The 71,613-nt window shown below is 47.8% G+C and overlaps 2 protein-coding genes across 3 annotated transcripts; one reads left to right on the top strand and one right to left on the bottom strand.

Moving 5' to 3' along the window:
* The first annotated feature begins 59,367 nt into the window (after positions 1-59,367).
* On the top strand, positions 59,368-65,349 carry LOC123138522 (ATP-dependent DNA helicase Q-like 3). The gene is made up of 20 exons (XM_044558498.1): positions 59,368-59,521; positions 59,970-60,126; positions 60,250-60,357; positions 60,482-60,489; positions 60,587-60,670; positions 60,963-61,103; positions 61,211-61,245; positions 61,391-61,474; positions 61,577-61,665; positions 62,136-62,288; positions 62,383-62,479; positions 62,718-62,721; positions 62,808-62,957; positions 63,033-63,125; positions 63,206-63,271; positions 63,345-63,472; positions 63,611-63,702; positions 63,812-63,942; positions 64,110-64,219; positions 64,517-65,349. Exons 2-20 carry the CDS (start codon positions 59,976-59,978, stop codon positions 65,076-65,078), a joined length of 2,286 nt encoding a protein of 761 aa, XP_044414433.1. The 5' UTR covers positions 59,368-59,521; positions 59,970-59,975; the 3' UTR covers positions 65,079-65,349.
* A 140-nt stretch (positions 65,350-65,489) lies between these two features.
* On the bottom strand, positions 65,490-70,383 carry LOC123138523 (uncharacterized). Of its 2 annotated transcripts, none has more exons than XM_044558500.1 (8): positions 70,007-70,383; positions 69,235-69,746; positions 68,397-68,594; positions 68,017-68,289; positions 67,777-67,879; positions 67,004-67,122; positions 66,591-66,767; positions 65,490-66,471 (listed from the first exon to the last, which is right to left on the bottom strand). In XM_044558500.1, exons 2-8 carry the CDS (start codon positions 69,550-69,552, stop codon positions 65,680-65,682), a joined length of 1,980 nt encoding a protein of 659 aa, XP_044414435.1. In that variant the 5' UTR covers positions 69,553-69,746; positions 70,007-70,383; the 3' UTR covers positions 65,490-65,679. The 2 variants fall into 2 exon arrangements, with proteins under 2 accessions (XP_044414435.1, XP_044414434.1); XM_044558499.1 differs by having other exon boundaries at positions 70,127-70,383.
* Positions 70,384-71,613: the final 1,230 nt, after the last annotated feature.

The following is a 71,613-nucleotide window of genomic DNA, read 5'->3' as shown; positions in this document are numbered from 1 at the left end:
GTTCTCCTGCTGCAAGAATTTGATTTACATATTGTTGATAGAAAAGGAGCTGAGAACCCCGTTGCAGACAACTTTCTAGGTTAGAGAATGTTCTTGATGACCCACTACCTATTGATGATAGCTTTCCTGATGAACAATTAAATGTCATAAGTACCTCTCGTAGCACTCCATGGTATGCTGATTATGCTAATTATATTGTTGCTAAATTTATACCGCCTAGCTTCACATACCAACAAAAGAAAAAGTTTTCTATGACTTGCGACATTACTTTTGGGATGACCCACATCTTTATAAAGAAGGAGTAGATGGTGTTATTAGAAATTGTGTACCTGAGCATGAACAGGAACAGATCCTACGCAAGTGTCACTCCGAAGCTTATGGAGGACACCACGCTAGAGATAGAACTATACATAAGGTATTGCAATCCAGTTTTTATTGGCCTACTCTCTTCAAGGATGCCCGTAAGTTTGTTTTGTCTTGCGATGAATGTCAAAGAATTGGTAATATTAGTAGACGTCAAGAAATGCCTATGAATTATTCACTTGTTATTGAACCATTTGATGTTTGGGGCTTTGATTATATGGGACCTTTTCCTGCCTCTAATGGATATACACATATTTTAGTTGCAGTTGATTACGTTACTAAGTGGGTAGAAGCTATTCCAACTAGTAGTGCTGATCATAACACTTCTATTAAAATGCTTAAGGAAGTTATTTTTCCGAGGTTTGGAGTCCCTAGATATTTAATGACTGATGGTGGTTCACACTTTATTCATGGTGCTTTCCGTAAGATGCTTGCTAAATACGACGTTAATCATAGAATTGCATCTCCATATCACCCGCAGTCTAGTGGTCAGGTAGAATTGAGCAATAGAGAGCTCAAATTAATTTTGCAAAAGACTGTCAATAGGTCTAGAAAGAATTGGTCCAAGAAACTTGATGATGCATTATGGGCCTATAGAACTGCATACAAAAATCCTATGGGTATGTCTCCGTATAAAATGGTTTATGGAAAAGCTTGTCACTTACCTCTCGAACTAGAACATAAGGCATATTGGGCTATTAAAGAGCTCAACTATGATTTCAAACTTGCCGGTGAGAAGAGGTTATTTGATATTAGCTCACTTGATGAATGGAGAACCCAAGCTTATGAAAATGCCAAGTTGTTTAAAGAAAAGGTTAAAAGATGGCATGACAAAAGGATACAAAAGCGTGAGTTTAATGTAGGTGATTATGTATTGCTATACAACTCTCGTTTAAGATTTTTTGCAGGAAAACTTCTCTCCAAATGGGAAGGTCCTTACGTTATCGAGGAGGTCTATCGTTCCGGTGCCATAAAAATCAACAACTTCGCAGGCACAAATCCGAAGGTGGTAAACGGTCAAAGGATCAAACACTATATCTCAGGTAATCCTATAAATGTTGAAACTAATATTATTGAAACCGTAACCCCGGAGGAGTACATAAGGACACTTTCCAGAATGTTCCAGACTCCGAAAAGGAATAGGTATGTGGTACGGTAAGTAAACCGACTCCAAAACAATTTTTAAGGCAATATTTCTCTGTTTTGGAATATTTAGAAAAATAGAAAAATAAGTAGCAGTCCGGGGAGGACACGAGGCCTCCACGAGGGTGGAGGGCGCGCCCTACCCCCCTGGGCGCGCCCCCCTACCTCGTGAGCACCTCGTGTGCCCTCCGGACTCCGTTTCCTTGCACGATACGTATTTTGGTCGGTAAAAATTCATTATATATACTCCCGAAGGTTTTGACTCTCGCATGACGCAAATCTCTCCTGTTTTTGTTTCGAGCCATTGCTGCTGCAGACTAGAGCAAGATGTCTTCCCAAGATTTGGAGGGAGAGAGCTACATGGTTGATTATATTGCAAATCCCAAGGTATATGGGGACGTGGTGCATTATGGCTGGACCACGGATGAAGAAGAAGACTATGATCCAAAGAGGAAGGAGGAAACGAGTTCCGACGAAGAGGACTATCCCCTACCTCAACCTGGTGATATGCATGTGGAGTTCAAGAAGTCAAGCCTCCATAAGGTCCAATCTATCCCACCTCGTTTTCTGCAGGACAGCAAGGCAGCACTATGCAAAAAGATAATGGAACTTGAGCTCGAGAATGAGGATCTGAGGGATGAAAATTTTATCCTCAGACGCAAGCTAGAGAAGAAAAATGTAGCAACTACATCATCATCAACACCTCCACCGCCAACAACAAGGAAGGAGACATAATCACATGGGTATGGGCACTCCCCTTGGCAACTACCAAGCTTTGGGGAGGTGCCCTGGTATCGTATCACCATCACAACTCCTATCTTTACCGTTTTTCTTAGTTCGATCCTATTAGTAGTATCTTGATTTAGTAGAATAAAATCATGGCATGATCTAGTTTTGAGTTTTGCTTTATGATCCTTCTTTGTAATCGAGTCCGTGAGCTATATAATAAAGATTAGTGTTGAGTCAAGGGCTTGATTATTTTGCCATGATCTTGGGTGATTAGAAGAAAAAGAATAAAAAGAATCAAAGAGTTCATATTGATCTTAGTGAAAGTAATGACTTCACATAGAAAGAGTATGATGATTAAAAGTTGTTGGGAGTTGGCAAATATAGCTTTGGTCATCGTTGCAATTAATAGGAAGTAATAAGGAAAGAGAGGTTTCACATATAGATATATTATCATTGACATCTTTTATGATTGGGAGCACTCATTAAAATATGACATGCTAAAGAGTTGATGTTGGACAAGGAAGACAACATAATGAGTTATGTTTTCTTACATCTGAGATAAAGTATGTTGTCATGGATCCTCTACCGTGTTGAGCTTGCCTTTCCCCCTCATGCTAGCCAAATTCTCAGCACTAAGTAGAAATACTACTTGTGTTTCCAAATACCCTTAAACCAGTTTTGCCATGAGAGTCCACCATATCTACCTATGGATTGAGTAAGATCCTTCAAGTAAGTTGTCATCGGTGCAAGCAATAAAAATTGCTCTCTAAATATGCATGACTTATTAGTGCAGAGAAAATAAACTTTGTACGAACTTGTTGTGGACGCAATAAAAGCGACGGACTGCATAATAAAGGTTCACATACAAGGGGCAATATAAAGTGACGTTCTTTTGCATTAAGATTTTGTGCATCAACCCTAAACGCGCATGACAACCTCTGCTTCCCCCCGTGAAGGGCCTATCTTTTATTATTATCCTCTACCTTATGCAAGAGTCACGGTGATCTTCACCTTTCCTTTTTCATTTTATCCTTTGGCAAGCTCAGCATGTTGGAAAGAACATGATATATATATATCTAATTGGATGTGGGGGAGCATGAATTATTATTGTTGACATTACCCTTGAGGTAAAAGGTTGTGGGGCAAAACTATAAGCCCCTATCTTTCTATGTGTCCGATTAAAACTCCGTAACCACAAGTATTGCATGAGTGTTAGCAATTATGAAGGACTAAGTGATAGTTGAGTATGTGGACTTGCTTTTAAGCTCTGACATAGACTCTTTCCGATGTTATGATAAATTGCAATTGCTTCAATGACTGAGGGTATAATTTGTTGGTGCCCAATAAGGTTTCTGATTCATACTTTGGCTTTGTGAAAAGATCATCACTTGAACATGAGTAATCATATGACAAAATCTATTTATGTTGCTGTTATGAAATAATCATGATGCCTTCATGTCCGTATTTTATTTTTATCGACGCCTCTACCTCTAAACATGAGGACATATTTATTGTTATCGGCTTTTCGCTTGAGGACAAGCGAGGTCTAAGCTTGGGGGAGTTGATACGTCCATTTTGCATCATGCTTTTATGTCAATATTTATTGCATTATGGGCTGTTATTTCACGTTATGTCACAATACTTATGGCTATTCTCTCTTATTTTACAAGGTTTACATGAAGAGGGAGAATGCCGGCAGCTGGAATTCTGGGTTGGAAAAGGAGCAAATATTGAAGGACTATTCTGCGCAACTCCAAAAGTCCTGAAACTCCACGGAATACCTTAAAATAAATAAAGAAAAATCGTCGCCAAAGATGAAGGCCAGGGGGCCCACACCCTGCTCACGAGGGTGGGGGCGCCCCCCTGGGCGCGCCCCCTACCTCGTGGGCCCCCTGGTGGCTCTCCGACGCCCATCTTCTCCTATATGAAGTCTTTCGATGAGAAAAAAATAGAAGAGAACCTTTCGGGACGAGACTCCGCCGCCACGAGGCGGAACCTTGGCGGAACCAATCTAGGGCTCCGGCAGAGCTGTTCTGCCGGGGACACTTCCCTCCGGGAGGGGGAAATCATCACCATCGTCATCACCAACGCTCCTCTCATCGGGAGAGGGCAATCTCCATCAACATCTTCACCAGCACCATCTCATCTCCAAACCCTAGTTCATCTCTTGTATCCAATTCTTGTCTCCAAGTCCGGGATTGGTGCTAGTAGGTTGCTAGTAGTGTTGATTACTCCTTGTAGTTGATGCTAGTTGGTTTATTTGGTGGAAGATCATATGTTCAGATCCTTTATGCACATTATTACCCCTCTGATTATGAACATGAATATGCTTTGTGAGTAGTTACGTTTGTTCCTGAGGACAAGGGAGAAGTCTTGCTATTAGTAGTCATGTGAATTTGGTATTCGTTCGATATTTTGATAAGATGTATGTTGTCTAACCTCTAGTGGTGTTATGTGAACGTCGACTACATAACACTTCACCATTATTTGGGCCTAGAGGAAGGCATTGGGAAGTAATAAGTAGATGATGGGTTGCTAGAGTGACAGAAGCTTAAACCCTAGTTTATGCGTTGCTTCGTAAGGGGCTGATTTGGATCCATATGTTTCATGCTATGGTTAGGTTTACCTTAATACTTTTGTTGTAGTTGCGGATGCTTGCAATAGAGGTTAATCATAAGTGGGATGCTTTTCCAAGTAAGGGCAGTACCCAAGCACTGGTCCACCCACATATCAAATTATCAAAGTACCGAACGCGAATCATATGAGCGTGATGAAAACTAGTTTGACAATATTCCCATGTGTCCTCGGGAGCGCTTTTCCTATTATAAGAGTTCGTCCAGGCTTGTTCTTTGCTACAAAAAGGATTGGGCCACCTTGCTGCACTTTATTTACTTTTGTTACTTGTTGCTCGTTACAATTTATCTTATCACGAAACTATCTGTTACCACTTATTTCAGTACTTGCAGAGAATACCTTGCTGAAAACCGCTTATCATTTCCTTCTTCTCCTCATTGGGTTCGACACTCTTACTTATCGAAAGGACTACGATAGACCCCCTATACTTGTGGGTCATCAACGTGCACTATTATTATTATTATCCACACCGTTCGGTCATGCAAGTGAAAGGCAATAATGATGATATATGATGAAATGATTGAGATGAGAGAAGTTGGTATGAACTCGACCTATCTTGTTTTTGTAAATATGATTAGTTCATTGTTCCTGATTCAGTCTATTATGAATAAACATGTTTGCAATGACAATTCGAGATTATAGTTTCTTATTTCATGCTTAATTAGCTAGGAGTTTATAATGGTTTACCTTGCGTGCCAACATGTTATTTAAATGGTTGTGATGTGGTATGATAGGGTGGTATCCTCCTTTGAATGATTCGAGTGGCTTGACTTGGCACATGTTCACGCGTGTAGTTGAAACAAAATCAACATAGCCTCCACGATATTTATGTTCTTGGTGGATTATATCCTACTCATGCTTGCACTCAGTGTTGATTAATTTTAATGCATGTTCATGACTGTTGTCGCTCTCTAGTTGGTCGCTTCCCAGTCTCTTTCTAACCTTCACGTGTACTAAGCGGGAATACTACTTCTGCATCCACTTCCATAAACCCCAAAGTTATTCCATATGAGTCCACCATACCTTCCTATATGGGGTATCTACCTGCCGTTCCAAATAAATTTGTATGTGCCAAACTCTAAACCTTCAAATGAAATTCTGTTTTTCATGCTCGAATAGCTCATGTATCAACTAGGGTTGTCTATATCTTCCATGTTAGGCGGGTTATTCTCAAGGGGAGTGGACTCCGCTCCTCACTCACGAGAAAATGGCTGGTCACCGGGATGCCCAGTCCCATGCTCAAATCAAATCAAAATAATTCAAACAAAACTCCCCCAGGATTGTTGTTAGTTGGAGGCACCCGTTGTTTTGGGGAAGCCATGGATTGATGATTATTGGTGGTGGGGGAGTGTAAAACTTTACCATTCTATTTGGGAACCGCCTATAATGTGTGTAGCATGGAAGATATCAAGATCTCTCAGTTGTTATTTGACAATGAAAGTATGCCACCCAAAATATTATTTATCTCTGTTTCAAAACCGAGCTCTGGCACCTCTACAAATCCCTGCTTCCCTCTGCGAAGGGCCTATCTATTTACTTTTATGTTGAGTCATCACCCTCTTATTAAAAGGCACCCCTGGAGAGCACACTGTCATTTGCATGCATTACTATTAGTTTATATTGGGTATGATTTGACTGGATCTCTTTTACCATGAATTACAATGTTTAGTCAGTCCTTGATCTTTACATGTGCTCTGCATTTATGTTTTGCGGTCTAAGAAAGGGCTAGTGAGATACCATCTTGTTATATCATATTATGATTGTTTTGAGAAAGTGTTGTCATCCGAGTTTTATTATTATTGCTCGCTAGTTGATTATGCCATTGATATGAGTAAACATGAAACCTAAGTGTTATTGTGAGTATGGTTAGTTCATAATCTTTGCTGAAAACTTGAATGCTGGCTTTACATATTTACAACAACAAGAGCAAACAGAGATTGTAAAAGTTTTTCTTTATCACTTTCAGTTTGTCAACTGAATTGCTTGAGGACAAACAAAGGTTTAAGCTTGGGGGAGTTGATACGTCTCCATCGTATCTACTTTTCCAAACACTTTTGCCCTTGTTTTGGACTCTAACTTGCATGATTTGAATGGAACTAACCCGGACTGACGTTGTTTTCAGCAGAACTGCCATGGTGTTATTTTTCTGCGGAAATAAAAGTTCTCGGAATGACCTGAAACTCCATGGAAGTTATTTTTGGAATTAATAAAAAATATTGGCGAAAGAATCAAGGCCAGGGGGGCCACACCCTGTCCACGAGGGTGGGGGCGTGCCCTAACCCCCCCCCCCCCCCCCCCGCCCAGGCGCGCCCCCCTGCCTCATGGGCCCCCTGGTGCTCCACCGACCTCAACTCCAACTCCATATATTCACGTTCGGGGAGAAAAAATCAGAGAGAAGGATTCATCGCATTTTACGATACGGAGCCGCCGCCAAGCCCTAATCTCTCTCGGGAGGGCTGATCTGGAGTCCATTCGGGGCTCCGCTGAGGGGAATCCGTCGCTGTCGTCATCATCAACCATCCTCCATCACCAATTTCATGATGCTCACCGCCGTGCGTGAGTAATTCCATCGTAGGCTTGCTGGACGGTGATGGGTTGGATGAGATTTACCATGTAATCGAGTAAGTTTCGTTAGGCTTTGATCCCTAGTATCCACTATGTTCTGAGATTGATGTTGCTATGACTTTGCTATCCTTAATGCTTGTCACTAGGGCCCGAGTGCCATGATTTCAGATCTGAACCTATTATGTTTTCATGAATATATATGAGTTCTTGATCCTATCTTGCAAGTCTATAGTCACCTACTATGTGTTATGATCCGGCAACCCTGAAGTGATAATAATCGGGACCACTCCCGGTGATGACCGTAGTTTGAGGAGTTCATGTATCCACTAAGTGTTAATGCTTTGGTCTGGTACTCTATTAAAAGGAGGCCTTAATATCCCTTAGTTTCCAATAGGACCCCGCTGCCACGGGAGGGTAGGACAAAAGATGTCATGCAAGTTCTTTTCCATAAGCACGTATGACTATATTCGGAATACATGCCTACATTACATTGATGAATTGGAGCTAGTTCTGTGTCACCCTATGTTATAACTATTGCATGAGGAATCGCATCCGACATAATTATCCATCATTGATCCAATGCCTACGAGCTTTTCACATATTGATCTTTGCTTAGTTACTTTACCGTTGCCACTGTTACCATTACTACAAAACTGCTACTATTACTTTTGCTACCGTTACCGTTACTTCCATACTACTTTGCTACTAAATACTTTGTTGCAGATATTAAGTTATCCAGGTGTGGTTGAATTGACAACTCAACTGCTAATACTTGAGAATATTCTTTGGCTCCCCTTGTGTCGAATCAATAAATTTGGGTTGAATACTCTACCCTCGAAAATTGTTGCGATCCCATATACTTGTGGGTTATCACGCACGTACACCTTTTCCATTCCACATCTGTAATAGTTCTTCAACTAATGGCCTTAGGTACACATCAATGTCATTGCCGGGTTGCTCAGGGCCTTGGATGAGCACTGGCATCATAATGAACTTCCGCTTCATGCACAACCAAGGAGGAAGGTTGTATAAACATAGAGTCACAGGCCAGGTGCTATGGTTGTTGCTCTGCTCTCCAAAAGTATTAATGCCATCTGCGCTTAGACCAAACCATATGTTCCTTGGGTCACCTGCAAACTCCTCCCTGTACTTTCTCTCGATTTTTCTCCACTGCGACCCGTCAGCGGGTACTCTCAACTTTCCGTCTTTCTTACGGTCTTCTCCATGCCATCGCATCGCCTTGGCATGCTCTTTGTTTTGGAACAAACGGTTCAACCATGATATTATAGGAGCATACCACATCACCTTGGCAGGAATCTTCTTCCTGGGGCGCTCGCCCTCGACATCACCAGGGTCATCGCGGCTGATCTTATAGCGCAATGCAACACATATCGGGCATGCATTCAAATCCTCGTACTCACCGCGGTAGAGGATGCAGTCATTAGGGCATGCATGTATCTTCTGCACCTCTAACCCTAGAGGGCAGACAGCCTTCTTTGGTTCATACATACTCTCACGCAATTCGTTGTCCTTTGGAAGCATATTCTTTATCATTACCATCAACTTTCCAAATCCCTTGTCAGATACACCATTCTCTGCCTTCCATTGCAGCAATTCCAGTGTGGTGCCCAACTTTTTCTTGTCATCTTTGCAATTCAGGTACAACAATTTCTTGTGATCCTCTAGCATGCACTGCAACTTCTTCTTCTCCTTTTCACTTGCGCAGTATCTCTTTGCATCGGCAATGGCCCGACCTAGATCATCAGCGGGCTCATCTGATGCCTCTTCTTCAGCTTCTTCCCGCATTGCCGGCTCAGCTCCTTCTCGCATTGCCGGCTCAGCTTCTTCCCCCATTGTTGTATCATCGTATTCAGGGAACCCATGGCCAGGATAGCTATCGTCGTTCTATTCTTCTTCATTGTCTTCCATCATAACCCCTCTTTCTCCGTGCTTGGTCCAAACATTATAGTGGGGCATGAAACCGGACTCAAACAGGTGGACGTGAATGGTTCTTGAGTTAGAGTAATTGTGATCATTCTTACAGCCAGCACATGGACAAGGCATAAAACCATCCACCCGCTTGTTTGCCTGAGCCGCAGTCAGAAAAGTATGCACGCCATCAATAAACTGGGGAGAGCATCGGTCATCGTACATCCATTGCCGGCTCATCTTCATTACACACCACCGAATAGACCAAATTAATACAAGTTCATACATAAAGTTCATACAACACTTAAATGCAACATACAAACAACTCTCTAGCTAAAGCATTTAAATGCAACAACAAACGCGATCAAGATCGCAACTAAGGTAACAATTGATCCAACGGCATAATGATACCAAGCCTCACTATCAATGGCATATTTTCTAATCTTTCTAATCTTCAACCGCATTTTCTCCATCTTGATCTTGTGATCATCGACGACATCGGCAACATGCAACTCCAATTCCATCTTCTCCCCCTCAATTCTTTTCAATTTTTCTTTCAAATACTCGTTTTCTCTTTCAGCTAAATTTAACCTCTCGACAATAGGGTTGGTTGGAATTTCCGGTTCACATACCTCCTAGATAAAAATATCTATGTCAACTTGATGGGCATAATTTGTCATGAACACGAAATGCAACAAATAGTTTTAAAAGAGAATATACCACATCCAAATCATAACACGAACGAGGGCCGACGGGGACGGATATCAAAACCATGGCACTATGTATAACAAACAACATACGGGTAAGATATTTATACAAGTAACTATATATCTAAATCACACAAACATGACTTTTTTGTATAAAAAAGATAAGAACAAGAGGCTCACCACAAGGTGGTGCCGGCGATGGGTCGGTGCGGACGATCGATGGTGGTTACGACAGAGACTGGAAGGCACTAAGTAAACCACACCTACATATGCAAACTAAGAGTTATTTTAAGCTCAAATTTCATATAAATCAAATAAACTACCACATATAATTCCTCCCAAATTACTAAAACCCACAAATTAATCACTATATAAAGCATTGCAAGAGCTAATCTAGCAATGAGAGATGAAAGGACAAAGTTGCTAACCTTTGTGATCACTTGAATGGATGGGGGCCTTCAAATCTTGGCAAAATTTGGGCAAAATGTGTGATGAGCTCAAGAGGAAGAGGGGAAGAACAGAGAGGAGAGGGGAAAGGGGGAGAACAGAGTGAGCTGGACGAAGGGTTTATATGTAGGATGATGTAACGCCCAGATAAATATGCTACAATAATCCCAAGTTAATGGTGCCATGTCATCACATTACTGTTGGTAATCATCATTTGATCCATGTTACAATTCAAATTCGAAACAAAGTCTAAAGTCAAGATCTAAATTTTTGTCAAGCATGAAAACTAAAATGTTCAAGTTGTTGCATTTAATCTTTGAATAATATTGGTGAGGAGCCAACATTTTTATAAAATGGTTAACTGCTTGAAAATAAAGAAAAGAAAAAAAGTTTCTTTATGAAAAAAAAGGAAAAGTGAATACCAAAAAAAGGGGGGAAGCCCCCTGTCCCAGTGGGCCTCGGCCCACACGAAAGCAGCCGACCCAGCTCCCCCTCGGTCGCCTTCCACCTTGCTACAGGGGAAGCCGACCGAGCGGGCGCGTGCTCCCGCCGGACCCCGTTGCCGGCAACGACACGTGAGGGGATAAGGGCGTCCCTCCGGCGCCTCGGTCCTCCCCCTGCCCCACTCGCCCACTTGCCCCCCTCTCTCTCTCTCTCGCCCACGCGCTCGCTCCGCCCTTCCACTCCTCCAGATCCGCGGCCCGACCGCAGTCGCCGCCGCCCTCCGTCGTTGACGCGGCCACCGGCGGCCCCGCGCCCGCTGTCCCTGTCGGAGAGCTCCGCCGGGGTCGACGACGTCAACTTGGCCTCAGCTGGAGCTAGGAGGCACCGCAGCCGCCGTTCGTCCTCGTCCCCATCTCCGGCCACCGCGACGTCGCCGTTGCTCCACCAACACCTCTGCTGCTCCTAAGCCACCAAGGGTCTTTCTTGACCGCTCGGTGAGCTCCACTCCGTCCTCTCCCCTCTCCTTCCTCGCCTCACCGCACCCCTAGCCGTAGCTACCGTACTGGTCGTAGCATGCCTCCGCCGCCGTATTTGTTGCCATGTCCACACTCTCCGTCCAGCTCGGATGAGCATGGCATCGTGCTCAGCACACTCCCAGCAGTCCAACACCACCTTCCATGGTCCTTGCCGTGCCCCGCAGCTACGAGCGCGAGCACGCCCGAAAGCCACCGCCGCCAAGCTCGACGCCGGCGACGTTTCCGGCCTCCCTGGCGTAGTCTAGCAGCACCACTCGACGGGGCTCCCTCCTAGCTTTCGAACGCAAGTCGTGGCACGCGAAATGGTGAACCATAGACGATTTTCGACCTCGTCGGCGTTCGGCCGCCGCGCACGAGCTCGACGGAGCCACTCCGGCAGCTCCGCTGAGCTGGCGCCGTGTGGGCCAGCCCCGGGCCACCTTCTAGGACATTGCCCCGTGGCCCCAGGGGCCCGGTTGGCCTTATTGACCCAGTCAACGGCTGACTGGGCATCGCCCAGTCACTGCTAGTGGGTCCCCCGTGGGCCAGTTGACTAGTCAACTAGTCTGTTGACCGTTGATGCAGCAATGATGCCATGATGACATCATATTTCCTTTTCTGTCAATTTAGATATCTAAAGTAATTCCAGAAAATGTTTAGAACTTTGAAAATTCATAGATAATAAACCGTAACTCGGATGAAAATGTTTTCTATATGAAAGTTGCTCAGAATTTTGAGAAGAATCCAGATACGCGGTCCGTTCGTCTACCACACGTCCCTAGCATAGCGAACCTGCAAACTTTCCCCTCCGGTTCATCTATCTGACAGACGTCCAGAACCGGGAAAACTTTCCCGGATGTTTCCCCCTTCGCCAGTAATGTTTCCCCGTTTCCCAGATGTTTCCTTTTCTGTCAATTTAGATATCTAAAGTAATTCCAGAAAATGTTTAGAACTTTGAAAATTCATAGATAATAAACCGTAACTCGGATGAAAATGTTTTCTATATGAAAGTTGCTCAGAATTTGGAGAAGAATCCAGATACGCGGTCCGTTCGTCTGCCACACGTCCCTAGCATAGCGAACCTGCAAACTTTCCCCTCCGGTTCATCTATCTGACAGACGTCCAGAACCGGGAAAACTTTCCTGGATGTTTCCCCCTTCACCAGTAATGCCTAGCACTGCGTTAGAACACCTCTAGCCCCGCTTATAATCATGTTGTGCATATGTTTGCGTGTATTTATTGTTTCTTCCCCCTCTTCTCTCCGGTAGACCCCGAGACTGCCGCTGATGCCGCTGTGATCAACTACGTAGACGACGACCCCTTCTTCTTGTCTGAGCAACCAGGCAAGCCCCCCCTTTGATCATCCCGATATCACCCATTCTATACTCTCATGCTTGCATTATATTTTGCTACTGTTATTGATTGCTCCTATTCTGATGCATAGCCTGCTTTTGTACCTGCTTTTGTACCTTACCTGCTTATCCTAAACTGCTTAGTATAGGTTGGATAGTGATCCATCAGTGACCTCCACCTTGTCCTTATTGCCCCTACTTCATCATCAATGACTCGAGCTACATGATCGACGACCAGAGCCCGACACCGCACATCACATCACGCCCCTTTAGTTGTTCGACTCTGCAGAGCTACTATCGAGTGCCGAGGGTGAACCCTCATAACGCACTCCTGATGTTAATTCTGTAGTGTAGCTATTCGGTCGTGGTCATCGAGGGTGATTTCCTCCTTCACCATTCCCGATACGGCTCTGTCGTGCAACCCCTCAAGTGTGAACATCAAGGGTGGGAGTACTTTGGATGGGTACTCACAGTTGCTTTGCTACCCCTTTTCCCCCTTCTTTCTTCTTTCCGGTTGATGCAACCAGATGGTGGATCCTTGGAGCTAGGTGCCACCGCCGACGGATACTACTACATGGAGGCCACCGAAGACCAGGAGTAGTTAGGAGGTCCTAGGCAGGAGGCCTTGCCTCTTCGATCGTGTTGCTTTTGTGCTAGCCTTCTTAAGGTAGTCTTGTCTAACTTATGTCTGTACTCAGATATTGTTGCTTCCGCTGACTCTCTTGTGTATCGAGCTATGTATTCGAGCCCTCGAGGTCCCTGGCTTGTAATATAAAGCTTGTATTATTTTATTTGTGTCTAGAGTTGTGTTGTGATATCTTTCCGTGAGTCCCTGATCTTGATCGTACACATTTGTGTGTATGATTAGTGTATGGTCGAATTGGGAGCGTCACAACTTGGTATCAGAGCCGACTTCCTGTAGGATCCCCCTTTCCAACTCCTTGGCCGAAGTTGAGTCTAGTTTTGAAAAACGGTTTTACTAACATGGTTGTGTGGCTTACGGGCCCACGTCGCCAATTGGGTGGTATTAGGATCTTTTTATTCCTCATCTATACTCTGGGAATCTTATCTCTCTTCTATTCGGGTTAAATGGTTTTGCTAACTCTACCCTAGGTTCTCGTGATCACATCCACCCGGAGATTTGTATCATGCCTCTCTTGAATTGGGAGCTAGGATCTGCTTCACTTTGTCCACGGGCCGCAGAAATCCTTCTATCAAGGGCACCCTGCGTCATCCCCTGTAGATTCCTTGCTCTACTGGTTTTCTTTGACGGTGATGTAGCCTTTGCTATGTCTCGTTGTTGTATCCTTCCATCACGTGCATGCGTGCCGCCTAGTATGTCTAGGATGATTCACTTGTCCGAACTCCTACTAACAACATGTAATTGGCTCTGTATATGTATACGTAAGTCTTTAATGACTACTGCTTTATACATACTGCGCCTTTGCTCATTGTTCAAGTTACATCATGAATGACTCCATACACCTGCTCCACCCCTGTTAAATTGCTTCCTGATGTTTTAGCGGGATGGCTGACGATCCTCCACCTCCACCCTATATTGCCGCAATGATGCAGCAGTTTGAGCTGAATCATCAGTTTATGACTGGAGTAATGGCTCAGCTTCCAAACCAGAATGCTCATCAGCAGCCTGCCCCAATAACACTGCAAGAATTCGTGCGCCTCAACCCGTCCATTTTCTGCAACTCCACTAATCCTATGGATGCTGATGATTGGCTTCGTGACATCCTGTTTGAGATGGAGTCAGCTAATGTTGCCCCTGCCAGTTACGTCACCTTTGCGACATTCCACTTGAAAGGTCCAGCTGCTCAGTGGTGGGAAAGCCATAGCGGTATGCTGCCTGCAGAGACTGTAACCACTTGGCAGGAATTTCAGTTAGCCTTCCATGCACGGCACATTCCTCAAGGTTTGATGGACTAGAAGAAGAAGGAGTTCCGCAAACTCTCACAAGGCACAATGACTGTGGATGAATATCAAAGGAAATTCCTTGAATTATCTCGCTATGCTGCGGATGACGTCTGCACCGATGCTCGCAAGCAGGAGAAATTCCGTGAAGGACTGCATCCCAATGTAAAGCTCGCACTTGTTGCTCATGATTGTGCAGACTTTGCGACGCTTGTCAGCCAAGCTTTCCAAACTGAAACTGGTCTTACTGAGTACCAAGAGTCGCTCAAACGTACTCGAGATGTTGGCTCATCCTCGAGTCAGCCTGCTCAGAAACGCCGAGTCTGGATCCCACACAATGTTCATCACCGACCTGCTCCAACACCAAGGCCGTCTTATGTTGCACCTTGTTTGCCTCCGTCGCCGAGACAATTAACGATTCAGGGTGGACAGTCAGGACACCTTACCCCCGATTATCACCAGGGTCAGCCGCAGAATGCATCAAGTCCTCCTGTTGGTTGCAAGAAGAGCAGCCGAAACCATCATTCTAGAAGAGGTAGTGTCAGGACGCCTGCCATGAGTTGTGGTCAAGTCACCCATGTCAAGATTGAAGAAGCTCGGGAGTCGCCAAAGATCGTGATGGGTACCCTCTATGTTAATTCAGTGCCATCTTCTGTTCTCTTTGATTCAGGAGCATCACACGCTTTTGTGTCCCAACAATTTGCTAAGTTGCATGGGTTAGATATGGAAAATTTGCCCACTCCTTTAGCGATCCAATCTCCGGGATCCAAGTGGCAAACCACAATGTTATGCCCTTGCAACCAAATCGAGATTGGAGGTCTACTTTTTCCGGCTTCTCTCATTGTACTCGGACCTTCCAACATAGACATAATTCTTGGTATGGAATGGTTGAGCGCCCATAATGCTTTGATTGAATATGCTACCAAGACAGTCCAGCTCACTCACCCTTCTGGCCAGACAGTCCAATACTCAGCCCGAGCAGCTCAGGATGCCGAGTGTTGGTGTCAAAACCGGCGGATCTCGGGTAGGGGGTCCCGAACTGTGCGTCTAGGCGGATGGTAATAGGAGACAAGGGGCACGATGTTTTACCCAGGTTCGGGCCCTCTTGATGGAGGTAAAACCCTACGTCCTACTTGATTAATATTGATGATGTGTGTTACAAGAGTAGATCTACCATGAGATCAAGGAGGCTAAACCTTAGAAGCTAGCCTATGGTATGATTGTTGTTCGTCCTATGGACTAGAGCCATCCAGTTTATATAGACACTGGAGAGGGCTAGGGTTACACAGAGTCGGTTACAATGGTAGGAAATCTACATATCCATATCGCCAAGCTTGCCTTCCATGCCAAGGAAAGTCCCATCCGGACACGGGACGAAGTCTTCAATCTTGTATCTTCATAGTCTTGGAGTCCGGCCGATGTTGATAGTTCGGCTATCCGGACACCCCCTAATCCAGGACTCCCTCAGTAGCCCCTGAACCAGGCTTCAATGACGATGAGTCCGGCGCGCATATTGTCTTCGGCATTGCAAGGCGGGTTCCTCCTCCGAATAATTTATAGAAGATTGTGAACACCAGGATAGTGTCCGGCTCTGCAAAAACAATTTCCACATATCACCGTAGAGAGAATAATATTTACACAAGTTCAATCTGCTGACGTATTTGATGGTGTGACGTCACGCCACTACCAAGCCTTTACTTGAATTGTTTTTATTATACCACCTCAGCGCATTTAGCGAAGTGGTTTCCTTGGCACGTCTTGTCGAAGCAGAGATCGTGTTCCCCTTATTCCGGGATTCCCATCAATAAGGACGTGGGTAACCCAACCGCGCCATTAGTTGCGGCGCTTGGGAGATAAGCGAGTTTTATCGGGCCGGTGGGGACGCATGTTTTCGTCCGCCCATATAAGGGGATAGAGATCCAACCCTATTACCTGCGCCTTCTTCCTCCTTGGCTTATCCATCTCTGCGAACCCGAGCTCCAGCGCCCAAGCCCGCACATCTCACCTCAACCTTCTCCAACTATGTCCGGAGCAGGAGGCAAGTGGATGGCCTCCTCCGTCACGGAGGGGCAGATCCAGAAGCTGTGCAGCGCCGGATACCTGTCCAGCGACATCGCGCACCAGCTCCCCATCGAGGGAGAGCTCGTTCCCACCCCCAAGCCCCATGAGAGGGTAGTATTCCTTCCCCATTTCCTCCGCGGACTGGGCTTCCCACTCCATCTCTTTGTCCGGGGGCTCATGTTCTACTACGGCTTGGATTTCCATGATTTGGCTCCGAATTTCATCCTCAACATCTCGGCGTTTATCGTTGTGTGCGAGGCCTTCCTCTGCATCCAACCCCACTTTGGCTTATGGCTCAAGACCTTCAGTGTCAAGCCGAAGGTTGTGAAGGGCAGTCAAGCAGAGTGTGGAGGCGCCATGGTGGACAGAATGTCCCACGTTACCTAGCTCGAGGGCACTTTTGTGGAAACCATCAAGGGGTGGCAATCGGGGTGGTTCTATATCACCGAGCCGCGTGACCCCGAATGGGCCGCGGCCCTCGAATTCAGATCCGGCATCCCCACACGGCTCACCTCCTGGAAGGAGAGCGGCCGGACATGGGGGGATTCGGAGGAGCTGACCGGACTCCAAGCTTGCATCCAAAAGCTAGTGGACAAGAAGCTCAAGCTTGTCAACGTAGTCCAGGTCATGCTCATCCGCCAGATTCTCCCGTGCCAACGACGGGGCTTCAACATGTGGGAGTTCGATCCGGCGCAGCACCAGACTTTGAATGGGCTCTTTGACACTACGTACGAAGATGTCTGGAAGGAGATGTTCAAAGGCGCCGAGGCTCCCGCATCCGCTACCGAAGATCGCGGATTCAGCTCGGAGCGTCCAGCTGATGAGGTAAGTGATTTTGCCCTTTAAGGGACGCTTGTTTTCCATAGTTTAACTCTATGCGGGATCTAAACTCCCTTTCCTTTGACAGGACTGGCTGAAGAAGGCCGAACAGGCTATCTGCCCGGCCCCATTGCCAGAGGACCCAGCGGACGCCCGTTTGATGGGGCTGCTGGCTCTGGCGCCCCATGTGGTGCCGGAGAAGAAGGCCAAGAAGAAGGCCACGGGGACTCGGAAGAGTTCCCATTTTCAGGTGCTATCTGATGATGAATCCGAGGCCGACTCCTCTCACCAAGGTGAGGAGGAGAAGAAGAAAGCCTCTTCCCCAGCGGGGGGAGAGAAGAAAAGGAAGGCCTCCCCAACGAGGGAGGCCGAAGGGTCCAAGAAGGGAAAAACTCTTCCCCCGGACTGCTCTGCCAATGCCAGTGGCGACGACGAGGACTGGCCTCCAAGGGCCAAGCCCCTGGCGAGATCGTGAGTATCCGGATTCCCGAATAACTTCATGGTTTATCTTTTTTGCCACGCAATGTCTTTCTAATGCCGCATACAACCCTGCAGTCCGCCCAAGGACGATCTCCCCGCTTCGTCGAGCGGGTCCTTAGGTGCATCGAATATGGATTCTCTTCCGACCGCCTCCACCCCCGTGACACGGACGACGCCGAGGTGGGATCCCGGGAAGGGACCCGCCAGGAGGAGGAGGCCCCGGAGGTGTCGCAGGACAACCTCCCGGACTTTGCACCGGACTCGGCTCCGGACCCCATAGTGGCTCCGGAGTCCAGCGGGCGGCCCCTTCGTAAGAAGGGCAAGACCATGACACCGGCAGCCTCCGTCCAACTGGAGGCGCCGGATAGCTTGCTGGAGGCGCTCAATAGCGCCTCCATCGAAGAGGAACACCGCACTGTTATGAGTGCGGTGATTCAGAAGGTGCAGCTCGCCAAGAGCGGGCTGACCAAAGCCTGCAGCAGCCTTCTAACAGGCTTTGAGGTAAGAATTTTGATATGTGTAAAATAGTACCGCATAGACAGTAGCCCCTGATGCTCGGTTCGGTGTTTGGAAAGGAAAGCCGAACTGAGAATCTAAGAAGATATACGCAGGAGTCATAAAAACTATGTCGATATGGGATTGCAGGCTGCGCTGCTGACCTCTGTCGCACTGACTGCGGAGGTTAATACTTTGAAGAAAAACCTCGAGCGGTCCGAGAACGAGCTCGGCCGTGCCAAGAAGCAGCTCGAGGACAAGGAAGGTGAGTAACACCTTACTAAAATTGCACCTTACAGAAAAGGATTTTGGTTGCAAAAGGAATGACGAGGATAACGTGGGTATTGCAGGGGCCACTAACGAGGTGGCGACCCTGAAAGAGGCGGTGGCCGCGGCCGAACGTGATGTGGCTGCGGAACACACCGAGCGAGAGAAGCAGGAGGCGCGGGTGGCGGAGGTACAGCAAGAGCTCCAGGATCTCGTGCAGAAACATGAGAGCCTGGAGCGTGACTTGAAGACTCGAGAGTCTGAGCTTGAAATGGCTCTTGAGAGTGCCAAAGCCGCTAAGGCCGAAGCCTATAAGGCCCTCCAAGAAATCGAGGCGTTGAAGAAAATAGCAGCGGGTAAGGCATTTTTCATGCAAAGTAAGCATGTGAGTGTTAATTACCTGTTGCTTACCCGGATTCGGAGCTCCCCAGGAGCGTTTGCAAATCTTCCTTGCAGCGTGTCCGATGCTGCCGCGTTCTACTGGGACGAGGAGGGGAGCTCGACGGAGAAGGTCTTCTGGTCTCAGTATGCTGAGGCCGGACATCCGGTGCCCCTTAGCGACCAGCTAAAGCAGCTGGTCGAGCTCCACAAGGCGGCCGAACAGGCCATGAAGGGCCTTATAGTTCGGCTGTGGCCTAAGGAGGCCATGCCTGGGAGCTACTTCGGCCTGGTGCGGCGGCTGGTGGATGCGTGCCCGTGGGTTGAAGTCATCAAGCACTCCGCCTGTATTGAAGGTGCCCGTCGGGCCCTTGCCCGCGCAAAGGTGCACTGGGGCAAGATGGATGCCCAGAAGCTTGTGACGGACCCACCACCAGAAGGCAAGGAGCATCGCATGCCCGAGATGTATTATAAGAGTGTGCTGAAGGGCGCCCGCACTATTGCGGGTGAGTGCTCCAAAGATATAATATTTGAGTAGACTCGCATTTTGTTATCCTATGTGCTGAAAACTTAGTTCATTTGCGCTAGGCAATGCTTTTTAATTTAAAATATTACCTTCTGTGCGGTTGTTTATCAAATCTGAGAGATGGCAAGTCGTCGGCTTCAGCCCCCATGCCACGAGTGCTGGGGTGTTCGGGATAAATTTGAGCGCTCTTGTTCCCATATTTGCGTCCATCTAGGGAGGCGCTCAACACAACGAACAAGGCAACCGGACTTATAATGCTTGAACACTCTCACTTATCCATAGAATTCTATAATTTTAAATTTCGGCGAAGCCCCTAGTCTTCGGAAGGCCGAATTTGGGGCGCTATCCACACCTGGGCCGGACAAAATCCAGCTCCTCGCTCTAAGCGGCATAAGTCTTTAAGGACTCGCAAAAACCTCTCGAACAGCGACCAGCTCTCGCCTCATCATGATGGTTAGTTTTAGCTTTCTCCACTGAGGCGTTAACCCAGCTCAACTGGGGCGCAATCGCAGTGGTTCTCCCAGTGCTACCTTAGCCGATACAACGGAATGTAAGGTACCAAAACATGGGAGCCGGGCAAACCCAACTATTGACCCAAGACATGATTCGGAGCTGATGCATATAGTGCTATAAGTTCGGGGTGCCGCACTTGTGAAAGTGTTCGGACTTATCACACCATGATGCGGGAAACATAAGCCCCTGGTGTATTTAGCCGTACCAAAACGTACGGATGTGTGATGTCATAAATGAACATATGTATAAAAGAGAAATGCAATTGGAAGCAAAAGGGTGCTGCATTACTTATTCAAGAAAAACTACTATAAGTGCAGAACGATACAAATGGTGCGATAAGCAAGGGATGGGACTGTAAAATATGTCCCCCTCCAGGGGTAGGCTGCGGAATGGTGCATAAAACAGATTTAATGCTCGTAATGGAGACCACCTGGATATTCGCTGTAGCCTTTCTTCTTCCCTGGCTGTTGCATCGTGAGTTCGGCAGGTCTACTGCCGGACAGGGCCTCTGACGAACGGAGTCCTGTGAGTAAAAATAAAAAGGAGAAGAAAAAGAAAAGGAAAAGAACGACACACTTGAGAGCCCCTGGTGTGGTTGAGCCGCAGTCTGGGCCTATCGTGGTCGTGCCCCTCTCCCCATGCCCATAGTATCTTCAGAGCGTAATGGTGTACGCGAAGGACCTGTCTTGACGTTTTACAGGGGCTAGGGATGGGGCCGTGCTGCTACGCGTGCTCGGAACGCGCCAGGTGGTCTTGTTGTAGGTTACTCCGGGCGCGCTTAGCTGTGTCCGGCCGCTTAGCGGCCGGACTCGAGAATTGCCTTAAGAGGCTGCATTGTACTTCTGCCGCGAGAGCCGCTGTATGTTCCTCCGTACGGAGAGAAGGTTCAGTGTTTCCGTTGACCGTGATGACTCCTCGAGGGCCTGGCATCTTGAGCTTGAGGTATGCATAGTGCGGCACCACGTTGAACTTTGCGAACGCGGTACGTCCGAGCAGGGCATGATAGCCGCTGCGAAACGGAACTATGTCGAAGATTAACTCCTCGCTCCGGAAGTTATCCGGGGATCCGAAGACCACTTCCAGTGTAACTGAGCCTGTACAATTGGCTTCTACACCTGGTATGACGCCTTTAAAGGTCGTCTTGGTAGGTTTAATCCTTGAGGGGTCTATGCCCATTTTGCGCACTGTGCCCTGATAAAGCAGGTTCAGGCTGCTACCGCCGTCCATCAGGACTCTGGTGAGGTGAAATCCATCGACGATTGGGTCTAGAACCAATGCGGCGAATCCGCCATGGCGGATGCTGGTGGGGTGGTCCCTCCAGTCAAAAGTGATCGGGCAGGAGGACCATGGATTGAACTTCGGGGCAACTGGCTCCATCACGTATACATCCCTGAGTGCATGCTTCTGCTCCCTTTTGGGTATGTGCTTGCGTATATCATGTTCACCATTCGCACCTGTGGGGGGAAACCCTTCTGTCCTCTATTGTTCGGCGGTCGGGTCTCTTCCTCATCATCGCTGTGCAGCCCCTTGTCATTGTTTTCGGCAATTAACTTGGCTGCCTGCTTGAATACCCAACAGTCCCTGTTGGTGTGGTTAGCTAGCTTTTCAGGGGTGCCATGTATCTGGCACAAGCGGTCGAGTATTCGGTCCAAATTGGACGGACCCGGAGAAGTTCTTTTGAATGGCTTTTTCCGCTGACCGGGTTTACAGCCTCTGAATCCGGCATTGACTGCCGTATCTTCACTGTTGTCGCCGTTAATGTGGCGTTTGTTTTTGTTACGACGCGGCCTGCCATTACGGTCCTTGATATCCGGACTGCCAGAATGTTTGCTGAGGTTGTTGCTGCGTGCTAGCCAACTGTCCTCACCCGCGCAGAAGCGGGTCATGAGTGATGTGAGGGCTGCCATGGATTTCGGCTTTTCCTGTCCCAGGTGCCGGGCAAGCCACTCGTCGCGGATATTATGCTTGAAGGCTGCAAAGGCCTCCACATCCGGACAGTCGACGATTTGGTTTTTCTTGGTTAAGAACCGTGTCCAGAATTGTCTGGCCGATTCGTCTGGCTGCTGAATTATGTGGCTTAGGTCATCAGTGTCTGGTGGTCGCACATACGTGCCTTGGAAGTTATCGAGAAATGCGGCTTCTAGGTCTTCCCAACTCCCAATTGACTCTGCTGGCAAGCTGTTAAGCCAATGCCGGGCTGGTCCTTTAAGCTTGAGGGGGAGATATTTGATGGCGTGAAGATCATCACCGCGGGCCATATGGATGTGAAGGAGATAGTCTTTGATCCAAACCGCGGGGTCTGTTGTGCCATCATAAGATTCAATATTCACGGGTTTAAACCCTTCGGGGCTTTGATGATCCATTACTTCATCTGTGAAGCATAGTGGGTGTGCGGCGCCTCTGTACTGGGCGATATCGCGACGGAGCTCAAAAGAGCTTTGTCTGTTTTGTTCGGCCCGGCCAGACTTACTGTGTCCGGAGCGACGGTAGTCGTCACGTATCGTGGGGCGCCTGATGAGGTTATGTACCTAGGGTAGGGTCATGGACCTATCTAGGATACCATACCCAAGGACATCATCATACGAAGCTACCTTCCAGTCGACCAAGAGAAGCTCCACTCGACCAAGGGAGACTCCACTCGACCGGCTAGAAGACACTCGACCATGACGACACACTCGACCATCAGAAGTTCAAGATCTATGTTGTATCCAACCGGTCTGTAATTAAGTAGTCTTAATGGTCATGATGACACTTTATGTAGGGCGTTACCAGTAACGCCCGGCCTTAATGTACTTTAACCCTCCTCTACATGGGCTGGCTGGGGTCCTGGCGTCCTCTGTATAAGCCACCCCCCTCCACTGGTAGAAGGGTTCGCACCCCTGTAACTCATATACACAGAGATCAGTCGACCGCCTCCGGGCTCCAAGACGTAGGGCTGTTACTTCCTCCGAGAAGGGCCTGAACTCGCTAAACACCCGTGTGTACAACTACTCCATAGCTAGGACCTTGCCTTTCCATACTTACCCCCCATTCTACTGTCAGACTTAGAACCACGACAGTTGGCGCCCACCGTGGGGCCGGTGTCTTAGCGACTTTTTTGGAGAAGTTGCAATTTGTTCGATCGCCTTCATCATGGTTTCCAGCGGAGCACTAGTCGAGGGCCACGAGATCCGTCTCGGTGCGCTCACTTTCATCGCCAACGACTCCGCTTGGCTCCAGGAGGCACCACTCGACATCGACGCGCTCCCCGTCCGCGGGACGACGCACTTTCAGGCGTGTGTCCGCGGCGTCTTGCTGCGGCAGCCGTCGACTCCATACCGATCGACTCCTGCACTGTCCTCCCTCCCTATATCCCACCAGCGCAAGCGCTCTGGTCGGTCGAGGCTCCAGCGATGGGTGAGGCACGCAGTGGCTCGCCAATCGGCCACCACCCAAGTCGCGGCGATTGAGCCCGACGAATCTCTCTACGGCCTGTTCGACCTGTCGACTAGCTCCGTAGGGACTGCATCCGAGTGTGATAGCAGTGACCCAGCGGCGGAGGTCCTAATGGTCAACGGGCCCCGTAGTCCTCCCGGTTTCCCCCGCGTCGATGGGATGGACGACGAGGATGACCCCGCTCAAGCCCATGATGAGTACCAACCCGAGCCGCTCACTTCCCACCCATAGCAGGAGAAACACCTGAGGCTCGCGCCCTGGAAGAGGCGCGTTTAACCAACCTGGCTGAACGCACTCGACTGGAGAACCTTCAGCGAGCACTCGACGAGCGTGCGCGTCAATGAGCGCCTAACTCCAATCGACGTCAGCTCTTTCCGCAACCAACTCAGGTATATCGAACCCCAATTCAGAATTTGGCAGCTGCAGCCCGCATAGCGGAGTCAATTCAGCCCTCTCAGTCAAAGGTTGGAAGAGGCTTGATGCAAATCAGAGATTTGCTCCGGGCAGCAGGAGATCAGAATTCAGCTGTGTCACAGTCACGTAACAGGATTCACAGTCGATCTGTCGCTGCGAATACTGTTCAGTCGGCTCACAGTCCAAGGTCGCCTCCGAGGCGCATGGGACGTGAAGGCCGGCGGGACCACTATGATGACCGATTTGATCGTGATGACAGGCGTCGAGTGCCCACTCCTCCTCCGAGAAGTGGGTCTAACGCCCATCGGCAGCAAGATGACAGACGCCAGCTCAGTGTCGGGCGGAGAGCTCCAGTCGACCCCAGAGAGCCAGGCTTTGACGCAAGATCCATCATCGTGCAAGGTTTGGTTGACCGAAACAGAGCTCATAGAGGTGGTCATCACAGAGATGTGCCCACAAGCAGCCGAGTCCATGTTTCAGGTCCAGAATGTTTTAGCAGAGCGATCAAAGTGTTGGGGAACGTAGCAGAAATTCAAAATTTTCCTACGTGTCACCAAGATCTATCTATGGAGAAACCAGCAACGAGGGGAAGGAGAGTGCATCTACATACCCTTGTAGATTGCTAAGCGGAAGCGTTCAAGAGAACGGGGTTGATGGAGTTGTACTCGTCGTGATTCAAATCACCGGATGATCAAGTGCCGAACGGACGGCACCTCCGCGTTCAACACACGTACAGCCCGGTGACGTCTCCCACGCCTTGATCCAGCAAGGAGAGAGGGAGAGGTTGAGGAAGACTCCATCCAACAGCAGCATAACGGCGTGGTGGTGGTGGAGGAGCGTGGCAATCCCGCAGGGCTTCGCCAAGCACCATGGGAGAGGAGGAGGAGGAAGAGAGGCAGGGCTGCACCAAGAGGGAGAAGTTCTCATGTGTTATGGGCAGCCCCAGGCCTCTATTTATATAGGGGAGAAGGGGGCTGCGCCCCCTTTAGGGTTTCCCACCCCAAGGGGTGCGGCCAGCCCTAGATGGGACTTGGGGAGGCGGCCAAGAGGGGGAGAGAGGGGAGGCGCCCACTAGGTGGGCCTTAAGGCCCATCTGGACTAGGGTTTGCCCCCTCCCACTCTCCCTTGCGCCTTGGCCCCTTGTGGGGGGCGCACCAGCCCACCTAGGGGCTGGTCCCCTCCCACACTTGGCCCACGCAGCCTTCTGGGGCAGGTGGCCCCACTTGGTGGACCCCCGGGACCCTCCCGGTGGTCCCGGTACAATACCGATATCGCCCGAAACTTTTCCGGTGACCAAAACAGGACTTCCCATATATAAATCTTTACCTCCGGACCATTCCGGAACTCCTCGTGACGTCCGGGATCTCATCCGGGACTCCGAACAACATTCGGTAACCACATACAAGCTTCCTTTATAACCCTAGCGTCATCGAACCTTAAGTGTGTAGACCCTACGGGTTCGGGAGACATGTAGACATGACCGAGACGTTCTCCGGTCAATAACCAACAGCGGGATCTGGATACCCATGATGGCTCCCACATGTTCCACGATGATCTCATCGGATGAACCACGATGTCAAGGACTTAATCAATCCCGTATTCAATTCCCTTTGTCTATCGGTATGTTACTTGCCCGAGACTCGATCGTCGGTATCCAATACCTTGTTCAATCTCGTTACCGGCAAGTCACTTTACTCGTTCCGTAACACATCATCCCGTGATCAACTCCTTGGTCACATTGCGCATATGATGATGTCCTACCGAGTGGGCCCAGAGATACCTCTCCGTTTACACGGAGTGACAAATCCCAGTCTCGATCCGCATAAAACAATAGATACTTTCGGAGATACCTGTAGTGCACCTTTATAGTCACCCAGTTACGTTGTGACGTTTGATACACCCAAAGCACTCCTACGGTATCCAGGAGTTACACGCTCTCATGGTCGAAGGAAGAGATACTTGACATTGGCAAAGCTCTAGCAAACGAACTACACGATCTTTGTGCTAGGCTTAGGATTGGGTCTTGTCCATCACATGATTCTCCTAATGATGTGATCCCGTTATCAACGACATCCAATGTCCATGGTCAGGAAACCGTAACCATCTGTTGATCAACGAGCTAGTCAACTAGAGGCTTACTAGGGACATGGTGTTGTCTATGTATTCACACGTGTATTACGATTTCCGATAATACAATTATAGCATGGATAATAAACGATTATCATGAACAAGGAAATATAATAATAATCAATTTATTATTGCCTCTAGGGCATATTTCCAACAGTCTCCCACTTGCACTAGAGTCAATAATCTAGTTCACATCCCCATGTGATTAACACTCACAGGTCACATCGCCATGTGACTAATACCCAAGAGTTTACTAGAGTCAGTAGTCTAGTTCACATCACTATGTGATTAACACTCAATGAGTTTTATGTTTGATCATGTTGCTTGTGAGAGAGGTTTTAGTCAACGGGTCTGAACCTTTCAGATCCGTGTGTGCTTTACAAATCTCTATGTCATCTCCTAGATGCAGCTACGACGCTCTATTTGGAGCTATTCCAAATAACTGTTCCACTTGGAGCTATTCTAAATTGTTGCCCCATAATACGTATCCGGTATCTCTACTTAGAGCTATCCGGATAGGTGTTAATCTTGCATCGACGTAACCTTTACGACGAACTCTTTTACCACCTCCATAATCGAGAAAATTCCTTAGTCCACTAGTTACTAAGGATAACTTTGACCGCTGTCTGTGATCCATTCTTGGATCACTCTTGTACCCCTTGACTAACTCATGGCAAGGCACACTTCAGGTGCGGTACACAGCATAGCATACTATAGAGCCTATGTCTTAAGCATAGGAGACGACCTTCGTCCTTTCTATTCTGCCATGGTCGAGCTTTAAGTCTTAACTTCGTACCTTACAACTCAGGCAAGAACTTCTTCTTTGACTGATCCATCTTGAATACCTTCAAGATCATGTCAAGGTATGTGCTCATTTGAAAGTATTATTAAGTATTTTGATCTATCCTTATAGATCTCGATGCTCAATGTTCAAGTAGCTTAATCCAGGTTTTCTATTGAAAAACACCTTTCAAATAACCCTATATGCTTTCTAGAAATTCTACATCATTTCTGATCAACATATACTCATCAGAAATTCTATAGTGCTCCCACTCACTTCTTTGGAAATACAAGTTTTTCATAAAACTTTGTACAAACCCAAAATCTTTGATCATCTAATCAAAGTGTACATTCCAACTCCGAGATGCTTACTCCAGTCCTTAGAAGGATCGCTGGTGCTAGCATACCTTTTAGCATCCTTAGGATCGACAAAACCTTTCTGATTGTATTGCATACAACCTTTCCATACGAAGACTGGTAAGGAAACTCGTTTTGTCATCCATCTGCCAGATTTCATAAATGCAACTAATGCTAACATGAATCCGACGGACTTTAAGCATCGCTACGGATGAGAAAATCTCATCGTAGTCAACTCCTTGAACTTGTGAAAAAACTCTTCGCCACAAGTCGAGCTTCATAGATGGTGACATTACCATCCACGTCCGTCTTCTTCTTAAAGATCCATTTATCTCAATGGCTTGCCGATCATCGGGCAAGTCCACCAAAGTCCATGCTTTGTTCTGATACATGGATCCTATCTCGGATTTCATGGCTTCTAACCATTTGTCGGAATTTGGGCCCACCATCGCTTCTCCATAGCTCGTAGGTTCATTGTTGTGTAGCAACATGACCTTCAAGACAAGATTACTGTACCACTCTGAAGTAGTACGTATCCTTGTCACCCTACGAGGTTTGGGAGTGACTTGATCTGAAGTTTCATGATCACTATCATAAGCTTCTACTTCAATTGGTGTAGGTGCCACAGGAACAACTTCCTGTGCCCTGCTACACACTGGTTGAATGGTTCAATAACCTCATCAAGTCTCCACCATCCTCCCACTCAATTCTTTCGAGAGAAACCTTTCCTCGAGAAAGGACCCGATTCTAGAAACAATTCCATATTGCTTTCGGATCTGAATTAGGAGGTATACCCAACTGTTTTGGGTGTCCTATGAAGATGCATTTATCCGCTTTGGGTTCGAGCTTAATCCTGAAACTTTTTCACATAAGCGTCGCAGCCCCAAACCTTTAAGAAACGACAACTTAGGTTTCTCTAAACCATAATTCATACGGTGTCATCTCATCGGAATTACGTGGTGCCCTATTTAAAGTGAATGTGGTTGTCTTTAATGCCTAACCCATAAACTATCGTGGCAGTTCGATAAGAGACATCATGGTATGCATCATATCCAATAGGGTGCAACTATGATGTTCGGACACACCATCACCCTATGGTGTTCCAGGCGGTATTAATTGCGAAACAATTTCCACAATGTCTTAATTGTGTGCCAAAACTCGTGACTCAGATATTCATCTCTATGATCATATCATAGACATTTTATCCTCTTGTCACAATGATCTTCAACTTCACTCTGAAATTACTTGAACCATTCAATAATTCAGACTTGTGTTTCATCAAGTAAATATACTCAACATTTACTCGAATCATCTGTGAAGTAAGAACATAACGATATTCACTGCATGCCTCAGCACTCATTGGACTGCACACATCAAAATGTGTTACTTCCAACAAGTTGCTATCTTGTTCCATCTTACTGAAAACGAGGCTCTTCAGTCATCTTGCCCATGTGGTATGATTTGCATATCTCAAGTGATTCAAAATCAAGTGAGTCCAAACGATCCATCTGCATGGAGTTTCTTCATGCGTATACACCAATAGACATGGTTCGCATGTCTCAAACTTTTCAAAAACGAGTGAGTCCAAAGATCCATCAACATGGAGCTTCTTCATGCGTTTTATACCAATATGACTTACATGGCAGTGCCACAAGTAAGTGGTACTATCATTACTATCTTATATCTTTTGGCATGAAAATGTGTATCACTACGATCGAGATTCAATAAACCATTCATTTTAGGTGCAAGACCATTGAAGGTATTATTCAAATAAATAGAGTAACCATTATACTCCTTAAATGAATAACCGTATTGCGATAGACATAATCCAATCATGTCTATGCTCAACGCAAACACACAATGACAGTTATTCAGGTTTAATAATAATCTTGATGGTAGAGGGAGCGTGCGATGTTTGATCACATCAAACTTGGAAACACTTCCAACACATATCGTCAGCTCACCTTTAGCTAGTCTCCGTTTATTCCGTAGCTTTTATTTCGAGTTACTAACACTTAGCAACCGAACCGGTATCTAATACCCTGGTGCTACTAGGAGTACTAGTAAAGTACACATTAACATAATGTATATCCAATATACTTCTATCGACCTTGCCAGCCTTCTCATCTACCAAGTATCTAGGGTAATTCTGCTCTAGTGACTGTTCCCCTTATTACAGAAGCACTTAGTCTCGGGTTTGGGTTCAACCTTGGGTTTCTTCACTGGAGCAGCAGCTGATTTGCCGTTTCATGAAGTATCCCTTCTTGCCCTTGCCCTTCTTGAAACTAGTGGTTTCACCAACCATCAACAATTGATGCTCCTTCTTGATTTCTACTTTCGCGGTGTCAAACATCGCGAATACCTCAAGGATCATCATATCTATCCCTGATATGTTATAGTTCATCACGAAGCTCTAGCAGCTTGGTGGCAATGACTTTGGAGAAACATCACTATCTCATCTGGAAGATCAACTCCCACTCGATTCAAGTGATTGTTGCACTCAGACAATCTGAGCACAAGCTCAACGATTGAGCTTTTCTCCCTTAGTTTGCAGGCTAAGAAAATCGTCGGAGGTCTCATACCTCTTGACGTGGGCACGAGCCTGAAATCCCAATTTCAGCCCTCGAAACATCTCATATGTTCCGCGACGTTTCGAAAAACGTCTTTGGTGCCTCAACTCTAAACCGTTTAACTGAACTATCACGTAGTTATCAAAACGTGTATGTCCGATGTTCGCAACATCCACAAACGACGTTTGGGGTTCAGCACACTGAGCAGTGCATTAAGGACATAAGCTTTCTACTGTCCGCATAATTGCTACTATCAACTTTCAACTATATTTTCTCTAGGAACATATCTAAACAGTAGAACTAAAGCGCGAGCTACGACATAATTTGCAAAAGGTCTTTTGACTATGTTCAGGATAATTAAGTTCATCTTATGAACTCCCACTCAGATAGACATCCCTCTGGTCATCTAAGTGATTACATGATCCGAGTCAACTAGGCCGTGTCCGATCATCACGTGAGACGGACTAGTCATCATCGGTGAACATCTTCATGTTGATCGTATCTACTATACGACTCATGCTCGACCTTTCGGTCTCCGTGTTCCGAGGCCATGTCTGCACATGCTAGGCTCGTCAAGTTAACCCTAAGTGTTTTCGCTGTGTAAAACTGTCTTACACCCGTTGTATGTGAACGTAAGAATCCATCACACCCGATCATCACGTGGTGCTTAGAAGCGACGAACTGTAGCAACGGTGCACAGTTAGGGGAGAACACTTCTTGAAATTTTGTAAGGGATCATCTTATTTACTACCGTCGTCCTAAGTAAACAAGATGCATAATCATAATAAACATCACATGCAATTATATAGTTGTGACATGATATGGCCAATATCATATAGCTCCATTGATCTTCATCTTCGGGGCTCCATGATCATCTTGTCACCGGCTTGACACCATGATCTCCATCATCATGATCTCCATCATCGTGTCTTCATGAAGTTGTCACGCCAACGACTACTTCTACTTCTATGGCTAACGCGTTTAGCAATAAAGTAAAGTAAGTTACATGGCGTTCTTCAATGACACGCAGGTCATACAATAAATAAAGACAACTCCTATGGCTCCTGCCGGTTGTCATACTCATCGACATGCAAGTCGTGAATCCTATTACAAGAACATGATCAATCTCATACATCACATATCATTCATCACATTCTTCTTGGCCATATCACATCACATAGCATACCCTGCAAAAACAAGTTAGACGTCCTCTAATTGTTGTTTGCATGTTTTACGTGGCTGCTATGGGTTTCTAGCAAGAACGTTTCTTACCTACGCAAAACCACAACGTGATATGTCAATTGCTATTTACCCTTCATAAGGACCCTTTTCATCGAATCCGTTCCGACTAAAGTGGGAGAGACTGGCACCCGCTAGCCACCTTATGCACCAAGTGCATGTCAATCGGTGGAACCTGTCTCACGTAAGAGTACGTGTAAGGTCGGTCCGGGCCGCTTCATCCCACAATACCGTCGAAACAAGATTGGACTAGTAACGGTAAGCATATTGAACAACATCAACGCCCACAACTACTTTGTGTTCTACTCGTGCAAAGAATCTACGCAATAGACCTAGCTCATGATGCCACTGTTGGGGAACGTAGCAGAAATTCAAAATTTTCCTACGTGTCACCAAGATCTATCTATGGAGAAACCAGCAACGAGGGGAAGGAGAGTGCATCTACATACCCTTGTAGATCGCTAAGCGGAAGCGTTCAAGAGAACGGGGTTGATGGAGTCGTACTCGTCGTGATTCAAATCACCGATGATCAAGTGCCGAACGCACGGCACCTCCGCGTTCAACACACGTACAGCCCGGTGACGTCTCCCACGCCTTGATCCAGCAAGGAGAGAGGGAGAGGTTGAGGAAGACTCCATCCAACAGCAGCACAACGGCGTGGTGGTGGTGGAGGAGCGTGGCAATCCAGCAGGGCTTCGCCAAGCACCATGGGAGAGGAGGAGGAGGAAGAGAGGCAGGGCTGCACCAAGAGGAGAAGTTCTCATGTGTTATGGGCAGCCCCAGGCCTCTATTTATATAGGGGAGAAGGGGGCTGCGCCCCCTTTAGGGTTTCCCACCCCAAGGGGTGCGGCCAGCCCTAGATGGGACTTGGGGAGGCGGCCAAGAGGGGGAGAGAGGGGAGGCGCCCACTAGGTGGGCCTTAAGGCCCATCTGGACTAGGGTTTGCCCCCTCCCACTCTCCCTTGCGCCTTGGCCCCTTGTGGGGGGCGCACCAGCCCACCTAGGGGCTGGTCCCCTCCCACACATGGCCCACGCAGCCTTCTGGGGCAGGTGGCCCCACTTGGTGGACCCCCGGGACCCTCCCGGTGGTCCCGGTACAATACCGATATCGCCCGAAACTTTTCCGGTGACCAAAACAGGACTTCCCATATATAAATCTTTACCTCCGGACCATTCCGGAACTCCTCGTGACGTCCGGGATCTCATCCGGGACTCCGAACAACATTCGGTAACCACATACAAGCTTCCTTTATAACCCTAGCGTCATCGAACCTTAAGTGTGTAGACCCTACGGGTTCGGGAGACATGTAGACATGACCGAGACGTTCTCCGGTCAATAACCAACAGCGGGATCTGGATACCCATGATGGCTCCCACATGTTCCACGATGATCTCATCGGATGAACCACGATGTCAAGGACTTAATCAATCCCGTATTCAATTCCCTTTGTCTATCGGTATGTTACTTGCCCGAGACTCGATCGTCGGTATCCAATACCTTGTTCAATCTCGTTACCGGCAAGTCACTTTACTCGTTCCGTAACACATCATCCCGTGATCAACTCCTTGGTCACATTGCGCATATGATGATGTCCTACCGAGTGGGCCCAGAGATACCTCTCCGTTTACACGGAGTGACAAATCCCAGTCTCGATCCGCATAAAACAATAGATACTTTCGGAGATACCTGTAGTGCACCTTTATAGTCACCCAGTTACGTTGTGACGTTTGGTACACCCAAAGCACTCCTACGGTATCCAGGAGTTACACGCTCTCATGGTCGAAGGAAGAGATACTTGACATTGGCAAAGCTCTAGCAAACAAACTACACGATCTTTGTGCTAGGCTTAGGATTGGGTCTTGTCCATCACATGATTCTCCTAATGATGTGATCCCGTTATCAACGACATCCAATGTCCATGGTTAGGAAACCGTAACCATCTATTGATCAACGAGCTAGTCAACTAGAGGCTTACTAGGGACATGGTGTTGTCTATGTATCCACACATGTATCTGAGTTTCCTATCAATACAATTATAGCATGGATAATAAACGATTATCATGAACAAGGAAATATAATAATAATCAATTTATTATTGCCTCTAGGGCATATTTCCAACACAAAGCCGCAGTGATACCCCCCAACTTCAGGTTGGCGACTGGGGTGAGTAAGTTCACCGGAGAGTCTAAGCCTGAAACTTGGCTCGAAGACTACCGAGTGGCTGTTCAGATTGGTGGCGGTAATGATGAGGTGGCCATGAAACATTTGCCACTTATGCTAGAGGGTTCAGCCAGGGCATGGTTGAATCAGTTAGCTCCCAGCGGCATTTACACCTGGGAAGATCTTTATCGAGTGTTCGTCAGAACGTTTGAGGGAACTTGCAAGCGACCTGCTGGATTGACTGAGCTACAAGTTTGTGTACAAAAGTCGAGTGAAACACTGAGGGATTACATCCAGAGGTGGATCACTTTGCATCATACTGTAGAGAATGTGTCGGACCATCAAGCGGTTTGCGCCTTCAAAGATGGCGTCAAGAACAGAGAGTTGAGCCTGAAGTTTGGTCGAACTGGAGACATGACCATGAGTCGGATGATGGAAATAGCCACCAAGTACGCCAACGGCGAAGAAGAGGACCGACTCCGGAGCGGCAAGTACAAGCCGAGTCAGTCGGATAAAGGAAACTCCAGTCGGAAGCAAAAGCGGAAGGCCGAGCCAGCAGCTCCTGGAGAGGCTCTAGCCGTGACTCAGGGCAAATTTAAAGGGAAGCCCAAAGGATCTTGGAACCCCAATAAGGTAAAAGATAAGGAAGGTAATGATGTGATGGACCTGCCGTGTCATATCCACACGAAGAAAGACGAAGAGGGTAACTTCATCTACCCAAAGCATACCACTCGCCAGTGCCGGCTCTTAATCCAGCAGTTCCAAGGGAAACAGCCGAAGGACAAAGAGAAGGAGTCGGACAAGGCTGAGGACAAGCAGGACAGTGATGGAGAGTACCTTCATGTCAACTCCACTCTGATGATTTTTGCTGATCTAGAGAGCAAAAGTCGACTGAAAGTGATCAACCGTGAAGTCAATATGGTCGCCCCGGCGACACCAAACTATCTGAGATGGTCACAAACTCCCATTACTTTCGACCAGTCGGACCATCCTACTCATATTGCCACCCCTGGGAGGCGAGCACTGGTGGTCGACCCGGTCGTCGAAGGCACTCGACTGACGAAGGTATTGATGGATGGCGGCAGCGGGTTGAACATACTGTATGCAGAGACGCTCAAGGGAATGGGCATTCCGATGTCCAGGCTCAGTTCCAGCAACATGAGTTTTCACGGAGTCATCCCAGGAAAGAACGCTGAGTCACTCGGCCAAATAGCTCTGGATGTGGTGTTCGGCGACTCGAAGCATTTCCGCAAAGAGAAGCTGACATTTGAAATCGTGGATTTCCAGAGCGCCTACCACGCTATCTTGGGAAGACCAGCCTACGCCCGCTTCATGGCTCGACCATGTTACGTGTACCTCAAGTTAAAGATGCCTGGCCCCAAAGGCGTGATCACCGTCACTGGTAACTAGAAGAAAGCAGAAGAGTGTTTCCAGAAAGGCTCAAAGATTGCGGATGACCAGATAACAGTGATAGAGCTAGAGGGATACAAGAAGAACGCAGATCCGAGTGATTTACTGCGGGCCAAGAAGCCCGCCACAGAGTCAGCATTTCAGTCGTCCGGTGAGACGAAGCCAGTTCACATCCACCCGACTGACCCCAATGCAGCTCCGACCCATATTTCCACTACACTCGAATCTAAATAGGAAGAAGCGCTCATCCAGTTCCTCCGTGAGAACTGGGACATCTTCGCATGGAAGCCAGCTGACATGCCAGGTGTTCCCAGGGGACTGGCTGAGCATCGCCTTAGAGTCGATTCAAAGGCAAAACCTGTTAAAGAACATCTTCGACGGTCCGCCGTTCAGAAGAAAAAAGCCATTGGCGAAGAGGTGGCTCGACTCCTTGCAGCAGAGTTCATCCGAGAGATATACCACTCCGAGTGGCTCGCCAATGTCGTTATGGTTCCCAAAAGGACAATTCCCTTCGTATGTGCATTGATTTCAAACATATCAATCGGGCCTGCCCGAAAGATCATTTTCCTCTCCCTCGCATCGACCAAATTGTCGACTCGACCGCAGGGTGCGAGAGATTGTCTTTTCTAGACGCTTATTCCGGGTATCATCAGATCCGTCTGTATGGGCCCGACGAAATCAAAACAGCTTTCATCACCCCATTCGGGTGCTTCTGCTATATCACCATGCCATTCGGCCTCAAGAATGCCGGAGCCACGTTCATGAGAATGATTCAAAAGTGTTTACTCACTCAAATCAGTCGGAATGTGGAAGCATACATGGATGATATCGTGGTCAAGTCGCGAAAGGGTTCCGACCTGTTGACTGACTTAGCTGAAACATTTGCCAATCTCAGGAGGTATGATATCAAGCTCAATCCTTCAAAGTGCACATTCGGAGTACCTGGCCGAAAGTTACTCGGTTTTCTCGTTTTAGAACGAGGAATCGATGCTAACCCAGAAAAAGTTGGCACCATACTCCGAATGAAACGCCCTGTGCGTGTGCACGATGTCCAAAAGCTTACTGGATGCTTGGCCGCGTTAAGTCGATTCATCTCTTGCCTCGGTGAAAAGGCGTTGCCTCTTTACCGACTGATGAAGAAGGCAGACAAGTTCGAGTGGACTCCAGAAGCTGATGCAGCGTTTGCCGAGTTAAAAACTCTTCTCTCCACCCAGCCGGTGCTTGCTGCTCCAATCAGCAAAGAGCCTCTGTTGCTTTATATTGCAGCCATAGGACAAGTCGTCAGTACAGTACTTACGGTCGAGCGGGAAGAAGAAGGGAAAACCTTCAAAGTTCAGCGCCCAGTGTATTATCTCTCTGAAGTTTTGACCCCATCGAAGCAAAGATATCCTCATTATCAGAAGCTCGTATATGGGATCTACATGACCATGAAGAAGGTTGCCCATTATTTCTCTGATCATGACATTACAGTCGTCAGCGACGCACCATTGTCAGAGATTCTGCACAACAGAGATGCAACTGGTCGAGTGGCTAAATGGGCGATTGAACTCCTTCCCCTTGATATCAAATTCGAGGCAAAGAAAGCCATTAAGTCCCGGGCTATAGCAGATTTCCTTGCTGAGTGGATTGAACAGCAGCAGCCGACTCAAGTTCACTCGGAGCATTGGACCATGTTCTTTGATGGCTCTAAGATGTTAAATGGTTCTGGTGCTGGGGTAGTTTTGGTTTCTCCCCGAGGAGATAAGCTCAGATATGTGCTCCAGATCCACTTTGATTCCTCCAACAATGAAGCAGAATATGAAGAACTGTTGTATGGGTTGCGCATGGCCATTTCACTCGGCGTCCGTCGCCTTATGGTTTACGGCGACTCAGATTTGGTGGTCAATCAGGTGATGAAGGAGTGGGACGTTAGAAGCCCAGCCATGACTGGATACTGCAATGCAGTGAGGAAACTAGAAAAGAAATTTGAAGGGTTAGAACTCCATCACGTTCCCCGACTGAAAAATCAAGCAGCTGATGACTTGGCGAAGATAGGTTCCAAGAGGGAAGCCATTCCGAGTGGCGTGTTTTTGGAATATGTCTACACACCATCGGTTCAAGAGGATCCTTTCACTGAAGAAGCCCCGCAGCCTAAAAGCGCCACAGATCCGACTGAAGTCGAGGTCCCAGCGGTGGTCGACTTAATCATGGAAGTTTTGGTCATCACTCCCGATTGGACAGTGCCCTATATCGCCTATATTTTGAGGAAGGAACTCCCCTAGAATGAAGAAGAAGCTCGAGAGATCGTCCGCCGGTCCAAAGACTTCACCGTCATGAGAGGTCAGTTATACAGAGAAAGTGCGACTGGAGTCAGCCAGAAATGTATAACACTGGAGGAAGGTCGAATGATTCTCAACGACATCCACTCGGGGACCTGTGGCCATCATGCGTCTTCTCGGACCATCGTGGCCAAAGCATACCGAGCTGGTTTTTATTGGCCCAGAGCGAATGAAATGGCGAAGGAGATAGTCGACAAGTGTGAGGGATGTCAATTTTACTCCAATATGTCACACAAGCCCGCCTCAGCCTTAAAGACCATACCACTTGTCTGGCCCTTTGCTGTATGGGGTTTGGATATGGTCGGCCCGTTTAAAACAGGAAGGAGCGGTTTCACACATGTACTGGTAGCAGTCGACAAGTTCACCAAGTGGATTGAGGCCAAACCAATCAAGAACCTCGATGCTGGCACCGCTGTCAGCTTCATCCGAGAACTGATATTCAGATATGGAGTCCCGCATAGCATCATCACTGATAACGGGTCAAACTTCGATTCTGAAGAATTCAGAGCTTTCTGCACATCTCAAGGCACACGAGTCGACTATGCTTCATTCGCCCATCCACAGTCGAATGGACAGGCAGAACAAGCCAACGGTTTGATTCTCAAAGGGTTGAAGCCCCGTTTGATGCGTGATCTCAAGCATGCGGCGGGTGCATGGGTTGACGAACTTCCCTCGGTGCTTTGGGGGTTAAGGACCACACCCAACCGGTCGACTAGAAGAACTCCATTCTCCTTGGTCTACGGAGCTGAAGCAGTCTTGCCGAGTGATCTTCTCCACAACGCTCCCCGAGTTGAGCTCTACACCGAAGCTGAAGCAGAACAAGCGCAGCAGGACGCAGTCGACCTTTTAGAGGAAGAAAGAGAGATGGCTCTGATCAGATCGACCATTTATCAACAAGACTTGCGTCGCTTCCACGCCAAAAACGTGAAGAGTCAAGCCTTCCAGGAAGGAGATTTAGTTCTCCGAGTGGACCAGCAAAAACCACACAAGCTTGCTCCTTCTTGGGAAGGTCCCTTCATCGTCACCAAGGTTCTCCACAATGGAGCATACCGTCTTTACAATGTCAAGCATCAGATCGACGAGCCCCGAGCTTGGAACGCAGAGCTTCTCCGCCCCTTTTACACTTAAGTATTCACTCGGATGAGTTGTAATAAAAGTACTCATGTAGTTTATTTATCAAAGACAAGAGCTTTATAGTTTTCCCAGTGATTGTTATTACTTTTGTCCATATAAAACAATCCCCCAATGGGTGGCTTAGCTGCGAATCCGATTCGCCTAAGTCTGTAAAAAAATCCTAACCGAGTGGTGAGCCAGTCTCCCACACGAAGGCTTAGCTGTGAAATCTGTTTCGCCTAAGATAAACAAAATCCTACCGAGTGGTAAGCCAGCCTTCCACTCGGGGGCTTAGCTGCAGTCCAAGTACTCGCCTAAGTTGAATAAAATCCTACCGAGTGGAGAGCGAACCTCCCACTCGGGGGCTTAGCTGCAGCCCAGTGCTCGCCTAAGTTTCTGAAAATCCTACCGAGTGGAGAGCAAACCTCCCACTCGGAGGCTTAGCTGCAGTCCAAGTACTCGCCTAAGTTGAATAAAAATCCTACCGAGTGGAGGGCAAACCTCCCACTCGGGGGCTTAGCTGCAGCCCAGTGCTCGCCTAAGTTTCTGAAAATCCTACCGAGTGGAGAGCAAACCTCCCACTCGGAGGCTTAGCTGCAGTCCAAGTACTCGCCTAAGTTGAATAAAATCCTACCGAGTGGAGGGCAAACCTCCCACTCGGGGGCTTAGCTGCAGCCCAGTGCTCGCCTAAGTTTCTGAAAATCCTACCGAGTGGAGAGCAAACCTCCCACTCGGAGGCTTAGCTGTAGTCCAAGTAATCTCCTAAGTTGAATAAAATCCTACCGAGTGGAGAGCGAACCTCCCACTCGGGGGCTTAGCTGCAGCCCAGTGCTCGCCTAAGTTTCTGAAAATCCTACCGAGTGGAGAGCAAACCTCCCACTCGGAGGCTTAGCTGCAGTCCAAGTACTCGCCTAAGTTGAATAAAATCCTACCGAGTGGAGGGCAAACCTCCCACTCGGGGGCTTAGCTGCAGCCTAGTGCTCGCCTAAGTTTCTGAAAATCCTACCGAGTGGAGAGCAAACCTCCCACTCGGAGGCTTAGCTGCAGTCCAAGTACTCGCCTAAGTTGAATAAAATCCTACCGAGTGGAGGGCAAACCTCTCACTCGGGGACTTAGCTGCAGCCCAGTGCTCGCCTAAGTTTCTGAAAATCCTACCGAGTGGAGAGCAAACCTCCCACTCGGAGGCTTAGCTGCAGTCCAAGTACTCGCCTAAGTTGAATAAAATCCTACCGAGTGGAGGGAAAACCTCCCACTCGGGGGCTTAGCTGCAGCCCAGTGCTCGCCTAAGTTTCTGAAAATCCTACCGAGTGGGGAGCAAACCTCCCACTCGGAGGCTTAGCTGCAGTCCAAGTACTCGCCTAAGTTGAATAAAATCCTACCGAGTGGAGAACGAACCTCCCACTCGGGGGCTTAGCTGCAGCCCAGTGCTCGCCTAAGTTTCTGAAAATCCTACCGAGTGGAGAGCAAACCTCCCACTCGGAGGCTTAGCTGCAGTCCAAGTACTCGCCTAAGTTGAATAAAATCCTACCGAGTGGAGAGCGAACCTCCCACTCGGGGACTTAGCTGCAGCCCAGTGCTCGCCTAAGTTTCTGAAAATCCTACCGAGTGGAGAGCGAACCTCCCACTCGGGGGCTTAGCTGCAGCCCAGTGCTCGCCTAAGTTTCTAAAAATTCTACCGAGTGGAGAGCAGACCTCCCACTCGGGGGCTTAGCTGCAGCCCAGTGCTCGCCTAAGTATCTAAAATCCTACCGAGTGGAGGGCAAACCTCTCACTCGGGGACTTAGCTGCAGCCCAGTACTCGCCTAAGTGAATTAGGATGCAAGCCGATGGCAATAAGTGCTTTGCTTCAACCTGCAAAGGACGCCTCAAACCAAATGCAAGCATAATTCAGCGACGAACCCAAGTTCGGATAACACCTAACGGAACCGAAAGTGCTTAGGCGCTAGGCCTGTTAAGGTTTGTCGGTTACAAAAACTCACTCGGCATACCGAGGCAAATTTAAAGTATCAAGCTCTGAAGTATTTTACCCCTCCTGCGGAGGGCTGGAAGGTGCCACAAACTCGTTCAGATCAATTCCATCTGCAATCCGAGTGGCAGCGGCAATGAAAGTCTCCATGAAAGATCTGAAATCGTACTTCTTGGTGTTGGCCACCCTAAGAGCCACCAGCTTGTCCTCTCGTGCATCCTTGCAATGAACGCAGACGAGAGACAGAGCCACATCCGCGCCGCACCTGGCTGAAGACTTCTTCCACTCCTGCACTCGACTTGGGACCTCTTTCAGTCAAGTCATCAGAGACTCGAGGTCGTTCTGGAGTGTCTCTCTTGGCCAGAGTGTTGTGTCGATGCGGGAAGTTGCAACCTTCAGCCTTGCCAGATAATCGATGACGGCAGCAACACGAGATTCAAGTCAGAGCACGTTCATGGCGACTTCATCTTTCACAGGAGAGTTGATGGGGTCCAGGTTTACTTCCAGCCGACCAGTCTCCTCTTCAAAGTTCTGACAAAATTCTGCAAGCACAACCACCGAGTCAAGACAAACAGTTGGAGGTCACAAGTAAAATATTTGTTTGATACAAAGGATTACCCTCAAGCATGAGGAACAACTTCTTGGCGAGTCCACCCAGATAAGCCTCTAGATCATTCTTCTTTCTCTTCAACTCACTGGCCTTGTCCTTCAGGGTGGTCTTGTCGCTTTTCAGTCGAGTGACCTCCTGGTTGGCAGCATCAAGAGCAGCTTTCAGATTGGTGTTTTCTTCTTCAAGCTTAGTCACTGAAGCCAGCTTCTCATCCGCTAGCCTGGTCTTCTCTAAAGCAGTTTTTTGCATCTCAGCCAAGTCAAGCTCTTGTTTATTCAGGGCGTCCCTCACTTTGCCTACAAAGTTACAGTGAGATTAGATTCGGAAACAAGTGAGAGGCAAAGGCAGTCGTCAAAGGCCTCACCAAGCATACCTTTAGCTTCCTCCTTCGCCTTCGTCAAGTTATCTTGGGCCAGTTTCAGATCGAGCTTGAGCTGAATGTGTTTGTTCTCCAACTTAGTATAACGAGCCGCAAGGTCACAGGATTTCTACGAAGAATCAATCGACAGACGTCAAAGACAATTCACTTCCGAGTGATTAAGGAAAAATCATAGCGTTTCTAAGACTACGGCCGAATGCAAACATTCGACCATAGTCTCGGGGACTACACCCAGTGGGTGCACTCAGCGTGCCCCCACTAGTTTCATCAAGAGTCGACCAACAAAAAAAAAGAGGCAATGTTCTTTAGACTATAGTTGACTGCCAGCAGTCGACCACAGTCTCGGGGACTACACCCAGTGGGTGCACTCAGCGTGCCCCCACCAGTCTATGAATCTATTCGACCTTGTTGAGTAAAGAAAAACTCAAAGCATAAAGACTATGGTCGACTGCCAGCAGTCCACCATAGCCTTGGGGACTACACCCAGTGGGTGCACTCAGCGTGCCCCCACTAACCCGGAATTTCAATCGACACACACCCACTGGGTGTAGGACAGACTCTAGGAATTTCAGAAAGAAGAACAGGCAGTGACCGACTGACCTGAACATTACTCTGGAGTGCCGAACTGGCGTCATAGGCTGCCTGGCTGGCTTCTCGAATTGCCTTCACTTGCTCCATCATGACCCCCGCCTGGCGTATCGCTTCTTTAGCAGCACTGGCTTGGTCTTCTGGAACGGGGTAGGTGGAGAAAAGCGAGGGTTGAGCAGCACTCGACGATGAAGGGCGAGTACTCGTCAATGGCACCGCAAAGGTTACGGTGGGTCGAGTGACATTGTCTCCCTCCACGACCAACGTCTCGGGTGCCGACACATCCTGAGTCGCCTTGCCAACAGATGTTTTCTTGCTTTTCCTCGGCCGTGGTGGTTCTTCTTCGTCGTCGTCAGGAAGGTCAATAACAAAGTTAGATGAAACTGCAGAAAGAATCAAAATTAGAGACAATGAGTCAGTCGACTGAAAACGGCAACGCAGGAGTCATACCAGGGTTCGAGGTTGCAGCATCCTCCATCTTGTGGTCTTCGGCTCTCGCCGAAGTGTCGGAAGTAGCAGCGCTGCAGTTCCAAAAGTCAGTCGATTGGCCCATGAGTCGACCAAGAACAAGTTCATGAAACAGGGAAAGCTCAAAACTACCATTACCCTGAGATAGTGGGGATTACCATCTTCATCTTCGGCAAGACCTTTGCAGGCTTCGACGGTGCCACTCGAGATTGCTTCGGAGCCTTCTCAGTCGGCGCCGGAGAAGTGGTCCGAGGGCGCTTGGTCGATTGGGAAGCGGTTGCGACCCCCTTACCCCGCTCAGTCGCTGGATCATGGGCAAGCTTCGAGCGTCTTTCCGAGCGGGGAGGTGCAACTTCCTCCTCCTCCTCCTCTTCTTCCTCCTCACCAGAGTCATCACCCTCGTTGTCGTCGTCAGCATCCGAATCCCACTCCTCCGGGCTTTCGCCCCCGCTTCCTTCCTCCTCCTCAGTCGGCATCTGCGCCCCATTGGGCACCGAGTACAATTCAGTGGTGGCCTGTCAGACAACAAAGCAAAACAAAGATCAATCGAACAATTCGCGGCAAAGCAGAATGGATAAAACAAAATTACACTCGGAGATAAGCGGTCATACCTTGTCCGGCGTATAGGTACAGTCGAGTGGCGGGATCCTCCTCGCTCCTCGAGGGTTGTCCTTGTTCCCTGTGATGGCGGTCACCCACCTCTCCAGCGTGGCATCGTCGACTGCCTCTGGATGGACCTGAGTGGTGTCTTCGGTACCGCAGTACAGCCACATCGGGTGGCCTTGGTACTGGAGCGGTTGGATGTGCCGCCTAAGGAAGACTTCCAGAAGATCCATGCCCGTCACTCCGTCCCGAACGAGTTGGACCATGCGCTCCACCAACATTTTTACCTCGGCTTTCTCCTCAGGAAGCACCTTCAGAGAAGACGGTTTGTCCACTCGGTCCATGGAGAACGGAGGGAGACCAGTCGACTGCCCCGGCGTCGACTCGTCTTGGCAGTAGAACCAAGTCGACTGCCACCCTCTGACCGACTCAGGAAGGGTCATGGCCGGGAAAGTGCTCTTATTCCTCAACTGAATCCCAAGACCCCCGCACATCTGAATAACCTTGGTCCTCTCATCACCCGGACTCACCTTTTTTACTGTCTGCGACCGACAGGTGAATATGTGCTTGAAGAGACCCCAGTGCGGTCGACAACCCAGGAAGTTCTCACACATGGACACAAAGGCAGCAAGATAGGCAATGGAATTGGGATTGAAATGGTGGAGTTGCGCCCCAAAGAAATTCAGAAACCCACGGAAGAACACACTCGGCGGTAGAGAAAAACCATGATCTACGTGAGTGGCTAAGAGAACGCACTCACCCTCCTCCGGCTGCGGTTGACACTCAGACCCCGGGAGTCTCGCTGACCCGTGGGGGATCAGTCCCTCATTGGCCAGGTCGTCAAGGTCCTTCTCAGTGATGGTCGAGCGGATCCAATCCCCTTGGACCCAACCCTTCGGCAGGCGGGACCTCGACGAAGATCCGCCCCGACTGGACGGTCTCCCCTTCGCTTGCCCCGTCGCCGTCACCTTCTTCGCGCGCTCTAGAGCCGCCGTCTTCTCCTTCACCATTATCGCCGGCGAAGTGCTCGAGAGGTGGATAAGGCGGAGGTAGGAGCAGGCGCCGTGGGCGGAGGCAGAAAGGGAAGAGAGGAGAATGGGGAGGCACTGTTCAAAAACTCTTCCCCGACGCTTTATATAAGGGCGCTTCCGAGTGGCTGACGAGTGGGTCCGAGAAGATCTGTCACATCCCGAAACAGTCGCACACGTACGATACGTGGCGAAAAAGGCGGCGCGGAAATTGAGGCGTCCATGCCTTATCCCGCCGATTGCCGCGGATTGCCCCGCTTCGCGTGCTTCCCAAATTTCAGATCCGCAAAATCCGCTAACAGCAGATCAATCTGTCAGACGATATCCTTCCGCGATCCGTCGCTCGGAAGTTCACCAGAGTTCAAAAGTTCACTCAACAAAAGATAAGAATAGATCAAGGCGACTGAAGTAAAAGTTGACGCCAACGTCGAAAGAAGATCGTCGATCCAAGATACGACATAACCAAAGTACAGTAAATAAGTCGGAGAAAATCATCAACTCCTTCCTCACTCGAACCTCGATCCATTCGGGGGCTAATAATGGGTTATGTACCTAGGGTAGGGTCATGGACCTATCTAGGATACCATACCCAAGGACATCATCAGACGAAGCTACCTTCCAGTCGACCAAGAGAAGCTCCACTCGACCAAGGGAGACTCCACTCGACCGGCTAGAAGACACTCGACCATGAAGACACACTCGACCATCAGAAGTTCAGGATCTATGCTGTATCCAAACGGTCTGTAATTAAGTAGTCTTAATGGTCATGATGACACTTTATGTAGGGCGTTACCAGTAACGCCCGGCCTTAATGTACTTTAACCCTCCTCTACGTGGGCTGGCTGGGGTCCTGGCGTCCTCTATATAAGCCACCCCCCTCCACTGGTAGAAGGGTTCGCACCCCTGTAACTCATATACACAGAGATCAGTCGACCGCCTCCGGGCTCCGAGACGTAGGGCTGTTACTTCCTCCGAGAAGGGCCTGAACTCGCTAAACACCCGTGTGTACAACTACTCCATAGCTAGGACCTTGCCTTTCCATACTTACCCCCCATTCTACTGTCAGACTTAGAACCACGATAGCGCCCACGTGATCCATAGATCGATCTTGATTGTCTTTCCCTATCCTCCAATATATCTCGCAAGTCCAGAGCGTTCCCCTGGGGCCTTGTGCTTTTCGAGCGATGCCGGGGTACGGGTCTAGTGAAGGGCCTGGAGGCCTCTCTGTCGCGACCACGGGGTGGTCGGTCAGCCGTATTATCTCCTGGTGATGCGGGTTCATACGCCTCCTCCTCTAATCAGGGGAGCAGCTTGCGTTTCGGGTAGCTTTTGGAGGGGCGTTCGAGCTCATGCTCTTCGGCCGCGAGGACTTCATTCCATCTGTGGGCTAGCAGATCTTGATCAGCTCTAAGCTGTTGCTGCTTTTTCTTGAGGCTGTTCGCCGTGGCCATAAGCCTGCGTTTAAAACGCTCTTGTTCGACGAGATCCTCAGGCACGACGAATTCGTCGTCGTCGAGGCTTGCCTCGTCTCCGGAGGGAGGCATGTAATCCTCTACCTCTTCTTCTGCCGCTCTCTCATGAGGGCTGGCGTCTCCATCCTCCTGCGCTGGATCTTGCTGGAGTGGGTTGTCTTCGGCACTGTCTGGTGTATTATTATCTCCGGTGCCGGAATCTTCATTCTTGTTGTGACGGGATTTAGAGCGGCGCCGCTGACGCCGACGCTTGGGCTGTTTCTTGGAGGGGTCATCCTCCGCTGCCCCTTCGCCATTCCCATCCTTTGGGATATCCACCATGTATATGTCATATGATGAGGTGGCTTTCCAGTGCCTAGTAGGCGCTGGTTCTTGGTCGTCTTCGGCATCGTCGTCCATACCATCGATGTCTTCGGAGTCGTAGTCTAGCATGTCGGTTAGGTCATCGACAGTGGCTACCAAGTGGGTGGTGGGTGGGCTTTGAATTTCTTCGTCGTCCGCATCCCAATCGCCCTGGCCGCAGTCCGGCCAGGGCTCTCCTGATAACGAGAGATACTTCAGCGAACTCAAGATGTCGCCAAAAGGTGAGTGTTGAAATATGTCCGCCGCAATGAACTCCATGATCGGCGCCCAATCGGATTCGATCGGAGGGGGCGCGGGAGGTTCGGGTTCCGGCGAGGAGTCCGGCACCTCGGAGTCACAAGCTTCGTGAGCGACAAGATCAGTGTTCGGCTCTATCACCGTAGAGGTTGCAGCCCCCGAGGCGATGTCTAGCCATCTGTCCTCGATCTGCGCAGCCGGCTCCGAATTGAAGATCGGAGCGGGCTCGAGTGCGGCCTCCAGGGTACTGTCCGGCAGCAGAGCTAAATCATGCCCGTCGTGATAGTGCAGCACGCTCGGCTATGGCTCGAATCCATCGAGGATCAAGTCCCCACGGATGTCAGCCGTGAAGTTCAAACTTCCAAATCTGACCTGACGGCCAGGGGCGTAGCTTTCGATCTGCTCTAGATGGCCAAGCGAATTGGCCCGCAGTGCAAAGCCGCCGAATACAAAGATCTGTCCGGGGAGGAAGGCCTCACCCTGGACTGCGTCGTTGATGACGATCGAAGAAGCCATCGAGCCTATTGGCGACGACACAGAGGAACTCTCAATGAAAGCACCAATGTCGGTGTCAAAACCGGCGGATCTCGGGTAGGGGGTCCCGAACTGTGCGTCTAGGCGGATGGTAACAGGAGACAAGGGGCACGATGTTTTACCCAGGTTCGGGCCCTCTTGATGGAGGTGAAACCCTACGTCCTGCTTGATTAATATTGATGATGTGTGTTACAAGAGTAGATCTACCACGAGATCAAGGAGGCTAAACCTTAGAAGCTTGCCTATGGTATGATTGTTGTTCGTCCTACGGACTAGAGCCAACCAGTTTATATAGACACCGGAGAGGGCTAGGGTTACACAGAGTCGGTTACAATGGTGGGAAATCTACATATCCGTATCGCCAAGATTGCCTTCCATTCCAAGGAAAGTCCCATCCGGACACGGGATGAAGTCTTTAATCTTGTATCTTCATAGTCTTGGAGTCCGGCCAATGTTGATAGTTCGGCTATCCGGACACCCCCTAATCGAGGACTCCCTCATCGAGAATCAGATATATGTTCTCAATGCATTGAATGCTTCACCTCTTGAGGGAATAGAGAACATTCCAATTGTCCGTGATTTTGAAGATGTCTTTCCAGAAGAACTTCCAGGAATACCCCCTGCTAGAGCTGTCGAATTCGTCATAGACTTGAAACCTGGCACAACTCCTATTGCCAAGCGACCCTACAAGATGCCGCCGCATGAACTCCTTGAGCTCAAGGAGGAAATCGACACTTCACTTCGTCAGGGTTTTATCCGTCCAAGTTCCTCTGCTTGGGGAGCACCTTCTCTCTTTGTCAAGAAGAAGGATGGAACTAATCGTTTGGTCCAAGATTACCGACCTATCAACCAGGCAACAATTCAGAACAAGTATCCGCTTCCCAGAATCAATAATCTGTATGATCAGCTTGCTGGTTCCTCGGTATTCTCAAAACTTGATTTGAGGTTGGGTTACCACCAGATTCGGGTTCGTGAAGAGGATATTCCCAAGACCGCCTTCGTTACTCGCTATGGTTCATACGAGTACACCGTCATGTCCTTTGGTTTGACAAATGCTCCAGCTACATTTTCTCGTCTGATGAACTACATATTCATGGAATACCTCGACAAGTTCATCATGGTTTATCTGGATGATATCCTTGTATATTCCAAGAATAAGGAAGAACATGCCGAACAGCTTCGACTTGTTATGGAAAAGCTTTGAGAACATCAACTATATGCTAAGTATTCCAAGTGTGAATTCTGGCTACCCGAAGTGACCTACCTTGGGCATGTCATCTCCAAGGATGGTATTGCCGTCAACCCAAAGTGAGTTCAGGCTATTCTTGATTGGACTGCTCCGAAGAATGTCAAACAAGTCAAAAGTTTTCTCGGACTCGCCAGCTATTGCCGTCGATTTGTCGAGAACTTCTCCAAGATCGCGAAGCCCCTCACTAGTCTGCTTCACAAAGGCGTCAAGTTCGATTGGACAGAAAAGTGTTAGGAAAGTTTCCAAGCACTCAAAGACAAACTGACTTCTGCCCCAGTGCTTGCTCCTCCCGATACTAAGAAGGATTTCGTCATTTACTGCGACGCTTCACGACAAGGATTAGGCAAGGTCCTAATGCAAGAGCGCAGAGTGATTGCATATGCCTCTCGTCAATTGCGGCCTCACGAAGAGAACTACCCAGTTCATGATCTCGAGCTTGCTGCTGTCATACATGCACTAAAACAGTGGCGACATTACCTTCTTGGTAATCGTTGCGAGATCTTCACCGACCACCAAAGCCTGAAGTACCTGTTTACTCAGCCAGATTTGAACCTTCGTCAGCAGAGATGGATGGAGATCGTAGCAGACTTTGACATGGGCATTTCTTATACACTAGGCAAGGCTAATGTAATGGCTGATGCTTTGAGCCGCAAGTCATATTGCAACCATCTCGAGGTTCGAAAAGTTCAGCCCTCACTTGTTGAAGAATTCAGGAAGCTGAACCTCCATATTGTTCCTCCGGGTGCACTCGCTCCCCCTCCTCCAGGGTACCGCAAAGTGAACCTCCACGTTGTTTCCCAGGGTTCTCTCAATACCCTGGTTGCTAAAGCAGATCTCGTGGATAGCATCAAGGAACTGCAGAATTATGACTCTCAAGTTGAGAAGATTAAGCGCTACCTCTCAGAAGGAAAGCCCTCATTCTTCACTGTTACTGATGATGGCACTTTGTACTTCAAAGGCCGCCTAGTGGTGCCGTGTAAGGAGAAAAACCTGGATTTTACTAAGGAAGTTATGGAAGAAGCTCATGACACTCCATTGTCTATTCATCCCGGTAGTACCAAGATGTACAAGACATTCGTCAGAGATTCTGGTGGTCTAACATGAAGCAAGACATTGCTCGTTATGTTGCTGAATGTGACGTTTGCCGTTGTATCAAAGCAGACCATCAAAGGCCTGCTGGAACTCTGCAACCTATCTCTATTCCAGAATGGAAATGGGACCATGTTGAAATGGACTTCGTCACTGGATTTCCCAAATCGCAGAAAGGTAATGATGCTATACTTGTCGTCATTGACCGGCTTTCCAAAGTTGCACACTTTCTGGCCGTCAAAGAAACGATCACTGCTAGTCAGCTGGCAACCCTTTACATTTCCAGAATTGTTTCACTCCACGGTATTCCATTGGTTATCAGCTCGGACCGTGGCAGCTTATTCACTTCAAGATTCTGGGCAAGTTTCCAAGAAGCTATGGGAACTCATCTGTCTTTCAGCACTGCTTTTCACCCTCAGTCTCAGGGACAAGTTGAACGCGTCAATCAAGTTCTCGAAGACATGCTTCGAGCTTGTGTCATTTCCTTCAGCAAGAAATGGGAGGAATCTCTCCCATATGCTGAGTTCTCTTACAACAATAGCTATCAAGCTAGTCTGAAGATGGTCCCCTTCGAAGTGTTATATGGACGAAAGTGTCGAACCCCTCTGAACTGGTCAGAAACTGGGGAACGTCCACTCTTCGGTCCGGATATTATCCAACACGCTGAAGAATAAGTCCGCGTCATTCACGAGAATCTCAAGACTGCTCAGTCACGTCAAAAGAGTAATTATGACCGTCATTATAAAGACATGGTCTATCAACCTGGTGAAAAGGCTTATCTTCGGGTCACACCAATGAAGGGTGCACACCGCTTTGGGATCAAGGGCAAGCTAGCTCCTCGCTATATTGGTCCATTCACTATTCTCGAAAGGCGTGGAAAAGTGGCATACCAGTTGGAGCTTCCGTCGAACCTTTCTCAGGTTCACAATGTGTTCCACGTGTCACAACTCCGCCACTGCTTCAAGGACCCAATCCGAGTAGTGGATCATGAAGTGCTCGAGTTGCAACAGGACCTCTCCTATAAAGAACATTCGGTCCGCATTCTCAACCAAGCTGAATGCCGCACACGTCAGAAGGCGATCAAGTTCCTCAAGGTCCAGTGGTCGCATCACTCTGAAGACGAAGCCACTTGGGAATGCGAGGATCGTCTTCGTGAAGAATACCCCGCTTTGTTTCCTTCTACCTCCTAAATCTCGGGACGAGATTTCTTGTAGTGAGGGAGAATAGTAACACCCGGATAATTATGCTACAGTAATCCCAAGTTAATGGTGCCCTGCCATCACATTACTGTTGCTAATCCTCATTTGATCCATGTTACAATTCAAATTCAAAACAAAGTCTAAAGTCAAGATCTAAATTTTTGTCAAGCATGAAAACTAAAATGTTCAAGTTGTTGCATTTAATCTTTGAATAATATTGGTGAGGAGCCAACATTTTTATAAAATGGTTAACTGCTTGAAAATAAAGAAAAGAAAAAAAGTTTCTTTATGAAAAAAAGGAAAAGCGAATACCAAAAAAAGGGGGGAAGCCCCTTGTCCCAGTGGGCCTCGGCCCACACGAAAGCAGCCAACCCAGCTCCCCCTCGTTCGCCTTCCACCTCACTACAGGGGAAGCCGATCGAGCGGGCGCGTGCTCCCGCCGGACCCCATTGCCGGCAACGACGCGTGAGGGGATAAGGGCGTCCCTCCGGCACCTCGGTCCTCCCCCCTACCCCACTCGCCCACTTGCCCCCCCCCCCTCTCTCTCTCTCTCACCCACGCGCTCGCTCCGCCCCTCCACTCCTCCAGATCTGCGGCCCGACCGCAGTCGCCGCCACCCTCTGTCATTGACGCGGCCACCGGCGGCCCCACACCCGTTGACCCTGTCGGAGAGCTTCGCCGGGGTCGACGATGTCGACTTGGCCTCAGCTGGAGCTGGGAGGCACCGCAGCCGCCGTTCATCCTCGTTCCCATCTTCGGCCACCGCGACGTCGCCGTTGCTCCACCAACACCTCTGCTGCTCCTAAGCCACCAAGGGTCTTTCTTGACCGCTCGGTGAGCTCCACTCCGTCCTCTCCCCTCTCCTTCCTCGCCACACCGCGCCCCTAGCCGTAGCTACCGTACTGGTCGTAGCGCGCCTCCGCCATCGTACTCATCGCCATGTCCCCACTCTCCGTCTAGCTCGGACGAGCACGGCATCGTGCTCAGCACGCTCCCAGCAGTCCAACGCCACCTTCCACGGTCCTTGCCGTGCCCCGCAGCTACGAGCGCGAGCACGCCCGAAAGCCACCGCCGCCAAGCTCGATGCCGGCGACGTTTCCGGCCTCCTCGGCGTAGTCTAGCAGCACCACTCGACGCGGCTCCCTCCTAGCTTTCAAATGCAAGTCGTGGCACACGAAATGGTGAACCGTAGACGATTTCCGACCTCGTCGGCGTTCAGCCGCCACGCACGAGCTCGCCGGAGCCACTCCGACAGCTCCGCTGAGCTGGCGCCGTGTGGGCCAGCCCCGGGCCACCACCTAGGACACTGCCCCGTGGCCCCAGGGGCCCGGTTGGCCTTGTTGACCCAGTCAACGGCTGACTGGGCATCACCCAGTCACTGCCAGTGGGTCCCCCATGGTCCCTGTTGACTAGTCAACTAGTCTGTTGACCGCTGATGCAGCAATGACGCCATGATGACGTCATATTTCCTTTTCTGTCGATTTAGATATCTAAAGTAATTCCAAAAAATGTTTAGAACTTTGAAAATTCATAGAAAATAAACATAACTCGGATGAAAATGTTTTCTATATGAAAGTTGCTCAGAATTTTGAGAAGAATCCAGATACGCGGTCCGTTCGTCTGCCACACGTCCCTAGCATAGCGAACCTGCAAACTTTCCCCTCCGGTTCTTCTGTCTGACAGACGTCCGGAACTGGGAAAACTTTCCCAGATGTTTCCCCCTTCGCCAGTAATGCCTAGCACTGCGTTAGAACACCTCTAGCCCCGCTTATAATCATGTTGTGCATATGTTTGCGTGTATTTACTGTTTCTTCCCCCTCTTCTCTTTGATAGACCCCAAGACTGTCGTTGATGCTGCTGTGATCAACTACGTCGACGACGCCCCCTTCTTCTTGTCTGAGCAACCAGGCAAGCCCCCCCTTTGATCATCCCGATATCGCCCATTCTATACTCTCATGCTTGCATTAGATTTTGCTACTGTTATTGATTGCTCCTATTCTGATGCATAGCCTGCTTTTGTACTTGCTTTTGTACCTTACCTGCTTATCCTAAACTGCTTAGTATAGGTTGGATAGTGATCCATCAGTGACCTCCACCTTGTCCTTATTGCCCCTGCTTCATCATCGACGACTCGAGCTACATGATCGATGACCAGAGCCCGACACAGCACATCACATCACGCCCCTTTAGTTGTTCGACTCTGCAGAGCCACTATCGAGTGCCGAGGGTGATCCCTCATAACGCACTCCTGATGTTAATTCTGTAGTGTAGCTATTCGGTCGTGGTCATCGAGGGTGATTTCCTCCTTCACCATTCCCGATACGGCTCTGTCGTGCAACCCCTCAAGTGTGAACCTCGAGGGTGGTTCCTCTTACATTCACCTTGATGATTACATCGAGTGGGATCCTCCGAGGGTGATTCCTTGGGTTTTCCCCTTGATGTTTGGACACACGGTTACCTTGACATTACTTGAGACCTTTGGGAAAGTCGGGCGGGCCCGGAGAGCACCCGCAAGATGGTTACGAGGCACGGCCGAGAAGTCTGGCAGCCCTCGAGTGGGCTGGGCTTGCCCTTGTCGTATTTCCTCGAGACGGGGCGATGAGGTCACCTTATCGTGAGTCTCTTCTCGTCTCCCCGAGCTAATAATACACTATGGTTTGGGTATTTGTTCTGAATTGGCCTTTGGCCTTTTCGCACTAACCACCACGCGAGAATAGATATGGGCCTTGACGTCGCAGTATCAGCCAAAGCTTTGTCAGACGTCCAGTTCAGCAGTGCGGCATGGTCGGATCATGCTGGCCATCTGAGGCGGTGCTGGTATTCACCCTGCGCGCAACGACCCGGAGTGCTGCGGGCGATGGGCCCAAGACCCCGGAGCACTTAGAATGTAGACCGGCGGGGACCTCTCTGCTGAGCCTAGGTAGGGTTGCGACGTGTTGATCTTTCGAGGGCGGGCATTGACCCCAGAAAGGTGTGTCCGGCCAGAGTGATCGAGCGTGTTGGGTAACGTGGTGCACCCCTGCAGGGAAGATCTTTATTCGAATACCGTGTCCACGGTAATGGACGTTCAGACTTATATCCTGATCTTATACAACTACAAATGGATACTTGAGATATGTGGCTCCGGGGTTGCTTTCTCGCAGGGAGTCGAGGAAGGATCTCTGGGCATTAATGTTACAACATGCTTGTTAAATATAAACTGCTATTCTTTACTCTTCTACATGCTGCAAGATGCTCAAAGCTGCGTGAAGATGCTAGTCTTCGATAGGCTAGGCTTTCCCCCTCTATTATGGCATTCTGCAGTTCAGTCCACGAATACAACCCTTCCATTTGATACAAATGCATAATTAGTATAGATCTGATGCTTGCGAGTACTTTGGATGAGTACTCACGGTTGCTTTGCTACCCCTTTTCCCCCTTCTTTCTTCTTTCCGGTTGATGCAACCAGATGGTGGATCCTTGGAGCTAGATGCCACCGCCGACGGATACTACTACATGGAGGCCACCGAAGACCAGGAGTAGTTAGGAGGTCCCAGGCAGGAGGCCTTGCCTCTTCGATCGTGTTGCTTTTGTGCTAGCCTTCTTAAGGCAGTCTTGTCTAACTTATGTCTGTACTCAGATATTGTTGCTTCCGCTGACTCTCTTGTGTATCGAGCTATGTATTCGAGCCCTCGAGGCCCCTGGCTTGTAATATAAAGCTTGTATTATTTTATTTGTGTCTAGAGTTGTGTTGTGATATCTTCCCGTGAGTCCCTGATCTTGATCGTACACATTTGCGTGTATGATTAGTGTACGGTCGAATCGGGAGCGTCACAGATGACCTGTAGTACCGGTTCGTGGCACGAATCGGTACTAAAGGTGCTGGAGGGGCCCCAGTCTAACAACATCCTGCCACCACTCTCTTTAGTACCGGTTCGTGGCACGAACTGGTGCTAAACGTTCGCCACGAACCGGTACTAATGAGCTCCGCCCCCTAGCCGTTGGAACCGGCACTGATGATCACATTAGTGTCGGTTCTGTTACAAACCGGGACTAATGTGCTTCACATTAGGCCCTTTTTCTACTAGTGTAAACCCCTACCGGTGCATGCCAACACCTCTTATTCACGCCACTAGCCTCTCCCTCACTCGCTTTCTCCGTGTTAGTCGATAACTCAAGAGAGCCCATGATACCACTGCGACACCGCCACCCCAGCGGAGAGGGTTACTTCTGTTGGTTCAGACGGCAGGCAGCATAGGATGCATCGCTGCCGGTCACTTGACGCCACCTATGTGTGGTTATTCACTAATGGCCCATGTCCGCCCGGATGCCTTACTCTTTCTTTTTGGAATGTTGGCAGTAGAGGTGCCAAATTCATTGATCAGAAGAAGTGTTACAAGAACCCTCCAAGGAGGAAAGCACAGCAAAGGCTAGTGCAAAAAGAAAAGAAAGAAAAAAAAGTCGGCACCACCATAAACCCAAGATCCACCGACAAGCCAAGCACACCATCAGGAACCATCGCTGGGCCTCCAAGGGGACACCTCCAAGGAGGGAGTGATATCCAGGACAACACCGTCACCCGATCTGGTCTAGCCAAATCTTAGGTTTTCACCCGGAGACCACAAGCCATGAGGTACGAAGAGCAACACGAGCTCCACGGCGGTACCTCCAAGGAGGAAGACGACATCCGTAGATGTCGTTACCGCCGGCACTAACAAGAACAGTGCAGGATTTTCATCCGAAGAAGAGTCTTCCACCAACAAAAATGGATCCGAGGCCTACCAGCGCCACCAGGCAGAAAAAGGCCATACACACACTACCAAGAACAAACTTGTCACCGCCGAACGCAGAAACTCGACGAACACGAGCCAACCTGGTTGGGCCACCCCGCCGCGCGCAGGCCTGGGCGCCAAACTAGATCCGGCCATCCTCAGCCTCCGTGCGCAGAACTGGGCGAGGATCCGCACCGAAGCGCACAGGAAGAGCTGAGTTAGAATCGGAGCTGGTCGGCCTGCACTGCCGCGCGCCGTGACTGGACGAACACCAAATCAAATTGACCGTCTCTGCACCGCCGCGCGCAGGACACGACCCGCCGAGCCGGAACTGGTGTGACTGAAAACCTCCTCTGCACCACAGCCGCTGTACGGCGCCGCTACTCCAAGAGATGGGCGTGAACATGCTTGAAAGGAGATCCCACCAACATCCGCCGACCCCCACCTCACCGCCACCACCAGCGCAGCCCGGGCAACGAGATCCGGCGACTGGGACGCCAGATCGGGCCACAGGACGCGTGAAACGCGCCAGATTCGCGAAGGGACTGCCCCAGCCACCCACTCCTCGCGCCCATGCACTCGCACACACGCGCCCAAGCTCGCATTCTGCGCCCGCACCGGCACGCCCCCCCCTCCCCCGCGCGCGCCATACTCATCGTGCGCGCCGCGCTCGTCGCGCCCACCGGCGCCTTCTCACCGCGCGCCCCGCGCCCACCGGCGCCTACTCGTCACGCCACATGCGCGCCGCACTCGTCGCGTGCAACGCACCCACCGGCGATAACTCACCGCGCCCCTCGCATCCACCGGTGCCTGCTCGCACCACCGGCACCGGCACCTGCTCGCCGCACGCGCAGCACCCTCACGCCTCCCCGTGGCCGAACGCCCCCGTGCTACCCTAACCTTGCGAGAGGGAAAAAAGGAGGCCCCGCCGCCGCCGACGCCGCGCGAACTTTGCCCGGCGGCGCTTGCCGGCGGCGGCGAGGGAGGGGAGATCTGGGAGGGGGGTTGGTGTGGGTGCTAGGGTTTCGCCCGCGGGAAGGGCGACACGAGCGACTAGTCTTGATTGCCTTTCTTCGCTCAGTTTTTCTGTTGAGCGGAAGGAAAGGGTACCACGCCCCTGCTTTTTTTGTTATGCCTTAGTCTTTTGATGATGACCACACCATCGCTCGTGCCTAATATGAGCGGGAGCTCCGGGCGGGCCTAGTCGAGTCTGTCGCCTAGGCCCCATGCCACCGCTTCCCATGATACCAAAAAGGTGTGCATGGTAAAAATGGGGAAGGAAGTTTCTCGTGCCACCGCTGCCGTCTGCACCAAGGAGTGACTACATGTCGTCAATCGTGCTACGTCGGCGGTGTCTATATACTACTCTCCCCGTTCCTAAATATAATTTTTTTAAAAATTTCAATATGGACTACTTACAGAGTAAAATTAGTGAATCTGCACTCTAAAAATGTCTATATCATTTATATGTAGTTCATATTGAAATCTCTAAAAAGACTTATATTTAGGAAGGGAGGGAGTACATGACTATATATTTGGGGCTCTGTGTGAAATTAGTGTATAAATAACATGTTTGACTTCATTTTTTGCAAAAAATGATCAGATACAAAGCATCTCAAACATAATAAAAATTAGATCGAGATTCTGAGACCACTAAACCACCACTACTACCGCCAGAACGAGCCGTCCGCGCCGCAATCGTCACTCCCGTACCGGAGCCGGCTTGACCTTGTAGATGGCAACCAACGCCCTAGAGCCGCAGTCATCGCTGTTGAATCTTTGCATAGATCTGAAGCACATGATGCGAGATCTTGTCACATGATGAGAAACCCTAATCTCACCGTCCCAAGGGGACAACGGAATCTATGCCGGAGCTCCGTCGACTACATCCAGACGGATGAACTCGAGGAGGATCAGAGCTCGAAAGACAAACTCGAAGAAGAAGCACGGCCGTCCGCCCGAGCGCCTCACCACAAGGACAAAAAAAAATTCTAAGCTAAACTACTAAACAGAGCGAAGGCATCGGGATTCCCCTCCCCACCACCGGCCACCGGAGTGGTAGGCAGAGGTGAGGCGAATCCATGAACTCGTGAGTGAAGTCTGGAGGGAAGAGTTCGTCCTAGCACCTAGTGTTAGGGGAGGAAAATGAGAGTTTGACTACGCAAACATAAACAAAATGCGGGAAACAATATCAAATTGATTGCACAAGATTGAAGTTGTGACAGCAAACATGTTTGAAATTAAACTATTTTCTACTTAATAAATACACGACACTTCAAAACGGGCTTTTTTTTGCACATGTTGCTTAAAGAAAATGCTATTGTGCGGGCGCTATCAACACCTATAGGTTCAATTGTATGAAAAAAATAGTATTTGGGATAATCCAAAATTAAAACTAAAATGCATATAATTTATTACATAGTAGTATTGTTTAGTTGCAGGGTATTCATTGAATATGAATAGCAAGCAGGATGCATGTTAAGGTGTGTGTTTTTATATACATGTATAATGGCGTGATGACTTGATCGTAATTGCATACCGAGAGAATTTGGATAAGTGTGGATCAACTATCTAGACTAGGTTTATAGGATGGAATAGGTCTAGATGGATTTGAAACCCGAGGTGTTTGTTACAATTTTGCATTTGCTTTGAACACACATAGTAGAGCTTTCACCATGTTCTCGAATGTGTGAATTTTCAAAGTAAACAAACCAAATTTCTCCGAAGGTTCGGAACCAAATAGTAAACGGTAATGATAACTGGCGAACGTCATCTAGGAGGGGGATGGCAAGCAAGTGATTTTCATTTGCAAGTTTGCCTGGCAAGAGATGGCAAATCCTGTCGTTTTTTCCTGCAATTTTTTCATATAATTAAATTTGTCATATACGAGCGTAGTGTCAAAAATGCTATTTATATTATGGGACAGAGAAAGTAAAACATTCGCAAACGACGACCCCTCCCAGCAAAGGAAAAAGTCTAAAATAAACCTTAAATTTGTAGGCGAAAGTTAAACCAAACCCTGAACTCTCAATCCCTAAATTCAGCAAACCAAACTCTCTAATCCCGGTCTATTTTAAACCTTGATAGGACTACGCCCGTATTTGCTGAATTGGACCGCCCAGTAGCGCAGTCGCTCACGCGCGCGCACGAATTTATTTTTAATTTTACGTTTTCTTTTCATTTTTCATTTTTACATATGTCTAATTTTTCTCAGTACCCAATGTACATTTTTAGTCCACACATTACATTTCTGATAAACTTTTGATATTTTCAAATACAGTATGGACATTTTTAAATTAAATGTTTTCAGAACTTTTTTGAATACATGGTAATATTTTTCCAAATACATGTTTTACATTTTATTAATGACAATAAACATTTTATCAAACTACACGAACACTCGTTTACATGGTTCAACATTTTAAAATTTGCATACACATTTTTCAGACACATGTCACATATATGCTGTTAAGGTTATGACACATTTTTTTACAACAATCAAACATTTTTCTTTACATTATACAAAAAGTGTTCACACTTTAAAAAATTTCTTCAGGTTTCAGAAAAAAAATATGTTTCAAAATGTGTTTGCACTTCAAAATTTTGTTCAGGTTAAAAAATGTTTATGTTTCAAAAAGTGTTCTCTTTTTGAAAGTTGTTGGTTTTTAAAAGTATTTGGAATTTTTAAAAATGCACTTTATAAAATGTGTGAAGATTTCAGAAATAAATATGTTTTCAATACTTGTTTGCCCCTTAAAAAAGTTTTCGAAGTCCGATGCTTTGGTTTTTGATTAAATATTTTGGCCTCTTATTATGTAAGTCATAGTCGTCTGGTGTAGCAGCTAGTAAAATCAGGTCAACCCTGATAGGTCCCAAGTTCGACTCCACGGCATGTTTTTCTCTTTTAGAATTTACGTCACACGTTAAGAAAAAGAAAGAAAGAATTTTTAAGACACGTGATAATAATAAAAACTCGCTTTATGTCTGGTGGGCCGGCCCGGTCGAGTCCGCAGCCAACAATCCGGGACATTTTTTAAAGCATTATTGACGAAATAATTTATGAAATTCCAAAAACACTATTCAAAAAATGTGACACAATTCTGAAAATCTGAAACTTTTTTCATAGCATGTGAAAAACTGTTGTAATTGTGAACATTTTTTGACAAAAGTGATTTTTTTTAAATCACGAACAGTTTTTTTTAATGCGATTTGAATTTAAGAATTCCAAATATTTTAAAAAACACAAAATGAATTGAATTCGTGCCAAAAGTATAAAACGGGAACATTTTTTAACTTCTGAAATTTTTTAGAAATGTGCGAACATTTTTTAAACTTCACGAATTTTTGTTGTGTTATAGTGGGCCGGCCCAAATTCTTATCCGTGAGAGTAGCTGGTTATTCCGGTCGGGATTGTCGTATTCTCAGTGTGCCAAACAGGTCTAGAGTCGAAAGTAGACCGGCATTATAAATTCAGTGTGTCGATTTAGAGGATTCAAAGTTCAGGGTTTGATTAATCTTTCGTCTACAATTTTAAGGTTAATTTTGGACCTTTCCACAGCAAACGACTATTGCGTTGCGGTCCGTAGTAAAAGTCCGCTCGGTGGGGAATGCGTGCAGGCGCAGAGGGGAGAGAAGTGTGCTCCGCAAGCCGTCTGCGGGCTGCCGCTCTGTGCCCCAGGCCCCAGGCACAGAGGTCGTCAGGTGGGACGCCGCCACGCCGCCGCTCGCTTCCCGCGCCGGCGCCGCCCCCTCGCCTCCGCTCCAACCGCAGGTACAGCTCCCGCCATCACCTCCGCCCCCAGTTCCCGAGCCCTAGAACGCCCCCTTCCAGCCACACCTGTACAACCGCCCGCGTCGCCTATGGACCATGGTTCCTCTCCTGCCCCGTTCACCTCGGTTTCGATTTCATTGGTATCTCGATTGGGTCGGCAATGGCGCACCACGGGCTGGCTGATTAGGAGGGCCAGGGAAGGGTGCTGTCGGCCTTAGTTTCGCCTGATCTACTTTTCAGTCAATCGGGAGAACCAGCCCTGGGTTTGATGTACAATGGGAGGAATCTGCAAACGAATTTGCCATGACTATCTAAATCATCATTTGTGTTATAGTGCCAAAGGGTGTTTAAGCACAGTGTGCTACAACAGTTGCATTGCCCCAAATGATCAGGCCACACTCATGGATCCTCTGATACTGATAGTCTGATGCTTTTTTGGGTGGTACAGCTGAAAATGAAGAAGGCGCTTCCCCTAAAAGGCGGGTCGGGAGGGTCGAGGCATGGAACGAAATCTCCCAAGGAGCTGGAGAGCATCTTGAAGCAGTATTTTGGGTACTCGGAGTTCCGAGGAAGGCAGCTAGAGGCCATAGAGGCTGTTCTTTCAGGTCCTCACTCTGCCCCTGTTTCCAGATTCGTGTTCTGTTTTCGTGTTTAACCCCCTGAATATCGATGAGATTAGCACTTCAAATTTTTACTTTTGTTTAATCTGGCAAACAACAAATTTGCAGGAAGGGATTGCTTCTGTTTGATGCCAACTGGAGGTGGCAAGTCAATGTGCTACCAGATCCCTGCTCTAGTGAAGACCGGCGTTGTTCTTGTTATCTCACCCTTGATAGGTGAATCGACCCGTCAAGTTTCCACACCTTCAGAAAATCTACTACTTGGGAAGAATGCATGTGCATACATTTTGATTTATACTAACAGTTTCTTGATTTCTTGTATGTAAAATCTGCTGAGCAGCGCTAATGGTAAGTTCTACTATCCCCCTTCTACCTTTCCTCTGTTCTTATCCTTAAATCTTGGGATAGCTTTGAACATCGTTTGGTCTGCATATTGAATTTACAGGAGAATCAGGTTAGCAGCTTGAAAAGTAAAGGAATTCCAGCTGAATTTCTCTCTTCGACACAAACAACTGCTAACAAAAACAAGGTAAGGGTCTTTACACACTGCAACGTAAGGCTCTCATGAGACATGCTCAGTTCTTGCATTGTTTTTTGTGTCTCTTTTAACTGTCCCAACTGACATTTTGACCCAGCAAATTCATACACTAGCCAAGGTGGTGCACAAAATTATTTCATGTCGTATTAATTCTCTGAAAATTGGAATTCATGAACTAGATCATGTTGTCTACTGTCTAGGATCGAAAGAGTGAATATCTTCTGCATGCTTACTCTTCCTTTTGACTTTTAAGTTTTATTAAGCATATGTTCTCTTCCCTCAGATACATGAAGATCTCGATTCTGGCAATCCTTCTTTAAAATTGCTGTATGTCACTCCTGAGTTAGTTGCAACATCTGGCTTCAAAGCAAAGTTAACAAAGCTCCACAACAGGGGTCTTCTTGGTCTTGTAGCTATTGATGAGGTCTAAACTAAGTAACACCTTTGCTCTTTTAGTAACATTCTGTTGTTCTTCGGTCTCTTGTAAAGAACGCCTTGTGCTTATTTGCCAATTTTTCTCCCTCTCCACAGGCTCATTGTATTTCAACTTGGGGCCATGATTTCAGGTATGCATTGGTTTCTGTGTTTGGTCTGAATATTGCCTTTACTCCGTTGGCAGTTCCCAATTTTCATAGTTTCATTGGTAAAATGAGTTGCAACATTCCTCCTTTTCATGGGATAGCTAATCTGCTGTGCTTCAATGAAATGCAGACCTAGCTACCGCAAGATTTCATCATTGAGGAAGCAGTTCCCAGATATCCCGATATTGGCTTTGACTGCAACTGCTGTCCCAAAGTAACACGTTACCCTTAGTTCAGTTCACCTAATGTGTATTCTCTTTTGATCATTATATTTAGTCTGGTCTCATTTGTTCGGGTTTCATTATTTTTGCACCAGAGTCCAGAAAGATGTGATATCATCATTGTCCTTGCAAAACCCAGTCATTCTTAAAGCTTCCTTTAATCGACCTAATATCTTCTATGAAGGTATTATTCTCGACTTCCTTGATCATTTTAAAGACTAGGGCCTCTGTTTTCCTAGGAATCTCCACTGTTCTTTGCCTTTTCACTTCCTAAGGTCTTTCTTTTGCCCTTTTGCTTGAAATTGTGATTGTCTTGCTTCAGGACTATTTATGTTCTTTAGTGTCTGTGTTACCAGAGGCCAGAATGTATGGCTGTTGTTGTTCATTTACTGCTGAAATCTGTTGTACCTTTTTTTTTTTGCCCCTACATTCTACTCTATGACTTATCTGGCACCGTGGTGAAGTCCTCCCCACTTGTGCCAAGAGGTCCTGGGTTCGAACCAGCCTCTCTGCATTGCACTTTGCAGGGGTAAGACTAGGTTCCTATAATCCCTCCCCAGACCCCACCTTGTGTGGGAGCTTCTATGCACTGGGTCTATCCTTTTTATTCTACTCTATGACGTGTTGACTGTGAATCATGAACTTATCTTGCAGTTCGTTACAAGGATCTTCTTGATGATGTTTATTCTGATATATCGAATTTACTGAAGTCCAGCGGAAATGTTTGCTCAATCATATATTGCCTTGAACGTGCTGCCTGTGATGATCTGACTATGCATTTGTCACAGCAGGGCATCTCTTCTGCTGGTACGTTAATCTGAAGGAAAAAAATGATAAGCCCAAGCCCCTATTAAGACTGTTGTGCAGATATACTTATGATTTTATTTTTGCTCCTTGTCAGCTTATCATGCTGGCCTGAATAGTAAAGTGCGAACTACCGTTCTTGATGACTGGCTTTCATCAAGGACTCAAGTTGTTGTTGCAACTATAGCATTTGGGTATATAGCTTCTTTCTGCATCTTTGCAAACATCATTTCTGTCTTACAACCTGATTCCATGTCCACGAGTTGTAGAGTACAGCTTCATCCGACTTAGTTACCTACATACCTTCCAACTTGTAGTATATACTTTATTTTTGCTACACCAATATTAGACTCATACTCTGTTTTCTTGTGTATTGCATTTTTCGATATGGGGCTCTTCCGAATTTTAATGTGTATATATGCTGCTCCACAGAATGGTATGTAATACTCTAATTGCATTGTGTTTCATGACGCTTTCTGCAGAGGTGCTTTGTTTATATATTGGCGCTATTCATCTTTTCAGGGTATTGATAGACAAGATGTCCGCATCGTGTGCCATTTCAACTTGCCTAAGTCAATGGAATCTTTCTACCAGGAGTCCGGACGTGCTGGTCGTGACCAACAGCCTTCCAGGAGTGTTTTGTATTATGGGTTAGAGGACCGAAGGAGAATGGTAATAAGCGTACATGATACAGATAATCTTCCTTTTTTTTTGAAAGGCAAAACTGAGGCTTCTCTGGTTTAACAGGAATTTATTTTGAGAAACAGCAGCAGTAGAAAACAACAGCCATCTTCTTCTTCAACTGAGCTTTCAGAGAAGACCTTAGCCGACTTTAGTCAGGTAATTACCAAACATTGCATTGCATTGGTATAGTAAAACAGGCAGTATATTTCACTCTTATATTTGCCTCTCCTGACCAGATAGTTGATTATTGTGAGAGCTCTAGCTGCCGGCGAAAAAAGATCATTGAGAGCTTTGGAGAAAAGGTATGGCGTTGACTCCAAACATGTTACTGTTTTCTACTTTGTGTTATTGCATGTTAATATTTGAACTGGATAGGTACAACCAACTTTATGCCAACGCACATGTGATGCTTGCAAGCACCCAAATCAAGTGTCCTCGCGTTTGGAGGACCTTCGGCGTGTGCCCAACTCTCGCTTTAACAAGATATCTCCAGTCTTCAAAAGGTATGCGGTGTTCACTGTGCAGCAAGTCTTTGTTTCTTTTCCACAGTTTCGCTTATGAGATATGAACTGTACATATTCTGTGCTTTTGTATTAACTTGCGCCATATTGGTCTAGTAAAACTTCTCGTTCGTGTGACAGCTCATCAGTTGACCCAAAACACTTTGACACGGAATTTTGGAACCGTGAAGATGACGTAAGCATATCAAACGAAGATATATCAGATTCTGATGGTAGAATGAACAATCACTTTCCTTTCCTCTTTGTGTCTGTAAGACTATGCAAAGTCATACTTGCATGTGGTGGAGTGCAATAACATCTGATGGGAATAATGAATCACAGATGAGGAAGAGGCAGTGAGCAATATCGCCATTTCAAAGCTTCCATCAAAAGGAGGGTTCGAAGCAAGACTTGATGCCTTGGAGCGTGCTGAAAATGCTTACAATCAGGCCAAAGGTCAAACAAAACAGCAGGTGATACCTTTGCAGGAGTATTTGTTAGACGATAAGGATGAATTGATATTTGGTAAAATGTTTGTGGATTTGATAAAAATATTTTCTCTTTATAGAAGTTCTGCTTGACCAAGCTTTATATTATACAGTAATAACTAGTCACAAACTTGAACTGGTGATATATATAGGGTGGCAACCTTGTTGACAAGAAGAGCATATCTCAGACTCTAAGAGATGCGAGCAGGAAAAGATTGTCGGATGCACTTGCACAAGCAAAGCTCCGTCTTGGGAATCTGCGGTGAGTCTTCCCGTTTCCACCGTGGCACCGTTACATACAGTTTCACAATTGCCGTTTCAAAGCTTATTTCCTCATAATATGGTGATAAATTTCTACCAGTCAAGTTTCATCATGCAACTCCCACATCTATTCAGCGCGTAAGCCATGTAACTGTTTTTCTTTAAGTATGATGTGCATCACATCTATAGCAAAATCTACCCATGTGATTGTGCAGTGTTTATGTTGCACTATAAGCATGTCCTCATTTTCATGCATCTTTTATTTCTTTTCCACTAATTACATTGAGCACACTTTCAGGTTTGCTGAAGAGGCTTCTGCCGCACACCTTGAAACAGAGTGCTTCAAGAAGTATCAGAAAGTGGGAAAGACGTTCTACAACTCCCAGATAGCTGCCACGGTTCGGTGGCTGTCGTCTTCAACTTCTGACCAAATTCACGACCGACTTGAAACCCTTACCAACCAGACTACAGAAGCTGGTGCAGCCACCAGCTCTCCTTGCAACATTTCTGATGCTTTGGGCAAAGCTGAAAAGCCAGCAGAAGCTACTACAAGCCACGAGCACGCGAAAACCAAGCCTTCTGATGAGTTTGCAAAGACCATGGCTTCAACTGAAAACATGGAGCCTTCCAAGATGTCACCATCTGAGAAATCCATAGACGAAGAAGCAAGAGATCGCGCGATCAGTACCATGGACCTTCCCAAGATACCATCATTCAGAGAATTCATGAGCCAGAAGGGAAGGAGTCACACAACCGGCTCTTCTAGGGCAGAGAGCCAGCCTCGCGGCATTCCTAGAAAGGCTGGCCCTGTGATCAGCAAGGAAGGAACGACAGGAACATCAAAGAAGATGAAACTATGAGTGACTACTTCTCTGTTTTATATGTTGATTTCCTCCCAAAATTTCACAGTAGGAATGTGACAACATTTTTTGTGATACAGTACTCAAACACTGCTGCTTCTCAGTGAAAGATTTCCTCTCTTAAAAGGAGAACATGGGAATCAAAATTTCACAGTAGGAATGTGACTAGAATTTTTGCTGATACAGTACTCAAACACTGCTGCTTCTCAGTAAAAGATTTCCTCTCCTGGAAGGAGAACATGAGAACCAAAATTTCACAGCAGGAATGTAACTAGAACTTTTGCTGATACAGTAATCAGACACTGCTGCTTCTGATTTCCTCTTAAAAGGAGAACATAGGAATATTTTGCAACTAATGCCATACGTATCTCTGTGAAAGATTTACTCTTAAAAGGAGGACATGAGAACCTGTGAGAAGAGTTGTAACAGATATTTCTGAGAAAAGTTGTGACAAGCGTTCTGATATAGTTCCAGTCATGTTAGGTACACTTTATGGAACTAACACCCTACGTATGTCATCAGCTTTTACAACAGTTGAAGCTAACTGTGAGTATCTGGTTTGGACCAGCAAGCTGTATTGTATTGTTGTCAGGGCTACCACCTACAGAGCCAGGTCCTTCTCAAGCTCCGCAACCAACTGCTCGATGTTTCTTCTGTACATCGGCATGTAATGATCGTTGATCATCATCTTCGACAGCCTCAGCTTGCCGTACAGAGATCTTGGCGTCAAGAAGATTCCTATGCTTGTCTCCGACTCCCCGGTAGCATCAACTTGGTGAAGGTCGGGCTCTTCATCCTCGTGAACACTGGTCTCGTCATCATCGTCTATGACTGCTTCTCTTGTGGAGGTTATTACATGCATGATTTTCCCGGGCGGGTAGAATCTGTGGACCTCCTTCTCGTTGGGTTCACTGAGGACATCTTGAGCTCTGCCGCCAACTTCCTCGGCGATGTTACTTTCAGTCATCTCTTCCACTATGTTGTTCTCCCCTTCCCTTTTCCGGTACAGCTCGTTTTCAAGTTGTTGCCACAGCTCCACTTCGGTGATCCTGTCCTCATCCACGTGATGATCGATGATGTCTTCACCGTCACTATCTACCTTGTCATCCAAAGTACCAACAGCATCGGATGCCGAGATGGTGCTCTGGACCTCTTCTGATGCAGCATACTGCGTGGTTTCAGATGTAACTATCTCTGTGGTTTCCATCGTGGTCTCAGTCAATAGTGAAGTGGATTCAGAGCCACCGTTGGTAGTGGAAGTTGTTATTTCTTCTGATGTGACAATTGAGGTAGTATTCCGTCGCCTTGGCCCAATACAAGCCCATGAGGATAGTTGTAGCCCCGGTCTTGTCCACGCTGCTTGTGCTACACTGCGAGCTCTCCTCATTACAACCTGGACACACGAATACATTGCCAACATTGCTAGTCATGGAAAATGCCAATGGATTTATTATGAATAGCAATCAAAGCTGTGTTGTAAGGGGGTCAAACAAAAGATGAAAGGTACAAAACCTGTGTCCCATTAGATACAGGTCTTAGGATGGCACCAGCACCAGCTACTCTAGCTTTAGCATTTGCCATAGAAGGAAGTCGCGATCCCAAGGCAGATGCAGATCGATAGAAAGTGCTCAGGATTCTAGTTTGCTCGATTTGGTGACGGAGATCATTCAGCCAGGCAGATGCCGTCACCTGTTGCACATGGAACTTAATTTCAATACAAGAACATATAATATAAAGTAATCATCATACTATATATTGCTAATTTTTTACACTACCATCAGCTGCACTGCTATCATGTGCTGATGTGTCCTTGTTTTCACAGATAAACCCGCTGCCAGTTATAAAGATCTTACTAGTGCAAATAAGTTGATACGTATTGAATTAACAGTTATGGCATTACTAACATGGAAGGGTAAATAAGATACCTCTGAACGAAGATCATCTACTGCCGCTGCCGAAAATGTTGGCACCAAATCAGCTCCATTGATGACTGTAGTGATAAAATGTACTCCCGACTCAGCCAGCTCCCATGTCATACAAGCAGCTGCAAAATAGAACATCCCACAAGGGGCTAAATCACAACTATATTCTGAGGACAACAATTGCAATCTTGTGAAAGGACTGGAGAAGTGGTCGACTTTTTGTTAGGAATAAGGAGAAAAATAAGCGATGTTCTTAGATCTGAATATCCAAGTATGCACTAGGTATTTATATCGGAGGCCTGAGATCTAGGAGAGAGTATTTCTGGGAGAGCATCACTTATTTAAACTATGGTTCGTGCATAAGCTAGGGGAGAACTCAATTCTCAGACAAATAGTGTACCTGAGTACTAGTCTGACAGTACCATTTACCTGAGATACTAGTCTGACAGTACCATTTTTAGGATAGCTTGAAATTATGGCTGTTCCTATTTTATGATCAACAAATTAATTTTGACAACATCATATTTCCATCTAAAAGGTCGAGGAGTGGTACCACAGGTACTTACAAGATAGTGTATTGGGTATTTTTATTGCCACAAAATATTTGGATGCTCATTTAATCCATGACCCAACCGATAGACTAAAAAAGGACCTAATAATAAAAGATTACAAGTACACTGGAGAACCCAAAGTAATGCTTGACCAACGAAATGCTCGGCTAATGAAACAAACACATGATCTGATCTTCAGATAGAAAAACATCATAATATGAGAACCTGGAGCAAATGACACGCAAGTAGCAGAGGCAAACTCCTGCTGTTCCCTCAGGACATAGGTCAAGAGAGCTGCTGTACCACCTCCAAGTGAATGTCCAACAACCTAATGAATATTTGCCAGAGACACCATCAATTAAAATGCTCCAAGAACCATATAAAACAACACAACACTACTAGCAAAGAATACAGGGAAAAGGAGGTACGAAACAAAAATACTGTAACTGTACACTTGTGCCGTACCTTTATTTTATAATCTGGATACAAACGTAATGCTTCAGTGAGACAAGGAGTTGCAAGCTTTGCAATCCATCTAGCCGCTGCAACCATCCCAAAATGTGCATACCCTAAAACTAGATCACTAACACCACCTTCTTTGACTATTGTATGGTGGAATGGAACCACAGCACCCGTAGCAGCTGTCAGGGTATCCCTGATACTATGGGTGCCTCTAATTAGTAGAAGTATACATTGTCTGTCTCTATCAAGTAAAATGGTGAAAGCTGGCTTCAAAATCTGCAGGTATCACGACAAAAATCCTGAATCAGTCAACAGTAAACAGTTCTTGTGAATAATTACAGGATTGCGAAAAGTAAAAATGATACTATAAAAATTTCACTTACTCCTGCTTTAGGTTCTTGCATGAGAACATCCTCCATGGAGTAGCCAGTAGCTTCCAAAAATAACGGGAATGGCTTTTTGGAAAAATGCCAACACAGTGTCAACAAATTCAAAAGATACTTCAAGTCCGTAACTACTGAAGCTCCTTTGAGCTCCACACTATCATCTCCAGCATATATGCTTGCTACAGATAAGTTTCCCTGAAACACACATGCAACAACTCACCTGTCAGGAACTTTGTTCAAGTCATTAACAGTTCAAAGTATTTGTCCTATGATTCTGGCCTATGAGTTTATCTGTTAAGAAGTGCGGAACTAGCCCAACTTGAGCATAGAAAGCAATGTAGGCAGTAATCTATTGGAATAAAACAGGGTGAATTCCATAGAGTGAAATGGTAAGTGTGATAATCTAAATGAATGGTTCACTTTACAGATGCTCAGCTTGTATGTACTAGAAATAATGAAGATCATTCATGCAGTTTCATCAGATATATTGTAGACAATCAAATATTGATAAACGAGATTATGTAAATGAATCCGAGAGCTGTTTAGGTCATCAGAACAACTATATGGTAAGACTAAGACAACTTTTGATAATAAATAAAATAAGAAAAGAAGCGATAAGAACAGATGATAGATATTAAGGAGTGTGATGCCTATGTTTTCAAGATTGTTTCAATTCCTACATGACAACCCAAGACTAAATCAAACCAGATGGAAAGACCTCCGGCGATGTTTATGATTTAAAACACTCCCTATCGGCTTCCAACATTTCAAGTATCAGAGTTAAGAAGGAGCAACGGATCACATCAACAGCAAAGTCTGAGCGAGAGCGACCAACCTGTCTCTTGAGGAGGAAGCTGATCCCGAAAGCAAGGTCCCCAATGGGCCACTTCCCAAGGGTCTCAGAGTACGTGAAGCGCAGCGTCTCCGACAGAGTCGAGATGGTTTCCAGCCAGGTGGCCGGGGCGCGCACGTCCCTCCGCGACACCCGGCTCATGCTATGGGACTCGAGCGCGCCGCCCGCCGCCGCATCCCTGCCATTCTCGCCATCCGAGTCCCCTTCCCTGTCCAGCTTCTCCGTGTGCAGCCGGCGGTTCAGCGTGTAGTAGAGCAGCGCGGCGGCGCCGGCAGCCGTCGCCATTGTGGCCGTTGCCATCGCACCAGCGCGCTTATAAACCCCACGCCGCTGGCGGGGAGGCCAAGAGCAGCAGCCTTGGCTCCAATGGGGCAGTAATAACCAACCAAGTTACTGACTAACCGCGCAGCCAGACAGCGACCTGGGTTAATTAATCTCTGACGATGATGTTCTTCCCACTGTAGATGCGATCTTGGGGCGTGACAAGGTCAAACCTGGTACCAGAAACAGAGGAAGATCCGAGTTTTTATTTGCAGCTGCAGCGGGGTGCCGTCGATCCGGCACCGCAGGGAATCAACCAGCGAGTGCCAGACAACAGCAACAAAAAAGAAATAACCTAGTTATCCGCAGCCCTATAAACAGCAACGGTGGCAGCCGCCGATAGAGAACGGCAGCAGTATATATAATATAATCCGCAAAAAACAGACACTGCTACCGTATCGTATCATCCGGAACTCAGAGCACCGAAACCTACCCGCGGATTCCGCCCCCGAGTAAAAAACGGGCAGCACGGCCGCCGGGGAACCAACGCGGCCGCCCGGGGCCGGGGGATGGGAGCGGAGCCGAATCGACGGGGAATCGCGGGGATTTTTACCTGGAGCAATGCGCCGCGGCCCGGGAGGGTGGGCGCTGGATTGGGACCGGATTCGGGCGGGGCTGGCTAGGGTTTTGGGAGGGGAGGGGGAGGCGGCCGGATTCGCTGCGGCGGCGGCGGAGTCGAGGACGGAGGGGGAGGGGGAGGGAGGGATTGCTGTTGGGTTTCGCTTTCTCCGGGGAGGCGGTTGCTGGGGTGCCGCTGGGGAGGGCGGAGGGTGGGCGAGTGCTTTGGTGGCTGGCTTTGGCTTTGCCGTTGCGGTGGGGGTGGGGCAAGGAAGGAGAAAGAGGACGACGACTCGGCAGCCACTGAGACTTGCAGCCGCGGCTTTGCTTCCTTCCGTTCCTTCGCGGCTAAGCGGCGCGTGCTCGTACTGTAGCCTCCGTCCGGAAATACTTTGTCCTATAAATAGATAAAATGAATGTATCTATAACTAAAATAAGTCTAAATACAACCATTTTAAGGACAAGTATTTGCGGACGGAGGGAGTACTGGTTATCCACAAGTGGAAACCCTCCGGCTCGGTTTGGCGTCGCGCAGAAATAGCACGCATTTTATGACTGGGCGCCACGCTACATTTTGATATTTTTCCCCGTCTCCTCCGTCTCGTTTAGTCAGAGAAATTCCAGAGGCGTTTTTCAATTTGTTGTTTGATTTATAGGGTTAAATCCTATGCGATCTTTCTCTAAGGAACCATGTGTACTACAGTACATTTCACAGAAAAATATACTAGCATCCGCTCCAACCTCCTTTTACAATTTCTTCGCTTTGATATTCTACCATCTTTCCTTCGCTTCTTTTCTTAGTTGGTGCTTCCTTCACTTTGGTTATGTCCAATTTTCTTTTTTGCGAGAGATTATGTCCAATTAGGTCAAGGAAACTCCAACGCGTACGAGGTAACGTGTCCACGGACACCGATAGAGGCGAACGCCAACCGAAACGGAGTCACTGAATATCCTGCCAAATTAAAACAGATATTTAACAAAAAGCGGATGATAATTATTTTGATATGGTTACAATCAAAAGGACAAAAAGTTCACATAGTCTGATAGTAACCAAAGGAAATTTTATAAAAATGATCTAAACTACGTGAGGTCTGATTTGTGTCGGGCCAAGCGCTTGGACTCAGCCATCCCCACTTTGAGGAGTTGGTCGTTGATCCGGCGCCGTCGGCGAGCGGAGGTACGTTCGGTGGTCCTGGCATGTCGATAGGGCCAGGGCGGCGGGACGTGCAACCTCACGAGTGACTGAGCGCTGCTCCTGATGTGCAGCCACCTCGAAGCGTCAATGTTGAGGACGAGCCGCCGCCACCATCGAGAAGAACGTCTCATCCTTCTTCATGGCAACCTAGCGTCGCTTGCCCCCTGGACTGTACACGGGGCAGGGTTGGCGGCACCACCTCATTGCCACTGCAGAAAAGACCGCGCGACAGGGATGACGGTTCCTCCTTGACGCACGTCGGGGACGGCGGCTCCTCCTTGACACGA

The sequence above is a fragment of the Triticum aestivum genome, chromosome 6B, assembly GCF_018294505.1.
Source record: "Triticum aestivum cultivar Chinese Spring chromosome 6B, IWGSC CS RefSeq v2.1, whole genome shotgun sequence".
NCBI lineage: Eukaryota > Viridiplantae > Streptophyta > Magnoliopsida > Poales > Poaceae > Triticum > Triticum aestivum.
Note: the sequence above shows the minus strand (reverse complement) of the source record. Positions and strands in the feature narration are given on the sequence as shown.

What these genes read in the sequence shown, in the direction of transcription:
- LOC123138522 (XM_044558498.1), top strand. Translation starts at nt 59,976, where the DNA reads ATGAAGAAGGCGCTTCCCCTAAAAGGCGGGTCGGGAGGGTCGAGGCAT. An exon ending in CATAGAGGCTGTTCTTTCAG is followed by an intron (nt 60,127 to 60,249) that starts GTCCTCACTCTG and finishes ACAAATTTGCAG; the next exon opens with GAAGGGATTGCTTCTGTTTG. An exon ending in CCTTAGCCGACTTTAGTCAG is followed by an intron (nt 63,126 to 63,205) that starts GTAATTACCAAA and finishes TCTCCTGACCAG; the next exon opens with ATAGTTGATTATTGTGAGAG.
- LOC123138523 (XM_044558500.1), bottom strand. Translation starts at nt 69,552, where the DNA reads ATGGCAACGGCCACAATGGCGACGGCTGCCGGCGCCGCCGCGCTGCTC. An exon ending in ATCCAGATTATAAAATAAAG is followed by an intron (nt 67,880 to 68,016) that starts GTACGGCACAAG and finishes AATATTCATTAG; the next exon opens with GTTGTTGGACATTCACTTGG. An exon ending in TAGATGATCTTCGTTCAGAG is followed by an intron (nt 66,768 to 67,003) that starts GTATCTTATTTA and finishes CATGTGCAACAG; the next exon opens with GTGACGGCATCTGCCTGGCT.